The sequence below is a fragment of the Rutidosis leptorrhynchoides genome, chromosome 3, assembly GCF_046630445.1.
Source record: "Rutidosis leptorrhynchoides isolate AG116_Rl617_1_P2 chromosome 3, CSIRO_AGI_Rlap_v1, whole genome shotgun sequence".
Classification (NCBI taxonomy): domain Eukaryota; kingdom Viridiplantae; phylum Streptophyta; class Magnoliopsida; order Asterales; family Asteraceae; genus Rutidosis; species Rutidosis leptorrhynchoides.
Window position 1 is genome coordinate 130,706,752 of NC_092335.1, and position 69,150 is coordinate 130,775,901.

At 31.7% G+C, this 69,150-nt stretch overlaps 1 long non-coding RNA gene across 1 annotated transcript; it reads left to right on the forward strand.

Moving 5' to 3' along the window:
- The first annotated feature begins 22,903 nt into the window (after positions 1 to 22,903).
- LOC139898314 (uncharacterized) lies at positions 22,904 to 38,547 on the forward strand. The gene is made up of 3 exons (XR_011776957.1): positions 22,904 to 23,153; positions 23,263 to 23,355; positions 38,430 to 38,547. It is a non-coding gene; the product is annotated as an uncharacterized lncRNA (long non-coding RNA).
- The last annotated feature ends 30,603 nt before the right edge of the window (positions 38,548 to 69,150 follow it).

Here is a 69,150-nt window from a genome sequence, read left to right on the forward strand (position 1 = left end):
GTACTCCAAATTTCTAAATATAAGCCTTCCGCGTTGAATTCAACTTCTAATTTTCATTGGAAGGGAATTGGGTATCTTATAATTAGAAATTTATGTGGACTTTAAACCCATCCTCACAGCAGACTTGTCAACCAAGTCTCTTGCCAATCCCTTCGTCAAGTGATCAGCTAAATTCTGTTGTGACCTCACGAACACTATAGAAATCACCCCATTCATGATGAGTTCACGAATCATGCTATGTCTGACACCTAAGTGTCTAGATTTTCCATTGTACATCTGGCTATAAGCCTTTGCCAATGTCGCAGCACTATCACAATGGATAGAGATGGGTGCTATAGGTTTAGGCCATAATGGTATCTCATGGATCAAGTTTCTAAGCCATTCTGCTTCTTTACCAGCAGCAGCTAAAGCAACAAACTCAGATTCCATCGTTGAGTTGGTAATACATGTCTGCTTCTTAGAAGCCCATGAAATAGCACCTCCCCCAAGCAAGAACACCCAACCACTCGTTGAAGAATGATCTTCAATATTGGTTATCCAACTCGCATCAGAAGATCCTTCTATTACAGAAGGAAATCCACTGTAAGATAAACTATATGCCATAGTTTTCTTTAAATACTTCAGTACCCGCCTAATTGCTTGCCAGTGATGAGTACTAGGATTACTAGTATATCTACTCAGTTTTCCCACAGCAAAAGCAATATCCGGCCTTGTACAAGTCATGGCGTACATCAAACAGCCAATCACCTGAGAATACTCAAGTTGTGATACAGCTTCACCTTGATTAGGTATAAGCTTCTCACTTGGATCAACAGGGGTACTCACAGGAGTATATTCAAAGAAATTGAACTTTTTCAATACCTTCTCAATATAATGAGATTGACAAATCGAAATTCCTTTGCTTTCACGTTTGATCCTAATGCCAAGGATAACGTCAGCCTCCCACATATCTTTCATGGAGAATTTTGATGACAAAAATTCTTTTGTTAAATCAACCTGACTTTGGTCAGTCCCAAAGATTAACATGTCATCAACATATAGACAAATTATAACTCCTTTACAAGAATCATCAAATTTACTATATACACATTTATCTGCTTGGTTTAATTTAAAACCACTAGATAAAATCACTTCATCAAACTTCTGATGCCATTGCTTAGGTGCTTGTTTCAAACCATATACGGACTTCACAAGTTTGCACACCTTGCCTTCATTTCCTGGCATGACAAAGCCCTGAGGTTGGTTCATATAAACCTCCTCATCCAAATCACCATTCAAGAATGCTGTCTTCACATCCATCTGGTGAATAACCAGATTGTGAATTGTAGCCAAAGCAATCAGCAGTCTAATGGTAGTGATACGTGCCACATGAGCATAAGTATCAAAATAGTCAATTCCAGACTTTTGTCTAAAGCCTTGAATGACTAACCTTGCCTTGAACTTTTCAATAGTTCCATCCACCTTCATCTTCTTTTTGAAGATCCATTTGCAACCCAAAGGTTTGCAACCAGGAGGTAGATCAGCTAACACCCAAGTGTTATTGCCCATGATGGAATCCATCTCATCATTAATTGCCTCTTTCCAGAATGCAACATCCTGAGACCTCATTGCTTCATCATATGTTTTAGGATCATCATCAACATTGAAACAATACGAATATTGGGTAGAAACATCATCCCTGGAACCTTCAATTAAGTATAACTGAAAATCAGGTCCAAATGATTTAGGTTTCCCTTTTCTTTTGCTTTTTCGAATCTCAAGTGACTGATCAACAGCCTTTTCAAAGACTTCATCATTACAATCATTATTTATTCCATTGTTACTTGGAATCATATCCTTTGGTCTAGGTATAGATGAAAATCGATTTTCATCAAAGATTGCATCCCTTGAATCAATCACAGAATTGATTGAGACAAACTCATTAGGCTCTATTACATAGAACCTATATGCCTTGGAATGTTCAACATATCCAACAAATATGCAATCTATACCTCTTTCACCTAAACTTTTCTTCTTGGGATCAGGCAGTCTTACGACCGCCCTACAACCCCATACCCGAAGATAATTCAAGTTAGGTTTCCTTTTATTCCAAAGTTCATAAGGTGTAATCCTGTTTCTTTTGTTAGGAACTCTATTAAGCAAATAACAAGCTGTTAACATAGCTTCCCCCCAAAATCCTTCACTTAAACCCGAATAGGATAACATGGAATTAACCATTTCCTTGAGGACCCTATTCTTCCTTTCAGATATACCATTTTGTTGTGGAGTATAAGGAGTTGTGGTCTCATGGATAATACCAACGGATTGGAAATACGATTGGTCAATGTATTCACCTCCCCTATCCGTTCTAAGTCTTTTAATCAAAGCCTTTTGTTGTAATTCTACTTCAGTTTTAAATATTTTAAATTTATCTAATGCTTCATCCTTAGTATGTAACAAATAAACATAGCAAATCCTAGAAGCATCATCAATAAAAGTTACAAAATATTTCTTGTTCCCTAAAGTAGGAGTAGCATGCAAATCACATAAATCACTATGTATTAATTCTAAAATCTCAGTATCACGATGTATATATTTTGAAAAGGTTTCTTAGTGATCTTTGTCAACATACACGTTTTACATTTTTCATTGTTCATATCAAAGGCCGGTATTAATCCATCTTTAGACATATCTTGCATTCTTTTAAAGTGTACATGTCCTAGTCTAGCATGCCAAAGAATAGAATTATTTATGCTAGTAGTAGACATACAAGCAATATCAACACTTACATGTTCAATGTTTAGTCTAAACATTCCATTACTCAAATAACCAAATCCAACAAATAAACCATTTTTAGATAGAACAAACTTGTCAGATTCAATAACTTGCTTGTAACCACAATTATTCAACATACTACTTGAAACCAAATTTTTTCTAATTTGTGGTACATGCAAAACATTAAACAAAGAAACAATCTTTCCAGAACTAAAACTTAAATCCACACGACCACGTCCATGAATAGAGGCTGTTGACTCATTTCCCATATGAAGAATTGATCCATCAGTCACCGACTCGTAAGTCTTGAACCAACATCTATCCTTACATACATGAATAGTAGCTCCAGAGTCAACCCACCACGCAACATCATCATCCTGCACAAATCTCAGATATATACGGAACATAATAATTCTCAATTGAATTATTAAATATATTCTGACCTTTTGGGGCTTGGTTGTTCGAACCATTGCCCGAACCATTTGTGCTAGATCCCTTAGCATTGTTAGTGCCAAAAATAACCTTGCAATCCCTCTTCAAGTGTCCAGATTTACCACACTTCCAACAAGTCAATTTAGACTTCTTATTAGGATCAACTTTGTTATTACCTTGATGTTTACGTTTTCCCTTTTTGTCATTATTACTAGTGAACTTTTTATGTTCCACCATATTGACAACAGACGTACCAGCAACTTCGTTGCTCTTTGGCTTGTCATTATCCTGCAACCTGAAGGATTCCTCAATACGCAGATGACTACCCAACTCAACAAGAGTTAACTCCTCCTTCTTATGTTTCAAAGAATGTTTAAATTCTTTCCAAGATGGAGGTAGTTTATCAATTATGCTTGAGACTTGAATAGACTCATCCATGTTCATCTTATGTTGTGTGAATTGACCAAGTATACGAATGAGCTCATTGTATTGTTCCAAGACCGGTCTAGAATCGACCATCTTGTAATTATTAAAATTACTCACAAGGAACTTTTTACTAGAAGCATCCTCAGACATATACTTGGTTTCTAAACAGTCCCATAGTTCTTTAGCAGATTCAACATTTAGGTAAATATCAAAAAGGGAATCAGCCATACCATTGAGGATTAAACCTCTAGCGATGTAGTCATCGTTCTCCCACTTGCACCTTTTCCGAATTTGTTCAACAGTAGCATCATCACCATGATCTTCAGGAATTGGTGTGCTGAGTACGTACACCACACTCATGCTACTCAGAAAGAAGTGCATCTTCTTTTGCCATCTCCTAAAATCAATTCCCTCAAACTTATCAAGTTTGGAGAAATTCGCCGTCATGTGTTTCATCGTAGCCGCCATCGATTATAACAAATAATTACTTTCGATTGTTGGAGGTTTTATTGAAAATTCGTGTAGGGTAAAATAATCGATAGCCGGATAAATCACTGAATCGTGGTATCACTTTCCGAAAGTAATTATTCGACCCTTATTGCCTGGGTTACACGAATATCACTTTGGGATAAGACAGAGATTAGTTCTTGTTACTGGCAGTAAACAAGAACTCTTTTGCATAAGAGTATTAAGGTGTTTTTCATATATCTTATTCTCATAAATGATAGTCCTTATTTATAGGCACCTAAAAACAAGTATTATTCCACGATGGAGATGTTTCACTAACTAATTTCGTTTTCAAATCTAAAACAAATCATTTACATAAAGTTGTTTGTTTTATTTCCAACAACCAAATCTAGGAAATCGTTTTCAAATCTAAAACAAATCCTTTACATAAAGTTGTTTGTTTTATTTCCACGATGGAGATGTTTCACCTAGTGCAGGAATAATACTTCCGTAATCACTCAAATTTGTGATAATGGAAAACCACTTTCGGGTCCGGGCAATCTATCACTTAATGGGTGTACACTCCGTACCTCCTAACCCATTTACAAGTGTAGATTAAATCCCTCAATTACACTAAATTTCCAACATCACCATCCCAACCCAAAGAGCAGCATCCGATCTTTAGAAAACCAGCGAATCCATCCACCGGAAAACTCAAGAACACCCCCACTGAGACCAGTAAACCGAAACAGTCCCTAAATTAAAAGGCTAAACTACCGTACGGGCGGCCGTAAAACCCTCAAGAGACCCCAACTGTAAACCTCATTTTTCGATATCGACAAAGTCGACTACGTCGGCGACGACGTCGTCCCAACCCGAACCCGAACGACGACAGGGAGGATGGAATGAACAAACCCACCACAGCAAACCAAAGGACCAAAACCCTACCCTACCAATAGGGATGGCAATGATCATCCGATCCGATGGATATCCATCCGATCCGATCCGCTTAAAGCGGATATGGATGATCTAAATGGATGAATATTGGATATGGATATGGATATGGATGTTTTTTGGATCGAATATGGATGACAATTTGTAATCCATGGATGAACCCGATTTCACCCGAAATGCTTAAATTTACATACATATAATATATAAATATAGATATATCGTTATAATTACTCTCAATTACATATTATATTTCATTATATATATATATATATATATATATACACACACACACACATATACATACATACATACATATATATTCCGTTCACTTTTTATTACATTAAATTTCAATACGTCCAAGTCTTAACGTTGGGATTTTTTTCTACAAAGCTAATTGATATTTCGATCAACGTACGAGTAGAGGTGATCATATTCTTATATGTATGATGTTTATTTGTTGTTATCATATCGTATATATGTAAATATACACACAAGTTATAACATATTAGTTAGTCAAGTGTTATCGAGCTTTTAGGTATATACATTATGACTTATTTTTAAGCAATTTTATAACAAGCGGTGACTTTAACTAGAATTAAGTTGAAAAAAAAAGATTAGAGATGACTTATCCAATGTATATCCATTAACCCGAATAATCCATCGGATATGGATATGGATATGGATGGATGACACTTTGGTTAACGGATATGGATATGGATATGGATGGAACTTTGGTTAATGGATATAGATGTGGATATGGCGTAATACGATCCATATCCGATCCATTGTCATTCCTACCTACCAATCAGCAGCTTCCGGCAACCGAAACCGGCCACCACCACCGGCCGACGGCGGCAACAGTCAACCAATAAATCAGAGCCAATAAATCGCCATTTTCTAAGGATAAAGCAAAAAAAAAAGCTGGAAAGAAAAGATTCCGGCAAAAAAAACCGCCGGAGCAAAGCTCCGACGCCCCAGAACCGGCGGACGACATGGAACAAAGCAACAACCCAGTACAAAAACGACGTATCTCGGCACGAAGTTCACAGATCTCACCCGGAGATCGTCGCTTGTGAACGACGAAGGAGAGAAACGCCGGAGGTGGCCGGAATATAAAAGGACACCAAATCGGAGAGGAAACTTACCAAATATGACCCTAAAGCACAGAATGCTTGAGGCATTCGTCGCCTGTGCTGCCGGAGACTTCAAAAGCAAGGAGCTGACACCTCAGAGACCGCCGAATCTAAGAGAAAAGGCAAAAAGAAAGCGTAAAAAGGTCCATCGACCTCCGGCGAGATGCCAGAGGCCGGAAAAGCAGAGCCGGAGAAAATCTACAAAACGGCGGCCGAGAGATGAAGAAGAAAAGGTGTTGGCGGTTTGTGTTAAAGAAGAAGACGAATTGTAGTGATCAACAGAAAAGAAAAATCGAGTAAAAAGATTCCGGTACCTGCCATTATAATTATAATTGTAATTATAATTATATTTATATTAATTATAATTATAATTACAAATACAATTTACAATTATAATTATAATTACAACTACAACTTACAATTTACAATTATGATTATTATAATTATAATATATGAACAAAAATCAAGGGCTTTGCTAAATAATCAGCATTCCTACAAAACCTGCGGCATATAAGTAAAAGATATACAACCGAGTGCTACTATGAATTAGGGTGTTCAATATTCGATTTCAAACAGTTTAAACTAAAAATGGAACCGTATAAAAACCCGGGGGAAAAAATCAAACCGAAATTGAATTTGGTTTTAGGTTCAGTTTCAGTTTCACTTCTTTGAATTCAGTTAATCGAATTCAACTAAACATATATTAAATTATTAATTTTCATATCTATAGACCACAAATTTATTAAAGTTTCATCTATGGATATATCCATTAAAACCCAAAATACCTATACAAATACATAAATATAGATATATGTTTACATCCTATTAAAAATGCATTTACCGTTAGATTTACATTTTGTTTTCAATTTTATAATGAAATAACTATGATATATTAAAATAAAAAAGGCAAATCTAACAAAATAAACAATCAAATTACATATTTGATTTTTCATAGTCTACGTTTAATAGTAAATTGAACAAATTGTGTATAATCTTCGACCAATATTACACATCCTTATGGATAAATTTTAATCATGTCATGTTATATTTATTTTTACTATACTGCGTTTGTGTTTTCATCGCATATTAGGAAATATTATACCATTTTTTTAACATCTAATGGATATCTAATAACTCTTTTAATCCAGTGGATATGGATATGGATGGATGAACTAAAATTAAATGGATATGAGTATGGATCAACAAAAATTAAATGGATATGGATACGGCATCACCCGATCCATATCCGATCTATTGCCATCCCTACTTCTCATTGAACTTTTTCTCTATACAATCTTTCATGGTCACAAGCCAGGCTTTGAATAAAAATTTTGACTTAAACGGTTTACAAAATTTAGTAGTTTGTAGCACTGACATCTTCATTGAAGCTTGCTCAGAATATATTAGACATAATAATAAACAAAGTACCCTAAATTAAATCCACACCACACTTAATAATAAAAGAGAACTTACAATATCATTGTAACACGTATACATGAGCCTCCACATTTACGATTGTGTCTGGAGGTGGAGGATCAACTGAATTCAAATGATTTTTGAAGGCCTTAGTTGAGGCGTGTATCGGTGATTCGGTGTTGCTAACGGCAAAGATGGTTGCAACGACCGTTTCTAAAATTTGTTGAATGGCTTTTTCCTTTTGATCTAGAAGAGTAGCCACTAGTAGCTTTAGAAGCAGGCTATACTGTTGTGGTAATCACTCTGCACAAGGCCTGAGTGGCCAGATTTGCCCAACTTTCTCTCACCTGACACATATCAACGGAATGTGTGTCCAATACAATCAATAACATCTTCAAATGCAACATCTCCAACCCACACATTCGTTAACTCTCCAAACCTATACGCCACATAAAGCAAGTCAACAATCTCCTAGACTCAATTATAGATTTCTCAATGTCTTTTATGAAGCGACCCGTCCTAATCCATAAGGACGAATACAATAACATATGATTACATCGCGAGGTATTTGACCTCTATATGATACATTTTACAAACATTGCATTCGTTTTTAAAAGATAAACTTTCATTACATCGAAAGTTGACAGGCATGCATACCATTTCATAATATATCCAACTATAATTGACTTAGTAATATTCTTGATGAACTCAACGACTCGAATGCAACGTCTTTTGAAATATGCCATGAATGACTCCAAGTAATATCTCTAAAATGAGAAAATGCACAGCGGAAGGTTTCTTTCATACCTGAGAATAAACATGCTTTCAAATATCAACCAAAAGGTTGGTGAGTTTATTAGTTTATCATAATCGATCATTTTCATCATTTTAATAGACCACAAGATTTTCATTTCCATTTCTCATAAATATACGTCCCATGCATAGACACAAAAATCATTCATATGGATTGAACACCTGATAATCGACATTAACAAGATGCATATAGAATATCCACATCATTCCGGGACACCCATCGAATATGATAAATTTCGAAGTACTAAAGCATTCCAAATTCCAGAATGGGGGTTGTTAGTTCTCGTAGATCTACCTTTAGGATTCGCGTCAATTAGGGGTCAGTTCCCTAATTCTTAGATTATCAAGCTAAAAGGGGCATATTCGGCTTCGATCCATTCAACCATATAATGTAGTTTTAATTACTTGTGTCTATTTCGTCAAATATTTATAAAAGCGCATGTATTCTCAGTCCCAAAAATATATATTGCAAAAGCATTTAAAAGGGGAGCAAATGAAACTCACTCTACAATATTTTGTAGTAAAAATATTCATACGACGGAACTGAACAATGCAGGGTTGGCCTAGAATTCACGAACATATATCATTCGTATATATATTAAAACATATACCTGTATTCGAACAACTTTATATCATTTTTACATTAATTACCTATATGTTTCATATATTCATTTTATATATTTAAAATAACTAAAAATACTAATTTTACTATGTTATATGTATTAAATATATTTTTGTATATATATATCGTTTGTTTAAAATTATAATAATACCAAAATAATATTAGTAATGATAAAAATAATAGTAATGATATTAGAGTTAAAAATGATACTTTTAATATTAATGATAAAATGATAACTTTAATAAAAATGATACTTTTAATAAAAATGTTAATTTTAATAATAATGAATACTAATAATAATAATCTATAAAATTAATGATTTTACTAATAATAATAATAATGATACTAATATTTATATTAATAACTATAATGATAATAATACTAATACTAATAATACTAATATTAATGATAATAATAATTAATTGCATTATGATAGCGGCGGCGGCGACGACGACGACGACGACGACGACGACAACAACAACAACAACACTACCTCAAATATGCTAAAAAGAATGCCGCATGTAGGGATTGAACCCACGACCTCCCCTTTCGATTAACAAGCTACTAACCATTACTCTATTTATTATTTTGTGATATAATTAGGATTTTAAATTCTTATGACGTGATTTCTTTTCTCCTTCATCGTCATCAGCATATTTAATCTGATCCTCATCATCTTAGACGTTGTCTCAAGGCCCAACAACACTTGGATCTTGGCACAAATACCTAAACGAGTTCCATGGCCCTAAGACAATTTATAAACATGGTGGCCCAACAACCCTTCGGCCTAACAGCGATTATTCACGGCCCACAGCAGTTTCTCTTGTAATTAATAAAAAAAAATTGTAATGGCCTAGGTTCGAACCTAGGACCTCTAGAGGATCACAAACACTCCAAACCCTCCTGCCATTTTCGTTTTTCTGTTATACTCTCAGATTAAAACTATATAATCCGTATTTCCATTTTCCTTCATCTTCTTCATCATTTATCATCAATCATCATCATGTCTCTTAATTATATTATCAACATCATCATCGATTAACAGAAACGTGATTCATCATAATCATCTTCTTTATCATTCGTTACTTATCATCATCATACTCACCTTCATAATCCATTACCATTATTATCCTAATCATTATCATCACCATGTTTTCGTGACCCATCATCATAACTTTTTCACCGTAATACGATCACCAACACCCTCATTCATTCATTTAACAGAAACAAAACGGCTCGTGTAGTAGTGATCATGAGGGTGTGTAGTTTAGTTTATAAACAGAAAAATAAAAGTAAAACGGAGCAGCAATAGCATCTTGATTCGAACGATAATAGCAGTAGCAGTAAATGGGTCTGATCAAAGCTTTTCGATAGTGTTGGATCTCTGGGCTGCCATAACAGAAACGATTTATAAAGGCAAGTTCCGGTGGACCGTGTAGTTGGTAGAGGTGGTCTTGTACAGGATAATGGTTGTAGGTTGATACAACACGACTGGTTCATGAACGAGCTGCAGCCACAGGAATAAAATATCGAGTAAAAGGTTGTTGGGTGGTGTTGTTGTCCACGATAATAAACAGAAATAACATGTGAGTAGAAGCTGGAATATAAATAGCAACGTATGACAGTTAGTTTGGTGTTTCTTGGTGATTGAGGTTTGCCGTGGTGGTTTATAGTTGTGATATGAGTAGAAGATGATGATGTAATGGTGGTGTGAAAGGTAGTTCACGATGAAGAAGAGAGGGAGAGTTAGAGAGAGAAGGAGGTGGTCGTTGGTGTCACGGTGGTGAGGGTAGTACTTGGTAACGGGTGATGGCAGTGGTGGAGGTGGTGGAGGATGCCGGTGGTTGTGGTGGTTGATCAAGAGAGGAGAGTGGAGATGAGTGTGTGTGGTTTTTGACTCCCCTATGTACTCTATCTATCTATATATTACTTGTATTAATATAATAATAATAATTAATAATATCAATTAATAATTGTAATATGTAGTTAGTGGGTTAGTGGATAAACGAAAACAGAAACACAGTTCTCAAATAGTTAAGCAGCCTAAATCTTGGATTTTATGTGCCGACAGGTTTTACAGACCATGTATCGTGCGAAATCAGTGACGGATAAAAGTGTTCAGAAAAATCCCATATTTTTAAATTAACTATATTTATTTATTTTGGTCATTATGGTATAAAATTCGATCATTAACTATTAAATAAAAAATACATTAATTATTCACTCCCAACCCCAAGTAAAATATAAAAAGTTTTAAAATTCAACAAATAGTCCCTAAATATATTTGTAATAAGTTTATAATTTATAGAACTCATTTTCGTATCACCGTTTATCTTAAAATTACATAAGTTTGAATTTAACTTGCTTAATATCATTCGAAACATCAAACGAGTATTACAATCATTTAATATTTATTTTTAATATACTTTATTTATATATAGAGATATATTTTAAATAATAATTATTATAATATCCTATTTTTAGTTTATTAATTTTTAATGACAACAACATATAATACTTCAAATTATATTTCGAATTATTATTCATATATACATACACACATATCTATTTACAATTAATTGTTCATGAATCGTCGAGAGCAGTCGAAGGTCAATTGAATATATGAAACAGTTCAAACTTTTTGAGACTCAACCTTACAGACTTTGCTTATTGTGTCAAAGATATTAAATCGTATCGAGAGCTTGGTTTAAAATTAGTCGAAATTTTCCGGGTCGTCACATTTTAAAGTATTAGACATGTACTATGTACATTTCAACTAATGTTTCTTAATAATGAAACAACCCGTCCTAATCCATCTGGACGAATGCATTACATTTGGTTACATCGCGAGGTACTTGACCTCTATATGATACATTTTACAAACATTGCATTCGTTTTTAAAAGACAAACTTTCATTTACATCGACAGTTGACGGCATGCATACCATTTTATAATATATCCAACTATAATTGACTTAGTAATAATCTTGATGAACTCGACGACTCGAATGCAACGTCTTTTGAAATATGTCATGAATGACTCCAATTAATATCTCTAAAATGAGCAAATGCACAGCGGAAGATTTCTTTCATACCTGAGAATAAACATGCTTTCAAGTGTCAACCAAAAGGTTGGTGAGTTCATTAGTTTATCATAAATAATAATTTTTCAATAATATAATAGACCACAAGATACTCATAATTAGAAAACAATATGTGCAGGTCTATTCCTGCTATAAAATCATTCATATGAAGAACACTGGAACCTTTCAAACAACTCACCAACGGTAGCTAATGTGTAGTGCAATGATAAAATCATCTCACCGTGGTAGTTAATACAATATAATTCTTACAACGGGGGCTAATGCGTACGCAATGCAAAATCATCCCTCCGAGAGTAGCTGAAACGGAGGCTAATGCGTACGCAATGCAAAATCATCCCTCCGTTACCAACTACAGAGTCAACTATAATACAATACAATACATCGTGGGCTAGTGCGTGCAATGCAAAATCATCCGATGGTAGTTAAAACGAGAGCTAATGCGTAGGCAATGCAAAATCATCTCTCCGTTAACTACTAAATCGAACCTCTGAATCCAAATAATTCTATCATAGAATGTAGTTTTGAATATTTGTGTCTATTTTGTCAATCATTTATAAAAGCAGTTCATGTATTCTCAGTTCAAAAATATATTTCAAAAGCATTTAGGAAACAATTATAAAAACAGCGCATGTATTCTCAGTCCCAAAAATGTAAAGAGTAAAAGGGATTCAAATGAAACTCACAATACTGTATTTTGTAGTAAAAATACATATGACGATATTGAACAACTGAACAATGCAGGGTTGGCCTCGGATTCACGAACCTATATAATTTATGTATATATTAACAAACATAATTGTAATCAAATAAATTCATATTTTATATCTTATATTATACGTCTTATATATTTAATTTATATATATTTAAAATAGTTAATATTTATATAATTTAATATTATATTTAAAATTAATAATTTGTTATATGTAGATATTTATATAAATAATCTTTATATATATAATTATATGTGATATTATGGTAATTGGAATATATATATATATACACTTATATAGAAAATATTTATTTGTTATAATAATATTGTTAATGTAAAAGTAGTAATCATAACAAAAATAATAATAATAATAATAATTAATAATAATAATAGTAATAATAATAATAATAATAATGATAATAATACTAACTTTTACAAAAGTGATACTAATACTAATATTAATGATAATAAACTAGTTTGTGTTATTTTTGTAGTAATGATAATAATGATATTCCTAATCATAATAATACCTATATCAATATCACTAATACTAATAATAATAACACTAATAATTTTTAATGATGTTACTTGGTAATAAAATGATAATAATATTAGTATTATTCATAATTGTAATTATATTTATAATAATAACTAACATCTATTTTAGCATTACTAATAATAACAATTCTAATACTTGTAATAATAATAATAATAACTTGTATTATGATAGTAATAATAATGATTATCTTAACAATAATAACAATAACTAATAATAATAACAATAATAATAATAATAATAAACATAATAATAATAATAACTAATAGTAATAATAATAGGGGGAAAATAAGAGTGTATACCCCTTTTATAGCTTTTTCCAAAAAGAAATGCTATGAGCGGGACTCGAACCCATGACCTCTCGTAAACCCGAACCAACACCTTGCCACTCGCCTGATTCTATTTTTCTGTTTTATAATCACTTTGTATAAATATAACCCGTATTAATTCGTGTTCATCTTCTTCTTCTTCACAAACAAAACAACCAGATTTCGAATCTATCAATCATTTTTTTATATGTTGGCTTTAGGGCTTTAATACTAATTATAGTCGAATTACGAAGGTTTTGAATTTCTTGCAAGCGAAAAAAAAATAAAAAATAAAACAGCTTGCTGTTGTTCGTGGTTTTAAAAAAAATCTATATTTTATTTTTAGAACGTTTCAAACAATTGTTACAACATGAAATAGGTTAGAAATCATTCATGGAAACTTTTCAAATCAATAATTTTATCAGAAACTTCAAATCGAAAACGAATTTGGTGAAGAACAATTTAGTTGACTTTTTACCTTAGAATTTTGACTCCAAAATTATAGCTTGATATAAAGAATTGGAAGTTGATTCTTTGCAGATAGTTTCTCTATGTGAATCCTAACAGCACTGCACTTTTATATTTTGACAATTGATTCGAATTTTGAGTTCTTGATTTTGAGTTATGACGAAAGCGGGAGTACCAGGTTTATTTATATATTTATTTATTTTTATCTCTAATTTAGTAGCAGTTAACAGCATTATATATATGTAATAAGAATGATCCTAATCGAATATTTGTAGCAGTAACACGATTTGATTGAGAGTTGTATTCTTGTGATAATTAAGTCGACATATTCATCAATCAAGAACAGGGAGGAAGAAAAAATAGAATAAATTGAGTTTGAATAATAAAATTCGTACAATTGAGGAAATTGATACCCAATATTATCATATAGAAACAAAAAAAAATATAACAGCTGATGTAAAAAAAATATATCGGATTCTTGTTATATGTCAATATCATTATATATTTAATTAATAAATATTGATAATTATTAATTATATTAATAATAATAATACTAATAATATTATTAATAATAATAAATAAAATACTAATAATAACATAAATGATAATAATATTAATGATAAATAATTAATAATAACGATAAAAATAATACTAAATATAATGATAAAAGTAATAAAAATATTGATAATAGTAATTATAATAATATTATTAATGATAATAAAAATAAATTGTATTGTTTTATAATAATAATGATATTAATAATGATAACAATGATATTAGTAATATTAATAATAATAATAATAATATTAATATAATAATTATATTTTAACTTGTAATTACATATATTAATATTACAACTTACTAATTATGTAATATTTAACAATTATATGATATATACATATAATAACATATATTTAATATTTATACATTTTAATATATTACAATGTACATATAATCATCAATTATATATAAATCATATTCATATGTATATTCATTTTAACAACCTTATTAATTTTGTATTATTATTTTAATTAGTTATTATCTTTTTCAATTTATTATATACACCTATATATATATATATATATATATATATATATATATATATATATATATATATTTGTTTATTTTCAATCAATAGTTCGTGAATCGTCGGTAATAGTCAGAGGTTAAAATAAATACATGAACAAAGTTCAAAAATTTTTGAGATTCAACTATACAGACTTTGCTTATCGTGTCGAAATCATATAAAGATTAAGTTTAAATTTGGTCGGAAATTTCCGGGGTCGTCACAAATAATTTGTGTTTGAAAGACCCATTCAACGTATCGATACCTTTGTTCATCATTCGAGCTCTAAATTTAAAAGAATATGTTATGGTTGCATAAACGGAATCAATAAATCCTTGAACATTTGGGATGCCGCCACTCTGAACTGACTCCGTAATTGACCTTAATTGTGACGTAAGGATAATGTGTGCTAGATCACACCCATTAGCTATTTTCATCTTAGTATTCGCATCCACATCGGAGGAAGAAGCCATCTGTAAGTAGTTTAGTAAGTATTTACGGATGAAAACAGCACCGAATCGCATATACTAAGATGAAGACAACCAAGTGGCGGTATCTAGCACATATTACCCTTACGCCAGAACTAAGGTCAATTACCGAGTCAGTTTGAAATGGCGGTATCTGAAATGTTCAAGGTTTTATTGATTCCGTTCATTCAACCATAGCAGATTATTCTGATTGTGGAGCTTGAATAATGAAGAGAGGTATCGATACGCTAGATGAGTCTTTTAAATATGGATAATTTAAGAAGCACTGATTGAAAGGTACATAATACATGTCGAATTCTTAAACGGCGTTGAGATATCTACAGTCGAGTTCATCAAGGAGACTGAGACTGCCTATTTTGGCGATACGTTTAGAGAGTTAACGAAGGTGTGAGTTGAAGATGTTGCATCCAAAGATCTTAGGGTCTATTTACTTTCCACTTAATGGTCTGTTTTCGTACAACTTTTAATTCAAAAATTAATTTTGCTGTTTCTTTGCCACTTAATCTAAAAATTGGTCTGTTTCTAGAAGACATAGAATCATACAACCCTTCCAGTTAAGAGACAAATGAAAACACAGGCAAATTCAGAAGAAAAAAAAAAGAAAAAAAAAAGTAAACAGCCCCTTAGTGATTGTATTGGAGATGATGCTGATTTGTGTTGTGTGACAAAAAGCTAAGCAAATCTGCCCACTTGGGCCTTGAGTAAAGTGATTACCAAAATAGTAAATGATGCTTCTAAAGATGTGACTATTAGTGGCAGCTCTTTTAATGACCCAGAGGTAAAAGGCATTCAACAAATATTAGAAGCGGCCCCGACAACTGTGACAACCCGGAAATTTCCGATCAAATTTAAACTTTATCTTTATATTATTTCGACACGATAAGCAAAGTCTGTTAAGTTAAATTTCAAACATTTTGAACCGTGTTCATGTATTCATTTAACCTCGACCAGATTCCAACGATTCAAGAACATTTATGTGTATATAAATATGTATATATAATATATAGTTATATTAATGTATAATACTTTACATGAACGTATTTGTTTCAATATAAGTTTATTATATTTATCGACGAGATTAAAATATAATTTCAAATGATTGAATTATCAGATACATTGAATTATGATTACGGATCTCTATTGTGAGGTCCACGTTGATTTGAGAAATCGTACATTTTTAACGGTATTCGGAATAATTGGTAAAGTGATCTACATATGAAAACAAAGTGCCAAATAACGAGAATTAGACAAAAGTTGGTGGAAGACTAATTACATATTAATCAATTGATTTAGTTTCAATGTACGAAAACGTTTTTCGCTATAATGGAACTTGATTATTTAAAATGTCTTTGATTAATTAACGTGAGTTGGAATATTGGTTGTTAAATATATAAATAACTTGCAACATGTATTTAAAACGTGTTTATGTATATTAGATATATTTGATTTCAAATTAATTAAGTAAACGATTGTAACATTCGCTTAATGACTCGATTGATATTTAGATATGTCAATTAGTACGTTAAGAAGTTAAAACAAATCCTAGCACATAAATGAACTATACTTAGTTAAGTTTTAAAATGAAAACGTTATATGATATAATAATTCATATTATGTAAACGATCTAAAATGTTACTTTGAAATATAATTAGTATTTGAAAACCTAAAATTTCAAAAATATATAAATATTCTAAATGAATATGTATGTAAATATATATATTTTTACAAAATGATAAAATATAATACTAACCTTGATATGTAAACGTTTTGATTTAAAAATACTATTTTATATATATGTATATATATATATATCGAAACGACGATTTATAGAAGCAAATGACTAAAACACTCAAAAGATTAAGTTACACTTTGAGTGGGTTAGTTTTTCATTAATTTAAGTCTAATTATTAATAAAGGTACGTGTCGCGAGATGTAAAATACAAGTTTTATTAGTGTACAAAAGGATGTTCTAAAAACCGGAACCGAGACATAAATCGCTTCCCAACGTACGAATTATCGGAACTAAAATTACAATTTAACTACGCATGTAAATATAATATAACATATATAATTATATATATTAATTATATTATATATTAAATAATAATAAACGAGTGTCAGCAGCCATTTTAATGGGATGTGAGCTGGATTCACTGGCCATGCGATCGCATGGCCAACACCCTTTGAACCCATGCGATCGCATGGTGAGGTGGGTGAGGCCAGGTCCTTATAAGTCGAGCGAAATCAATTTTTATCATTCATTCTTCTTTCATTTTGCACTCCGCATAACTACATACATATATAATTATTATTAATTATTAATATTAAGATTATTATTATTAATCTTATTATTATTGGTATTAGTATTATTATGAAGTGTTATTATTAATATTATACATAAAATATTACGACGGAGTGCTGTTCATATGATTTCAAAAATGGTTTTTCGAGCGGAATAGAGCTAAGGAAATTATGAGTTATAGTTCCACTTATAAAATCTAATATTTTTGAGATGAAAATACATGCAGTTTTATAAATGTTTTACAAAATAGACACAAGTACGTGAAACTACATTCTATGGTTGGATTATTAAACCGAATATGCCCCTTTTTAGTCTGGTAATCTAAGAATTAGGGAACAGACACCCTAATTGACGCGAATCCTAAAGATAGATCTATCGGGTCCAACAAACCCCATCCAAAGTAACGGATGCTTTAGTACTTCGAATTTATCATGTCCGAAGGGAGTCCCGGAATGATGGGGATATTCTATATGCATCTTGTTAAAGTCGGTTACCAGGTGTTCACCATATGAATGATTTTTATCTCTATGCAGTGCGAAATGCCTGATATGAGATGATGTTTATGAGAAATGGAAATGAAAATCTTATGGTCTATTAAAATAATGGAAATGAATGTTTATGATAAACTAATGAACTCACCAACCTTTTGGTTGACACTTGAAAGCATGTTTATTCTCAGGTATTAAAGAAATCTTCCGCTGTGCATTTGCCAATGTTAAAGATATTACTTGGAGTCATTCATGGCATATTTCAAAAGACATTGCATTCAAGTCGTTGAGTTCAATAAAGATTATTATTAAGTAAATGACAGATTAGGTCATTTATAGTAAGGATATTATGAAATGGTATGCATATCTGTCATCTTTCGATGTAATGAAAGTTGTCTTTTAAAAACGAATACAATATTTGTAAAATGTATCATATAGAGTTCAAATACCTCGCAATGTATCTATATGTTATTGTATTCGTCCTTATGGATTAGGACGGGTCGCTTCAACAACCATCTTTACTGCAACCAACAACGAATCACCGATACACGTCGCAATCGAGGCCTTCAAGAATCATTTGAATTGAGTTGACCCTTCACCTCTAGACACAATCGTAAATGTTGAGCATCCTGTACACGCTCCTTACAACGATATTGTAAGTTTTCTTTTATTTTTAAGTGTGGTGTGACTTTAATTGTAAATTTACCATAGGGTACTGTGTTTATTATCATGTCTAATGTATTCTAGCATGCTTCAATGATGATGCCAATGCTACAAACTACTATGTTTTATAAACCTAATAAACTCATATCAGTTCAAGTAGAATACAATAATATCTGAAATAAAATTTGGTAGTATTAAAATGAGTTGGTGTAAAAAGTAAATGTAAATATAAAATGTACGCAATTACTAGATCAATTGCTCTTATGAAACCTTCATAAAATGAGTTAATGTAAGATGTAAATGTAAAAATACGGATAAAACCACTTGTAACACTCCAAAAATATAAAAAGGCACTATTACTTATATAAAATTGTATTTTATAATAGTTATTCAATTCAATAAGATGGTTATTTAAAAAGGACAGCGACCGATAAAAATGCAAAGTTTGCAAAAGCTGTAAAAATTGATTTTAAAACCTCTAAAATAACCTTTAGTGACTAAGAGTGCGTTTGATAAAACTGAATGATTTAGCGCTGAATGATTCATAATCTGAATCGTTCAGAGCCTCTGAATAAAATTTGTGCTGAATGAACATAAGCTGTTTGATAATCATTTTAAATGAACGATATAAATCGAGTAAAATTACCTTATTGACGTGTTGCATGAATAAAAAATACAATATACTGGTTAGTTAAACGTTCTGGATATGATTTGAGAAGGATATTACAAAAAAATTAGGTGCTTAATGGTTAAGAGAGTGTTCCATTGCTATCGCCTGAAACCTTGTTTAAGAGCCGGAAATCAGCTCCATTTCTTCATTTTTCTCAAAAAAATTTGAAATATTGTGTGTGTGGGTGTCTAATTAGGGAAGGAGGGCAGGGATTCTTCCAATTTTTACATGCACAAGACAAATTGAAGCTAATTAACCTCTTTAGAATCCTCATCCTTCTTCATTTTGGAGATTTGGGGAGGGGTTTGTATAAATCCTAGAAAGTTAGCTTTTTTTTTTTTTTTTTTTTTTTTTTTTTTTTTTTTTTAAAGCTAAACTTTATTGATTATAAAAATAGTACAAAGATGCTCACAAGTGGCGAGCTAACAACATCCAAACATAAAATAAATTACAAGATTATAGGGTTGCTAGTTCATTTCCATATCTATGAGCAAGATGAACTCCTTATGTGACAAAATCAACTGCACCCAATCGCATTTATTGGGCTATTTATTAGATTTCTTATTATGTTGTATAAACCCTAGAAAGTTAGCTTTATTTGTTAGATTTCTTATTATGTTGTTAGATGGTGTTAATATGAGGTTGTTAACTTCATTCAAGTTTAAAAGGGTTATATTAAACATATAAAGGCTGATTTAAAAAGTGTAAGAAATTAAAACATGTGTCAAGTGTTTGTTAAAATGTATAAGAGAAGAAATGGTAATATATATGATGTTATTAGCTATAGATAATCATAGATGATGATATATAACACCAAAAATCAAAAGAACTTTAACAGTTAATGAGTAACTGTTATTAGCTAGAGATAATCATTGATGATGACGATTTGTAAAATTAATAAAATAAAAATCAAGTTAATGAGTAACTAAGTAATTAACAACAAAAGTTCAAAGTGAATAAAAGATAAATTCATACCTCTGGTTGATTAAGAAAACTGTAACAGAGGGAGGCAGAGGGTGTATTGATTTATTGGATGGATGAAAAGTGTAATTAGGCTTGATGGTATTAATAAAACTGTTGGGGAAAGTCTGAAATTTACTTTTTTTAACAGGGAGGAGAGGACCCATGACAGTGTATGTTTAGAGCTTAATACTCTGTAGATGCTTTAATGGGATGAAACGTAACTAGGCATGATATTAACTAAGAAGGAACTGTATGGTCAACAACAATATATAAGGCATAGTTTGAACTAGTAAAATGGGCCCGCGCGATGCCGCGTGGCCTTTCGGGTTACGTATTCATAGTTAACGGAGCGTTATGTATCTACATAAGTAAAAATGTTTTGCTACGGGTGATTTTTGATATCCGAGGTATTTAGCGTTTTTTTAGAAGTGTCCGTTTCGCGTATAGTTAGTCCCGTTGTGTTCGCAAGATTTTTTTGAGTTGAACGGTGGGTTCGAAAAAATTTAACGCGAGACGAGCTGAAAGATATGTCCCGTTAAAAATACGGGTGAAGTTTGATTAAGATTTTTAATTAAAATAATAAATTTCATTTTATACCCCTAATATGTAATATGGGGACCTAATTTAAAGAGTTTGAAATAGTGTGGAGGGTGTTTGATTTTTTCCATCTTTTTCCCACTATTGTCGTTTTTCCCTAAATTTTGGAGAGAATGGGGTCAAAACGATCAAATTTTTTGTCCCCATTAGTATATATGGTTACTTAGTTAAAATGACAAAAATAGTATATGGGGTTGATATTTCACTTTTCCTACTTCCACCGGACTTTCATTTCATTTCCTAAAATACCCTTGTACTAATAATTTTTACATCCAAATTCACGTGCGCGCCAATTTTATAACTTTTATTTTGTTTACATATTCAATTCGTTATACTGTAGTATTTATATTATAATAATCAACTCACAAAGTGACTTTCCTTCAAACAGAAAATATCTAAGTTCTAAAGAGGCACATCGCCTAGAGGCAATCTCAGATCGCGAGAGGGGGAACATTTAACCGATATATATATATATATATATATATATATATATATATATATATATATATAAATCTATTTTCATATGCGCTATGTGTCATCACCTCCTTCAATCAAGACCCACTTGGGATATAATCTCTACTCACAATAAATCTATACATATACAAGATTTGTTCCTATATTTTTTTACCTCACAAACTACCTATACATATATATACATACACTACATCACCATCTCATGTGCCTAACAATTTGAAATCAGTTTCAAATTTGAATTTTTGGGGTCCTTTTATTTAATTATTTATTATTTATATATTGTGTAAGTACATGAGGAAGGTAGAACACTTACTTTTTATGACACACCCATGTGATCAAGCATCTTTATCAATGTATGTGTGTTAGAGATGGCATCGAGTCGGGTTTGGGTCGGGTTTATGTAATCCCGGACCCGAACCCGATTAAGAAACCCCGCCCCAAACCCGGCCCGAAACCCGTTGGGTCCCCATTTACTTACATACTATCGGGTTTCGGATTTCCCCACGGGTAAACGGGTATACCCAATTAGTCATTATGTATCTATTTTTCAATAAGTTACCAAATCAAAATACCGAAAAATAACTTAACTACGTCATGTTTAAAGTATTATAAAATATCACATACAAAAAGTTGATTGAAAAGTTTCTAAAATACTCAAATACACAAAGTATATAAAATATCACATCTCGAAAACTTGTTGTATATGATTATATTGAATAAAATTATACTCGTTATCAAAACAAATAAGAGAAATATTTCATACATTAACAATGTAACACTAATACTAAATTTTTACATAAAAATTATTATTAAAATTCCTCGGACTGGGTATACGGGTATGCGGGCCGGGTATACGGGCTTGTAACCATCCCCATACCCGGCCCATGACCCGAAATTTTTTTTGTAACCATCTCCATACCCGGCCCATGACCCGATGGACTCGAGTCAGACCCGGCCCAATTATAACGGGTTTCGGGTTTTTCCATCGGGTACGGGTCATTTTGCCATCCCTAATGTGTGTAGGTTTTTAAAATATATCAAGATCCAAATATATCCAAATCAAATATTTAGATCTACAGAAGTAAAATAAATGCTCTCAAACTCTCTCTCTTCCTCATCTTCTGATACGACCTCTTTTCCCAGTATTCATCCTAATTGTTCTTCAATAATCTCTGGTAATTAATCGTATTCACACTAAAATCTTATTAATTTCAGTATTCGCGATTGTTATCATTACTAGATTTTATCGGCTCCCAAAAGAAACATATCCACCGGATCAGCAGCGCCATTTTCATTTTAAAGTTAGGGTTTCTTCAATTGAAATTTCGGATTACATTATACTTCTTTCTATTCGATTTATTTTTTTGGCTACGTTTACTGATTTTGTCTATTGGCTTTATTGATTATCAGATGTTCGTATCGGTGGTTACGATTAATATAATTCATGTTATAATCTTTGTCGTAAGGTCGCAAGCAATCGCTCTCGCTGTTGACATCTTTTTGGTGAGCAAATATTTGGTTTTTATGACTTAATTTGTTTAATTTTTGCATTTCAATTGTATATATGATTTAGTTGTTGTAATAAGGTAAGTTCAGTATCATCTTTGACTTTTTTTTTTTTAATTTTCTTAATTTTTTCCCCTATTTTAATTGCTAACTCTGGTTTTGTTGTGTTATATGTTTGTATGGAAGAATGTGTTTGGAAGATATATAAGTTACAAATTTTTAATTGCTAAATGTTTGTAAGTAATAGTAATTTTTTTTTACTTCTTTTGAATGTTTCATTATTGATGTTGATATGAAAGTATGAATCTGAACTTCTTTCACGTGCTCTATTCAGTTTTAATGAAAATACAGGATCGATATTAGAAGCTTCGTTTCTATTTGTTGCTGTTAACATGAACATAATGTATAGTTGAAGCTGTTTTAAATTGATATGTTTCTGAACTTGCATCTTTAGTTTATAGTTATTTGCTTGGTGTTGCTGTTTGTTTTCGATTGAAATGTTGATAATGAACAAAATTGGATCGACATGAAAAGCTTCGTTTCTATTTATTGCAGTTAACATGAAAATTATTTTTTCTTTGCTTTTGACTTAGGTATTTGATGTGTTATGGCCTCTGGGTTTTAATTTCCGACGGGTTTCAGTTTAATACAGATTTGGTTTGTTTTTTATTACAAGGGATTGACGATTGGAGAGCCATTTTTTCTTTTTTTAGTGTCATACAGTATCAGTATGCTTGATTTACTATTGATGGTGATAGGTCAGATCATGTTGAGATTGAGAGAAATGATAAGATAAAGAGAGATTCGGTATGTAAGCATGAGACTCGGTATTAAAGAGAATCGGTACAATTACATTCCACAGCTTCTAGAACTCAGTTACAATGCAATGGCTATCTAATTAGAACTACTTAGGTTCCTTATATATCCCTCTTCTAAGGAACCTTCAATTAAGCTTATTTCACATTAACACTATACAACTTCGGGGTCCTAACAATCTCCCCCTTAGTGTTAAATGTGAACTTTACAACATAATCCTATTTTGTAATCTTGAGATGTCCAAACGTTAGTTTCCATCGTGTGCCATCTGGTTTTGAAACTTCTACTTGATTTTCTGAAATTTGCTTAGAAGGTTTCCATACACCCCACGCTTTTCTTGGATCTCCCTCATATAATGGATATTCATCCATTTCCTTAAAATATCTTCTCTTTCTCTATCCACGAAGTATCTCAAACTGTCTTGTACGAACCCGGAGTTTCAGACGATCTCTTATATGCTTTATGAATTCTCCAAGACCCATTATCATGTCAATGTCATGGAACTTGCTTTGATGAATCTTAAGATACTTCAGTGCAGCCTTAAGTGTTCCATCTGAATATTTGTTTAGCTCTTCAGTACGAATGAACACCTTTTCTTTTTGAGAATTTACAAAAACAAACCCTTCGGGTTCGAATTGTATTTGAAACATCCTCATATCCTTCAGTCCCTCTGTAAATTGATTCGGACACGTAATTCAAATATTTTTCCTTTTTGCTTCGAGACCTATTTGAAAATCTTCACGACTCATCAGTTCAATTGTCTCCATCATGTATCTTTTCACAGCTTCCAAAGCTTGAGCCTTAGCAAAAGGTCGTATGGTGATGATACTGAGGTAGTTGTAGATGTGAATGATGTCAAGCATATCTAGATTATGAAAATCTGTTTCAGTGAACTTGTACTCTTTCTCATCTTCTCTGATAACGTGGAACTGACTGATGACATCTTTCTTTTCGCTTATCTCTACTCCGACTCGAGTAATATTCAACACTTCTGAAATACGATATTTTCTTTGAAGCCACAAATCATCTTCATCTTTGTTGATATGTTTCCTCCACATAAACTCATACCAATTCCTTTCACTTGCTGGAAGCAATCGTGAACCTATATAAGTAAACCTTTTACTCCTTGGTAATTCATTGATGCGGAAGATCTTGTAAGCATTTTCTTCGATGAATGTGTTTCGTAACGTTATAAAATCATGTTCTACTCCCAACAATAATCTTTGCTCCTGATTCTTAAAGAATATTCCATGATTGTATTTGAATCTGGAATTCACTGTTTCACTTGATGTAAATGTACCAGAAGTTGAACTTTCATTAGCATTTGTTGGATTTGAACTCGATGAGGGTGTAGAATTTGATGAATGACCAGTAGGATTTGTTGCATCATTATTTGGAACATCATCATCTTCTATATGATCAAAGATCTCATCTTCATTTGGATTAACATAAAGATTATCTTCATCGTCATCAGAAGAATCCATTTCATCATCACTTTCTATTACTGGTTCAGGATTCTCTTCATCTACAATCTCTACATCTTCCGGAATTGAAGATACTGATGATAACTTGCTTAGAATGACAAATCCATCGTCATCCGTCTCTTCAAGATAGAAATCACTCAAGTTCAAATCCTCATCTACCAGTCCACTATCAGCCTCATTATGAACAATTGGAATTATAACTTGCTCAGGCTCCTTATCATTAATTTCATCATGTGTAGTAACCATTTCTGATTCCATCTGAACTTGTTGAGCTTGTGAAGCTGATGAAGACCTTACACCACCACCCTTAGTTGAAATGTTTACCGTTAGATATTCTCCATCTACTCCTATCTCCCCCTCATGGCTATTCTGAGGATCAGAATCGTCATGTTCATCATCACGGTGAGGACTCAACGGAGAAGAGCAGGAATTAAGTGGACATCGAACACGAGCACGAAACAATGCTTGAAGCGAAGTGCGTCGAAGAACATCTAGATTGACTCTAGAAAACATACGACTGAAATATTCTTGCTCCAAAGCATCATAGAAATGTGGTAAACGAGAAGGTGATGGTGGAAAAGTAACAATAGGAACACCAGCAGCAGCAACTGTTGAAGGCGATGTTGGTGGAAGTGTTTGAGTTGCCGTGAGAGCAGGTAAGGATTATTGTGTGGTATTATTCTTATATGCAGGGCTATACATACTAGTAGTCAGATTCGTGATATCCCCTTCTGATGGAGGTTGGGTAACAACCGGAGTTGTCACCGGCGAAGTTTCTTTCGAAGCATCCGCCTCCATGACTTTGGTCTCATGGGACTCTGACAAAGTAGCAGGAATACCCGTCGGTTTAGTTCTCGCAGAGATATTGCTATCCCCGACTCCTGAAATCATTGATATACCATGAGGTGGCACATCTCTTTCAGTTAAAGACTCTTCCTCCAGACCCTGAGATTCAGAATCCGGAAGAGAAGTGGTTTGAACCAATGGATCACTTTCATGAACCAAGGGAACAGTCTGCTGGAAGTCTGATAAATATCCCGAAGGATTATCATGTTGACTCGTTTCCATGGGACGCGGCAGATCTTCCTCGTCAAGATAAGCCGGACCTCGAGACCCTGTTGTACGTTGAGGTACAGGAGGATTTTCAGCCAATACGCAGGGTGCATTTTCAAGATTTTTCGACTCCCCTTCGGCCGTTCTGGACTTCAATGATTGAGTTTCCTCAATCGATTGAGTCAACGCAGACTTTACTGCAGAGGAAGACTTTACTTCCTTAGATGCCGAAGCACCTTGCTTTGTAGGATTTATTATTAAGTCCTGTTTAGATTGGATGGGCTTAGTGGTCTTTTTACCATCCGTGCGTTTAGATCTCTTGCCTACCGAAGCTTGCGCTTCATTTAGCGTAGGGCTTACTGTTATTCTTGGATGTGATACGGAGATAGGTGAGGGTGACCTAATTGGCTCTTGGTCTTGGTCCGTATCACCAATGGTTGGAGTAACTGTTTGGCGGACGATGGGTGTCGAAGTCCTAGATCTAGTTACTCGTTGGGTTGGCGGAGTCTGAATCATCTCATCAGGCATGTATCGAGTTCTCTTAGGAGAATGTTCAGGAGATGATTCAGATGTTGTTGCTGAAGTGTCAGTGCTTACTTCGGGTGTTGTGGAAAGGTTTGGTTCAATCCTAGTTGGACTAGGTTCCCTGATCCTCACGGGTTGAGCTTGGTGTGCTACCCTAGATCGTTTGAGGTTCACCCTAAGTGGAGGATTAGCTGGCCCGGGTGGTTGAACTACAGGTTCCTCTACAACCTCTGGGGCTGGAACCACGGCAGGTTCAACTTGTTCTTGTTGTACCAGGTTCGGAAGAGGTATTCCTACAGCCTGAAAATAAGAACGCATACGAGCGTCTTGGGGTTCAGCTAGCCTCACTAGCCAATTTGGAATTGGCGCAGTGAATTGATTATCAGACACCATAGGGGTGTTCATCTTCAGCTCTCCAAACCTTTTCATCTGTAATCCATGTGTACCTGGTACAAATATATTTGCATTTCTGCAAGCATTTATAGCATCATGGATAAAGATACAGAAAAACCTTTCGCAAGGGATGTATGAACCCCTTGGCTTATCAACTTGAGCTTGAACCAGATCCCATAAAAGCTCAGCATAGTCAGGAGCCTCTACTCTTATGAAAGAGTAGAATACTTTCAGCATTGTCACAGTCAAGCTATCAGATCCACTCCTTGTCATCAGCAAGCATCTGTTGATGATTGAGAAGATCACATACCACCTTGAGTGCAGATATTTCTTCTGAAACTTAGCTGTTGGAACGTTGGTAGCTCCAACATAACCAAGATCAAAGACAGAAGTCATCATTTGCTGAGTAGCAGGAAAAGCAGGAGCATTCTGTACAAGAGGAAGTCTGAAGACCCTCCTGAAATCAGCTTTAGTAAAACTCCCCCTCCCTTGAACTCCTCTTAGTTGAAATTCAAAACGAGCTTGTGTTCCCTCTGAATTTTCAGTAGTAGGTTGTGTAGCTTCCACAAACCTAATTGTTCTGTTAAGTAACTCCAGATCTGTTACAGCTACACTGGCAGTAGTATTGAGAGCAGGCCACAGTGTGTGCCTCTCTAGAATTGCTGTCCAGTAGTTGCAGGGTATACTGGTTTCAGAGTTGATGAAGTGATTGTTCGCCATTTAGCTGTATAAATAAGAAATAGAAGACCACAAGATATTTAACAAAAAGCATATATCTCTATTCTTATTTGCCTTTGAAATCCTTTTTATATTTTTAAATTTTAAGATTTTTATGGTTTTTCAAAAATATAAAAGTCTTTTATTCTCAAATATGAACAAATAATTGACAACCATGACATTCATATGATATTCATCTTAGTACAAAATCATCATGCAAAGTCAATTATATAACACAAGGACTCAGAACAACACTTAGTCAATTTTTAAACACATTTCAAGCAGATTCGGTAGTTATGAAAACTTTAGATTCTGTAACCAAATAAGCTTGAGTTTTCATATCAGAAAGATATAGAATAAACATGTTAAGTGTTTGAAGATAAAAATCAGAAAATTTCAAGGTACCAAATTTCAGACTCGGTATCAAGAAAGAAAACCAGATTCGGTATCTTCAACAATTAACAGAAAGTCACTCAAACATGCATATTCTATCACATATCAAGTAATATCACAACCATGATCAATTAACCATTCAATTACAAGTATATTAACATGTTAATTGTATGAAAAAACTCGGTATCAGGATAAGAACACATTCAGTAGATACAGAATTCATCAAATAAGCAATTAAACATGTAATCAGACTCGGTCAAATGATAGATCAGTCAATTTAACTCAGATTAGACAAGATTTCATGTTGATTTTCCAAATCAATTGAGTTTAATCAAAGATTAATTGAAATCGAGTCAGACTCGGTATAATCAACAAGATTTCAAAAATTAAAGGTCATAATCCATTTATTTTGATCTTTTCTGGTTGATAAAAACTTAATTATCTCAGATCTACAATTATATATCTTAAACATTGATTAAAATGAACAATTACCAAGAATTTGAAGAAACAGAATGACGGACTCGGTAGAATTAGGCAGATTCGGTATAATCAACAGACTCGGTAGGTAATTAATAACAGTAAGAGAGTAATGTTTGACTTTGACTCTCCTTTTATAGATACCGAAAGTAAAATACCGAATGGGCTTTACAGAATGGGCCTAATATACCGAATACAGTCCAATTTTTCAAAACTTTAACAATTTAACTCCAAATTTTGACAAATTGATTTTTCCTCTTGAAATCCATTTCAATCTTTTCATGAAAAACAATTCTGAGACAATTTCTGAAAACTTTGAACTTACCGAATCTGTACTGTTGGTTGTCAGACTCGGTAAAATGCTAAAAATAGCATTTATTCAGTAAAATTTAAATATTTTTGGATTTTATCTTTTCCAATTTTTATGAATTTTTCAAAATAAGATTTGTACTTAAAAGAACTTTGAATTTTATACAAAGTACAAATCTTCAGTGATACCAATTGTTGACACGGGTTGCATACTGAGATGTATACAAGCCATAGTGAATTATTTCAGATAAAAAAATAAAGAAATTTTGAATTCACTTTTGAAAAACAAAATTTTTGAATTATTTTCTCATTTTCTCCCTTTTTCTCCCCCTCAAAATGTGATATACAAGAAAGTAAATCAGTATTTTGATTATATTCCCAAGAAAATGAATTAACTCCCCCTTGAAATAGGATATCAATGAGTTACCTCCCCCTTGCGTAACCATTGAACAAATATATCTAGGAAGTTATCATTAATCTAAAGGCAGTCCCTTAAAGAAAAATTATCTAAAGCACTGAAACTTAGTTGCTCCCCCTAGAAAGTATCTACTCCCCCTAAACACAAGATCCCAAAAATAAGTTCCAACAGATCTAAGGAATATCAAGCACTATACTCTACTATGCCAATCTCTTTGATCAATAAATTTAGCCTAAGTTCATCTAAAGGTTTAGTGAACATGTCAGCTAATTGCACTTTAGTAGGCACAAAGTATAACTCTATATCCCCTTTCTCTACATGGTCCTTAATGAAATGATAACGAATATATATGTGTTTAGTTTTAGAATGCTGAACCGGGTTGCTTGTTATTGCAATAGCACTTTGTGAATCACAATAGATCGGGGTCTTAGAAATCGTAAAGCCATAGTCCAAGAGTTGAGTTTGCATCTACAAAACTTGTGAACAACAGTGAGCAGCAGCAATGTACTCAGACTCAGCTGTTGATAAAGACACACAGTTCTGCTTTTTGGATGACCAACCAACTAGTCTATTCCCCAACATCTGAATTGATCCAGATGTGCTCTTTCTATCAACATGGCAACCACCATGATCCGCATCAGTATAAGCAGTGAGATTGAATTGGATTCATGAGGATACCAGATCCCAAGGTTAGGTGTACCTTTAAGGTATTGAAAAATCCTAACAACCGCTTTGGAGTGAGATTTCTTAGGGTTGGACTGAAAGCGGGCACAGACAGTTACGGCAAGTGTAATGTCTGGTCGACTCGCAGTCAGATACATTAAAGAACCAACCATGCTTCGATAAAGCGTAATATCAAAGGGTTCCCCATTAGTATCAGCATCCAGTAAAGTCCTCATTGGGGTTGTCATTGGTTTTAAAGCAGTCATTTTAAAACGTTTTAGCATATCATTGATATACTTTGTTTGACTGATAAAAATCTCATTTGGTAATTGTTTTACTTGTAACCCCAAGAAGAAAGTTAACTGGTCAAGCATGCTCATTTCGAATTTGCTGGCCATAAGGTCACCAAATTCTATGCATAAGGCCGGGGACGTTGAACCAAAAATAATATCATCAATGTAAATTTGAACCAAGAGAATGTGACCGTGGTTTTTACGGATAAATAGCGTTGTATCAATCGTTCCACGAGAGAAGCCATTGTCCAACAAATACTTTGTTAAGGTCTCGTACCATGCACGCGGTGCTTGCTTCAGACCGTATAAAGCTTTCTCCAAGTAGTAAACGTGGTTTGGATGAATGGGATCGACAAAGCCTTCTGGTTGAAGATAACCATTCAGAAAAGCAGTTTTTACATCCATTTGAAACACCGTGAACTTCATATGAGAAGCAAATGCAAGGAAAAGACGAATTGCCTCAATCCTAGCAACCGGAGCAAACGTTTCGTCATAATCAATGCCCTCTTGTTGTCGATATCCTTTGGCCACAAGACGTGCCTTATTTCGAATCACAATTCCATCAGAATCCTTCTTGTTCTTGAAAATCCACTTAGCCCCTATTGGTCGTTGACCCGTTGGTCTTGGAACTAATCGCCATACTTTCAATCGTTCAAATTGATTGATCTCGTCTTGCATTGTAACTACCCAGTATGGATCTTGTAAAGCTTGAGCAACCGTTGTTGGTTCAATCTTACTAAGAAAGGCTGTGAATAGACACATATTCTGAGTAGCCCTTCGAGTTGAAACTGGAGCAGATGCGTCACCAATAATAAGATCTATTGGATGACTTTTAGTCCATCGGGTGTGTGGAAGAGATTGTACATCAATTGTATCCATCGGAACATCAACCGTTGTTGACGTTGAGCCTTGATCTGCTTGATCTGATGTAACATTATCTAATGGATTCAATAGAGTATCTGGAGAAACAGTTGGAGTTGTATCAAATGATGAATCTTGATCTTGTTCAAGATTATCAATAACAGGAGGTTGGAGGGAGGATGAAGAAGCAACAGGTGAATCAGTTGGTGTTAAATATTCATCAAAAAGACTTTGAAGAGTCTCTACAGTAGTTGACTGTGATGGTGTAACCGGTATGGTTTGAACATTTGAATCCCGTTGAGGAGTATAAAGACTATCAAACAAGATATCCAGTTCCTCTGATGTAACCGTAGGAACATCCTTCTTCGAGAAAATTGAGTTTTGCACGAAAGAAGTAGTAGCCAGGTTAGGATCGGGTTTTGAACTGAGTTGTTCAAAAGCCATTCCCGAAAATTCATCGAACTTGACGTTAATGCTCTCTTTAATCATCTTTGTCCGCTTATGATAAACACGATAAGCAACTTTGTTCGAGGAATAACCAAGAAATATGGCCTGATCGCCATGAGGATCAAACTTTCCGGGGCTGTCAAAATCGTTAAGCACATAGCATATACAACCAAAAACACGAAAATATTTGACATTCGGGCGTCTACCATATAATAACTCATATGGAGTTTTATCAAAACGTTTGTTTACAATACAACGATTTTGGGTATAGCATGCAGTTGAAATGGCCTCCCCCCACATTTTTGGAGGTAATTTGGAGTATGCAAGCATCGTTCGTGCTGCTTCGCACAACATACGATTACGTCGTTCGACTACTCCATTTTGTTGGGGGGGTCCGAGCAGCAGAGAACTGATGTTCAATGCCTTGGTCTTTCAAATAACTATCAAGCGGGTCATTCTTAAATTCCGTCCCATTATCAGTTCTGATGCTCTTAACATGTTTGTTAAAAGAGAGTTTAATCTTTTTAATGAATTCAATGATAATGGCGGGGGTTTCTGACTTAGTTCGCAAAAGAAAAATCCATGTAAACCGGGTATAGTCATCAACAATGACAAGCACATGTTTCTTGCCACCGAGGCTAGAAATACGCATGGGTCCACATAAGTCCATATGCAATAATTGCAAAGACGATGAAGTACTGGGGTTTTGCTTAAGCGGATGATTAGTCCATTTCAGCTTACCCATCGCACATGATGGACACACATGATGCTTATCATATTGAAAGGTTGGAATACCATCAACTAAATCTTTAGAGACTAATCGATTGATACCCTTGTAATTCAGGTGTGACATCCGATGATGCCATAACCATGAATTTTCTTTGGTAGAACGAGTGGCCAAACACATGGTTGCATGTGATGGTGCATCATTGAGGTCAATAGTATATAGTGAAGCACAACGTTTACCAATAAGAAGATCATTCCCTTCGGTGGATTGCACCGAGCATTGTCGACGTTCAAATAAAACTTTGAGATCTCCATCGCAGAATTGGCTCACACTAAATAAACTGCACCCCAAACCCTCAACATATGAAACCCATTTGATTGTTATGCCATTTTGCACAAAATCTCCGTAACCCGTTATTGCTGCAATCTCATCGTTTCCGAATGTAACTGTTCCTAGGAATTTGTCAATGAAGTTGACAAGCAAGGATTTATCGCCCGTCATGTGTCGAGAACAACCGGAATCGATATACCAAACACAGACGTCGAAACCCTGTAAATGTGAATTCCCTAGAGTTTAGGTACCCAAAGTTTCTTGGGTCCTTTTCGGTTAGTACCAGCAATAAACTTTTGATTAACAACAAACTTTGGATCAATGATGAAATAATCACGTAAAGCATCATGCAGTTTAGACAATAAAGCATCATTTAAAACCACATTACATGAAGCATCATACACAATATCAATCTTTACATCGTTATCAGAAGTCTTAACACACAATTTATTCCAAGTAGATGTTTTGTTCACAGACGAAAATTGAAAAACATGAGATGATTTCCTAGGCCGACTAGTAGATTGCTTTGGTTTGGTTGCTACTTTCTTAGTCGTGGACTTAGGAACCCATACAGATTTATAATTCAAGTTTGGATTATGACCTGTGACACGAAAAACACCTTTGTTAGTTAGATCCAAACTTTTCAGTTGACACATGAGATGACTGATTTTGCAGAATTTCCAATTTGATTGTACGTTCTTTTGCATCATACTCACTTAAATCAGGTTTAGAACTTGTGTGTGTTGTGGACTTAACTAATTTCTTTAAAAGACGCTTTTGAAGTTTTTGTCATAGGAATCATAGGAATCTTTTCAGTTAACACAGAACCATTTGGAGAATGAACCTTTTTAACAATATACTGAGTTGTAGAAATAACTTTCGAACCATGATTTCCAAATTGAGAACGTAGAGGATTTTTAAGAATATTAATGGGTTTTACATCCTTAGATGTTGTTGTTCCCTTTCCCTTCTTAGTAATCCCACCAGTACATTCAAGCACATTGGTTGCAACATTAGACGTTTGCTTAAGTGTGTTATCCTGTTTCATTTGAATTATCTTTTGTTTTAAGCTTTTAATCTCAAGATATAATTCTTCAGCAGAAACTATCACTTCACCCTCCTTAAAAGCATAAGTACATTCTTTCTTAGGCAGTGAAGGCAATTTATCACACAAAGCAAGCATTTGTTCTATTGATTGGCACTTAAGTTGCAAGTCAATATTCTCCTGTTCAAGTTGAGCTACTATACGATTCAAATTACGTACAGCAGGCAAATGCAAGTAATAATCATGCAAAGGATCAAGTTGACTTTCAAAATCTATCAAAGGTTCAATGTTCGGTTCATCCTGAGGTTCTACTTTTTCATCTAAAGAATTTTGACCTAAAGAATCTGTCTCAAAGAAGACAGTTAGTTCATGTGCTAGGTCTTCACGAAAAACATCATCTGGACATGCAGGTAAAGTTGGTAGAATTGGTTTCACATCAAAAATTGGTTCATCAAACACCTCATCTATTGTAGTAATGCTAGAACTAGGTTTGTTAAACACTTCATTCTCAAGCATTAAAATGTATTTCTCTAGCATGAGTGTTGGGATATAAACCAGTCTACGCTTAGGCACATAATCTTCACGTTGCATGTTCTTTTCAGTTTCAACAAGATTTTTCAAAAAATCAGGATTCGATTTACCTATCTTAGCATTGATTTTTTCATACATTAAGCTAATTTGATGGTATTTCCTAGATTTACAATTTACAATAATATCATCAAAATCAGCATCAGAAGCATGTACAAAATGTGATGGTAAACCGGCTTGAAAATAATCAGAATGATATAATCCTGGAATCTTTTTGGAAGCATCTTCCAAAATTTTCGGATCTTCATAACCCAACCCCCACTTTTCACCATGAATCATTTTTGGTCTATTCATGAAAATCGTTTGTTTTGAAAGTTCCATATCCATGATAGCTTTGGATTGCTCTGTTCGATAGAGTTTTTCCTCATATCGAGCAAGTTGAGCTTTCATTTGAAAAGATTCTTTTGACAATAAAGAAATTTCAGTGTTCTTTTCAATTATGGTGTTTTCCAATTGAACGATTTTCTTGTTTAGTTTTGAAAGTGTGGGTTCATGTTGGTTTTTCAAATCAGAAAAATCTTTTTCTAAAAATTGAACTTTTTCTGCAAGTCGTTCCAATTTTAAACGATAATCAGTTCTTTCAACTTTAATTGGATGAATTGTCTTTTTCAGATCTTCCAACTCAGTTTCCGTAGAGTTGAGTTGGAGAGTCAATTGTTGCACATCCGTTTGCAATTTGGATGAGGAAGGTCTGGTCTCATTCATTTTGATTTTATCTTTTAAAACCTTATTTTTAGATTTTAAGCCTTTGACTTCTTTTGACATTGAGACCAGATTCTTCATCAAGTCATTTTGCATTTTTATAAAATCAGGTGAGATTTTAGTTGATTGTACCTCATCATCATCGGATGTTGAGTCAGAATTCTCCATTGCTTCCTTAGCTTTGATGAGCTTTGTTACCTTGCAAACATTTGCATGTTCCACATCTGAATCTGAATCGTCAGTCCAGTTAAACCAAGTATCATCAACCAGTTTTAGCTCTCCCCCAGTTTCCACAATCTTAGCCATCAACATTTTCTTCTTGTAGTAAGTTGCGTCCTTCTTCTTAGGCATCTTGCACTCACGAGAGTAATGACCAGTTTTGTCACAATTGAAACAAATTGAATCTTCCTTCTTGAAATCATCAGCACGTTGTTGTTTAGATTGATCGGCTTTCTTGTAGTACGAGGAAGATGACGAGTTTTTGCGTTGATTGCTTGATTTGCCTTTAAACTTGTGTTTGTTCAAGGCTTTTGTGAACATGGCTGCCATCTTGACTAATTCAAGGTGAGAATCATCAACATCATAAAGATTCAAATCTTCTGAATCAGTTGATTCTTCTACAAGCACTTTCTTGGACAAGCTTTTGGAAGACGTCAACGATTTGCTCTTCTTTTTGGCAATTAGGGCAAGTGGATCGCCCGGAGAAGACTCTTTCCTTCCTTCTTGAAGTTTAGACACTTCAGGTTGGTAATGCATAAGAACTCCAACAAGCTCATGAATAGTCAACTTGTCAATCTCTTTAGTAGATCGAACAATGGTTCCATAAGGAAGCCAATCAGCATTGAGCTTTTTGAGAAACTTCATGTTGACTTCAGCATTTACTTTTATGAACTTGCACCTTTTCAACTCATTGAGAACACCATTGAAACGACGATAGGTATCCTTGAGTGGTTCATCAGTTTCCTGCTTGAAATCTTCATAGAATCCCAGAGCCTTTTTCAATTTAGTAACGTCTGACATGTCATAACCTTCTTGCTGTCGTTTGATCTCATCCCATATATCTTTTACTGTTGTGTTGCTATCAACATTTTCAAACAATTCATACGGGATAGCTTGCATAACAATATTCTTTGCCTCTATGTCACCCTGAGCTCTCTCACGCTTATCACCAGAAAGTTCATAGATTGGAATTGGCATACCAGTATCCGGATGATAATCAACAACTGGACCATCTCTCAGAGAAGCCCAAATGTACTTTGCTTTCTCACCCTTATAGTCTATGTACTGAGTGATACGGTGAAGCCACTGAGTGTACTTTCCATCAAACAACATTGGAGGACGGGAATCTGATCCAATGATCAAAGTATCTTGAGTAGACATCTTGAAAATGAGGTAGATTCAGTAAAGATTCTATATTACACAAATCTAAGATGAAAAATCACAACAATCTGATCAGAATGTCAGATTTTGTGTCAGATTCGGTACTGTAGCAGATTCGGTAAAGATTCTGTATATCAGATTCTGTAAAAGAAACTGATCAGAAATACAAGAGACACACCCAGATTCAGTATAGATTCGGTAATCACAAGAATTGTAGCCTGTAACCACTTAAAACAATGGATTAAGTGATACAGAAACTCAGATTCTGTATTTGATTCGGTAGTCAGATTCTGTATGAATTTGAAGTTCAAACTCAATTCAATCCTTTTGAATTAGATTCTGTAACCTTGCTGCACAAGGAAACACGTTAGTATCACACAAAATATCAAAGATACCAAAAGTATAGGATACCGAATGTCAACTGTAGCAGTTGACAATACCGAGTCTAAGTTTAAAACTTAGAAATATGATAGAATCCTTTCTCAAACCATACCAAGTAGCTGCGTATAATCAAACCGAATGTGATAGAATCACAATCACACCACAATCTGCAACACTTAAGATGAATTTAAGTAATGAAGCAGACTCGGTATGACAGTTACGATACCGAGTGTTGATCAAATCTTCAAAACTTGATGAATTGAAGAAATTGAACCGTCAGAAATGTGATTTAACACCTCACGAACACAACTGAATCCTTAAATCTTCACAAAAATCCAGAATCAAGCTTGAATTAAGCAATACCGAGAGTTTTAGCCACAAACTCTAAAAATCAACTTGATTCTCCATAATTGAAGTTAAAAAGCTGTAATGATGATCGAAACTCTTTCTAAAATACCTAATGCACCTTCGCTGAACTTATCACAAGAATCTGAACGTCAGATTATCAAATTCGATAATACCGAATGTGATTCAAAATACCAAGAGTATTCAGATTCTGTAATCTACAATCTCTGGATCGATATAGTGATGTAGAATCACTTCCTGGAAGCTCTGATACCAAATGATAGGTCAGATCATGTTGAGATTGAGAGAAATGATAAGATAAAGAGAGATTTGGTATGTAAGCATGAGACTCGGTATTAGAGAGAATCGGTACAATTACATTCCACAGCTTCTAGAACTCAGTTAAAATGCAATGGCTATCTAATTAGGACTACTTAGGTTCCTTATATAGCCCTCTTCTAAGGAACCTTCAATTAAGCTTATTTCACATTAACACTATACAACTTCGGGGTCCTAACAGATGGCTTGATTCTAGAAGTTAAATTTAGGTCAAAGGGTTTTATCAGTAACAATAAATTAAATTTGCAAATTTTGATAATGGGGTTGTTTGTGATTATTTTCACGATATTACTCACTAACTGCTAGGATCAACACGTACATAAACAATGTAAGTTATAAGTTTTAGGGCTTAGTACTGATAATTTTGCTATTATTGTTTTTACAGGTTGTCTACCGTACTGCATGCAGACGTTGCCTGTTCAGAAAAAAGGAGGAAAATCAACTATCCTGGGATATCATGTTGAATAGCGACGAAGAAGACGAAATGCTAGGGTTTAGGGTTTAGGGTTTAGTAACGTTGAGGATTCAGAGTTACGAACTATATTTTAGGTAACAACGGTTATTATTTGGGACTAGGATCTATTAATTTCAAAAACGTGAGTGAACGAGGACGGATCGCTCGTCGTGTTGATAACAATGCGGATAATAAGAAACAGTTTCAGCTCGAATCCTCATGGAATTAGCAATGGGGAAGATACTCGAACAACTTTAATCATTAAAAACATTCCTAATAAGTAAAAAAAACTCCTTTATTTTCATTATCAATCAAATCAGTAATTAAAGTGTTACTAATTTAAATTTTTTTATTAATCTTTTAGGTATACTTCAAAGATGTTGCTAGACGCCATTGATGAAAATCATAGTGGAACTTACGATTTTCTTTGCCTGCTGATCGCTACCACACATTTGGATTGTTTTTTTATAACCTAAATGGTATGATATTTTATCATCCAACTTTAATTACATTCAATAATGCTGCTGATTTTTGTTTGATTTATCATTTCTGACTCATATTTAATATGTGTCTTGATTTCAGATTTTAGATAGCATATATCAATTATCAATGTGTATCTTTGTGTTTCTATGTGTATGTATATTATGTCTATATATATATATATATATATATATATATATATATATATATATATATATATATATATATATATATATATATATATATATATATATATATATATATATATATAGGAGCTTTTAGATCTTAGCAAGATTTAAAACAGGGGATGCTTTAGCTATAGATAGATATATATACTGTATTCTATCTTTTGTGTATTTTTTTCAGTCCTTTTGAATGTTTTTGATAACTTACACAATTTGATTATGCCTTTTGCAGATAGAAAGAACAGAGCATTACTTGTGAACTCAATTTCACAAATGGCAACTATTCAAAGATCAACAAAAGCAGCAGATTCGATAGAACCATTTTCAAATGATCAAAAGATGCCAAATGCCTTTAAAGCCATGGTATTATGGTTATTGAACAAATATGATAAGATATATTTGTTTTTATACAAGTTTTAACAATGAGAGAACTATGCTTTCTCATATTCATGCAAACGCTTCATTTTGTAAATAATCGGTTCTAGACGGACATGATGGCATATTCATAACCATTGGATACTTACCATAAACATTCATTCGGAATAAAGATGATAAGATTGTTTTTCTGTATCAAGTGACATGTAGTTTTTCTTTTAAACTATATTCATTTTGTTAATCTCATTGAGCAACTACATGAAAGTTAGTGATTTTTGACTATAAACAATTGATTATTGCATTGTAATTGTATTCATTAATTCATCAATACCGTTTACATCACTAGTCATTATAACATTTTCGCATACTATGAGTTTCCGTGTAACGCACGGGCTCATAAAGTATCGAACAATGTACAAAAAAATATTTGTTCGACAATTTTAAATAAATATATTTCGTTATTAAAAAAATATTATATCATTTGTTGATCCTAATTTAATAAAATATCATTTTTAATCAGTTATATTAAAGGCCCCCCTGTATCGCACGGACTCAAAAAATCTAGTATATATATATATATATATATATATATATATATATACACACAAACACACACACACACACACACACACGGTATGCTAATACACACCCAATTAATATCAAGCACCTCGGTCATTGTTTCGTCCCAATGCTCAGGTATGTTCGGATAAGGCCAACACATGGAAAGATTGCTTCATGGATGGAAGAAAATATAGTGACATTTCAGACTCGATATAGTGACACTGGTTATGGGTTCTAATGGATCGTGAGATAGGCTCGTGTGATATTGTCACACCCCCAAATAGAGCATGGGTTATTTGTGACTAATTATATCAAATCACAGTTGTATAAATGAGACCGACTCTATATGAGACGTTATATTGAGTTTTGCAGCGGAAGATAAATAGGTTACATTGTATATAATGAACAACGCATTAAATGTCTTTAATTAATATGATATGTAATGAAGACTCCAAGCATAGCAAGCAATCATCATCAATTTAGCAAGTGTAAGTCTTTCAAATAATCCATGAATGACTTGTTGAAATATTGCTTTCAATTAGCAAATACACAGCGGAAGCATTATGTAGAACCTGAGAATAAACATGCTTTAAAGTGTCAACACGAGGTTGAGTGAGTTCATAAGTTTATCATAAATAATGATTTCAGTAATTGATATAGACCACAAGATTTAGTTTATAAAGTTGATCTCGCAGGGACCAAAAAGTTAAGTTGATCTCGCAGGGACCAAAAAGTTAAGTTGATCTCACAGGGACCAAAAAGTTAAGTTGATCTCGCAGGGACCAAAAAGTTATGACAGTTCGTGATATTTAGATTAAACAGTTTCAAAGTTTGCCCCGTGACAAGTTGTACTGTCCTTGTCGGCTTGAGTGGTGACTTGCAGGACATAGCCAGATATAGCACAGTTTAATAGTTGGTATTTGTGTTTAACGTGTAAAACAGTTATAAAAGTTGCGCATGTATTCTCAGCCCAAAAATATATAAAAAGGGAGCTATGAAAACTCACGATACTGTATTTCGTATTTCGTAGAAAATATGTGTATGATGGCACTGAACAAGTGCAGAGTTATCCTCGAATTTACGAACGTATATCAAGTATATATATTAACACATATACTCGTAATCGAACAAGTTTATATATATTATTTCATTTGTTATATATATATATATATATATATATATATATATATATATATATATATATATACATACATACTTATATATATACATTTTATGTATAAGTATTTGTTTGATAAAATGATTTTAATAATTATAATGAATAAAGAGTTATATTATTTTATAATAATAATCATAATAATATTCATAATGGTAATGGTAATATTCATAATAATTACGATACTAAAAATAATAATAACTTTAATAAAAATGATAATTTTACTAAAATGATGTTTTCAATATAAATGTTAATATGATAGTTTTTATATTAATACTACTTAAGGATAATACTAGTAATGATAATAATATTAGAAATAATGATAATAATAATAATCTTACTTGTAAATATAACTATGATAACTAATACTTAATAATAACAATAATAATAATAATAATAATAATCATAATTATAATTATATTCATAAATGGTAATTAATATTTGTATTAGTAATAATAATAATAAGAAAAATGATAATAATAATAATAATAATAATAATAATAATAATAATAATAATAATAATAATAATAAAAATAATAATAATAATAAAAGAAAAGCTACCTTATAAGCCTTCTACAAAAAAAATGGCACGAACCGGGTTCGAACCCGAGACCTCTCGCTCACTCACTAACACCCTTGACCATTACTCCATTCATGTTTTTCTGTTAGAATACGAATCCTATATATTATAACCCGTTTGTAAATCTGTTTCTATTTCTTCTTCTTCTCTAAAAATCAAACTCGACCAAACTCCATTAAACAATAAATACAAATTGGTTTTGGGATTTAACATAAACGAATTAAGTTTAGAATTAACAGAAAAAGAAAAGAAGAAAAAAATAAAAAAATATCAAGAATTGCTGCTGCTGCTATCTACGGTTTTCAAAAAAAAAAAAAAAATTTGATTTCGATATTAGGACATTTTGAGACCTTGATTCCTTCTTGAAATATTTTCCAAATCAATCCTAGAAACTGTTTGAACCCTCAATTTAAATAGAAACATCAATACAATTATAAATTTTGTGATGAACAATATAGTTGACTTTTTAAAAAATAACTTTGACTCAAAAATTAAGACTCGATACGAAAAATTGGAAGTTGAGCTTTTGCAGATTGTTTGAGTAAATGATTTCTAACATGACAGCATTTATTGATTTTAAAATTGATTCGATTTTGAATTTTTGGCCAAAAAGAAACAAAACAGGGACCGACGGTTTAAAAAAAATTATATATATATATCTGTTCTTCAATTTATATTGCAGATGATGAATTTTATAACATTATTGTGGTCTATAGAAACAAAATCCAAACCAGTAGAGAAATTAAAAATATATCATGATCAATTAAAAAAATAAAAAGGCAGATATAAGATCATGATTTATATAAAAAAATATTAATAACAGTTCACCATTTTAGAGAAAATTAAAAGCAGATCATGTTTTAATTAAAATAATTAAAAAGCAGATTTTAAAAAAATATACATGATTAGTTCATTGTTTTTGACTTTTAATTGATATTAATAATTAATAAATATATTAATTATAATAATACTATAAATATTATTAATAAATAGAATACAAATAATAATATAAATAATAATGGTAATAATAATAATAATAATAATAATATTAATGAAAATAATAATAATAATAATAATAATAATAATAATAATAATAATAATAATAATAATAATAATAATAATAATAATAATAATAACAAGTATAACAATGATAATAATAATATTAGTGATGATAATACTAATAATAATAATAATAATAATAATAATAATATAAATTATGTTAATGATAATAATAATCATATTAATCATAATAATAATAAATGATAAATGATAATAATAATAATTTTGATAATAATAATAATAATATTAATATATCAAATTAATGCGTAATTATTTACAAATAATTGTTTGTGAGTCGTCAGAATCAGTCGTGGTTAAATGGAATTATGTAAAGATTTTGTTCAAATTTTGTCGAAAATTTCCGAGTTGTCATAGTACCTTCCCGTTAAAAGAAATTTCATCCCGAAATTTAGTTGTTGCCATCAATCGGCGTTGTTCGTACATAGACGAGGATATTTACGTTTTATTTGGTCTTGACGTTCCCAGGTATGCTCGGGGCCTTTTGTGAATTCGAACGGATAGAATATTGTTTTGTTTCGAGAGTTTAAATCATACGATCCATAAATTCTACGAAGTGCATTTTATTATTAATGCGGATGTTATCTAAAGGATTAGCAAGAGTGTCATTTGACCAGTTTATCCTCAAAAGGGATAATGGTGCTATACAAGCATTTCAGTAAACTGAACACATGAAATGTGTTATGAATAGTATTGAGCTCATTTAAAACTTTGAGCGTTTATGCCATAATATTAGGGCAGACAAAACAGAGAGGAGTTCGTGAGAATCACAGTCATGAAATTTGATAGAGATCATCATTGTTTACAACAAAAATAATGAATATGAGTTGAAAAATAGAGTTTTATCAACATTAAATAATAGGGATAAAACAATTCGATTACTCGTAGAGTAGAATGAAGCTATCACAAAAGAGTGAGATGAGTAATTAAATGTTCGCCTTAACTTTTGATATGGCTAAAGTTGATTTTCAGAATTCAAGGGATTTAAAGAAAATCTTTGTAATCTTTATAAGATTTGATTCTACGGTAATTAAGGAATTTGAGATTTTCTTTGATTAAATGCGGTGAATTGCCTCGATTGCTGTGTTTGGAATTTTTGCTATAAATTAGCTTCTTCCATTTCATTATCTTCACCACTTCTATACTTTCTTCCTAAATTCATACTTCCAAAAGATTTGTTAATATGCTCAATCCCGTATTGATACTTGTTATTATATTGACCATATATGCAGTCATTCTTCTTTTTCATTTACCACTAGAGGAATTTGTTTTCTTCTACATTTACCTTGGGGTTATAATGCTTCTAATTCTCCTGTGTCTTTACGTTGCAATACGTATTGATATACACGGGTTGTAATTTCCGTGTTGTTATCAGGCTTTATATTTTCCCTTATATGTCGGAGCTCTCTGCTCTTGTTTTCTCTTCTCAACTTTAAGTAAAGCGAATAATGGTCCAGAATTTATAGGTATGAAGTTTCGAATGAACCTACTATTCTAAGCGTAATATCACGATTTGATTTGGTAAATTACCAGAATTACTGACGATAGAACTATCAAGAATATATTTTCTTGATATGTTCAGAGATTAAGTAGAATGTAAGAGTCGTGTAACATGGCAAATGATGATTATAAAGTCTATGAATCATCATCTTCCATTAAAAATTTAGCATGACTTACTGTAATATAATCACGTTGGCCTGACGTCATTATATTATATTAACTCATGCTTCAATTCCCAACACTACTTCAAAAATCATTCATAATTTATACTTAGGTTTTACAGAAGTTTCCAATATAATGTAATACAGATAGCACGAAGAGGTATATAATTTCGGACGAGAATATTTATGAAAATATCTTCAGAAATATCGAAGATATTTATGATGATATTTTGGAATTTCTAAGTTCGAAAGTTGATGAAGAAAAGTTTTCCGCAAGGTTTTAACATGACTTCGGAGCAAGATATTCTCTAAAGATGTCATCGAATCCAGAATTACCTGGATTCTTTGAATATAGGGTTTGGTCCTTGTATTTGTCCTTAATCTCCTTCATGGTTAGCTCAATCCGTTTTTCAGTTCCAAATATGAGCTTTTTCAATGCGTCATTCTTTATCATCAAACTTTGGCCATTAAGACCATCTATAGCTTTTGCTGCTTCGTCAGCATTCTCAAGGTTAACGAATCTGAATCATTGATTATCAATCCAAGATGGTTTCAAAAAATTTTATTTTTAGATGATTAAACGCTGATTGTAATCGTCAACGGATCTAATGGTTGACGAATAGGCATTGTTGATTTCAAAAGTAATGAATGATAATTTCAGTGGTTTGATGTGATAATTCATCATAGAAATGAATATAATTCATGAATGTAATGATCTTTAGGAAGATAACACTTGCTAAAGCTTTACTTGGATTCTGATATGTCAAAATCAGGATATATAATTGAATTTGTATGCAAATGGTTGTTCCTTAGTGAACGGATACATATATCTTGTGAATGTGAGTAGTATAGTTACTGACTATTGAATCAGAATTGAAGAATGTACAATGTAACATATTAATGTGAAATATAAATATTTCTCGGGTATTACTTACCCGTTAAAATATTTTCACAATTAACAGTTTGTACAAAAGAGTTTTTAATTATAATCTTTATGAAGATATACGTTCATATATATATTCTTCAGATGTAATCATGGTTTTAATGAGCTAATATAATATTAAACTCATTTGATTTGCGGTTGGAACGAGAATAAATAATCTCCAAAACTTGAGAGTACATAATCGTCGCGGAATATTTCTTTAATGAAGTTATGAATCAATACTTCATCGTTCATTGTTATTAATATACCTCGGTATATGATGTTGGTGCTCGTGGAATCCTTGTGAAATTCACAAGACACGAATAATGTTTTTCTAAAAAGTTTCGAGTATATCGAAAATGGAAGTATACAATCAATCATGTATTTAAGTAATACACTTGGTTTATTATGAAATGGAGTTTATTGTGTTGAAGCAGTGATTACCGATTGTTAAGTCATTAACGAAGGATGTACATTATAGCATATTAGTGATATGAATTAACCAAGTAGTACATACTAGTTAAGATTCACACGTAATAGTTTAGTACGAAAAGATTTATTATTGTTCCAAATCATATATATATAAAGTATACATATATAATTCTTCAGGAAGAATGAGTCAATACATCTTAACTCGTTATTACTAATATTCCTTGGTATCTATGGGGCGTATGATGTTGATGTTTGCGGTACCGAGTGTGATGTTGAGATGTGGGATGCTGATGTTGTTGTTGGTGAAGCTGATGCTGTTGGTGGTGATGTTGATGGTGCTTACAATGCTTGTGGCTGGTTATGTTGGTGGTACTGATGGTACTGGTGATGTTGGTTATGCTGTTGGTGCTGCTGATGCTCTTAGATTTTGCACCATATTCTCTAGAGCCACCACTCGAGCGTGGAGCTCGTTGACTTCTGCTATTATTCCGGGATGATTAGCGGTTCGGACAAGTGGATGAATAAGATCTAGAATTTTAGATATTATATATCCATGATGGGATATCCTGAAAATGAGGGTGAAAATGGTGTTCCGAATGGGTTCGCCGGTAAGTGCTTCAGGTTCTTCGCCAATAGGGCAATATGGTGGGTGAAATGGATCACCTTCTTCACTTCTCCATTGATTAAGTAGACTACGAACCCACACCCAATTCATCCAGAAAAGATGATGACTAATTGGTTGGTTCATTCCGATTACGCTGCCTGTAGTGCTCGAGGAACTCGAGGAGTCAAGTGAGAAATCCATATTATGTTATCGGATAAGGGTTTCGATATGAGATGAGTTGTTGAATACTGAATGATATATTTATCTCCTTGAATATGTATATATAGCAAAAGATTTCTGTAATTTACGGAGGAAATTTAGAAAAAGTGTTAGACAAAGTTTATTGAGATAGATATGATAAGATATAATAAGATATGATGTGTCTATACTCCAATAATGGCAGTATGACGTGTCGAGATCATAAAATGATAAGTATGTAATCTGATAATCTTTCAATTAAAGACTTTTAATTCGTATACTGTGATAACCCAATGACATTTTCCGGTTCGTAAACCGATGCATAAAGGCATAAGGCATATAGGTACGTGATATATAACAGGGAGTTATATACGTTTGAGTATGAATAGTAATAATTATAGGAGTTTCAAAAATCATGGATAATATTTCATGTAATACATATGTAATACACAAAACCATGATAAATGACATAGGAATGTCAAGAATTTCTGAAATCATGGTGTTGCATTTAAATGCGGTTACGGAATTGGATAGTACTTAGGAAAGTGAGCAGAATTCTTAGGTTGGCTCGGCATTCTAAGATAAGTAAAGTTTCTAAAGTATAGTGTAGCATTTATCAATTAAAGGCAACAATTAAAAGCACTACGGTCAAGGAAAGTTGTAGTCCTACATTGCTAAGGTACCTAATTGTATAAGGCATACATAAAATGCAATCCTGGTTCTCTACAATAAACTGCTCTGATACCAATCTCTGTCACACCCCCAAATAGGGCCTGGGGTATTTGTGACTAATTATATCAAATCACAGTTGTATAAATGAGAACAACTCTATATGAGACGTTATATTGAGTTTTGCAGCGGAAGATAAATAGGTTACATTGTATATAATGAACAACGCATTAAATGTCTTTAATTGATATGATATGTAATGAAGACTTCAAGAATAGCAAGCAATCATCATCAATTTAGCAAGTGTAAGTCTTTCAAATTATCCATGAATGACTTGTTGAAATGTTGCTTTCAATTAGCAAATACACAGCGAAAGCATTATGTAGAACCTGAGAATAAACATGCTTTAAAGTGTCAACACGAGGTTGAGTGGGTTCATAGGTTTATCATAAATAATGATTTCAGTAATTGATATAGACCACAAGATTTAGTTTATAAAGTTGATCACACAGGGACCAAAAAGTTAAGTTGATCTCGCAGGGACCAAAAAGTTAAGTTGATCTCGCAGGGACCAAAAAGTTAAGTTGATCTCGTAGGGACCAAAAAGTTAAGTTGATCTCGCAAGGACCAAAAAGTTAAGTTGATCTCGCAGGGACCAAAAAGTTATGCCAGTTCGTGATATTTAGATTAAACAGTTTCAAAGTTTGCCCCGTAACAAGTTGTACTGTCATTATCGGCTTGAGTGGGGACTTGCAGGACATAGCCAGATATAGCACAGTTTAATAGTTGGTATTTGTGTTTAACGTGTAAAACAGTTATAAAAGTTGCGCATGTATTCTCAGCCAAAAAATATATGAAAAGGGAGCTATGAAAACTCACGATACTGTATTTCATATTTCGTAGTAAATATGTGTATGATGGCACTGAACAAGTGCAGAATTGTCCTTGGATTCACGAACCTATATCAAGTATATATATTAACACATATACTCGTAATCGAACAAGTTTATATATATTATTTCATTTGTTATATTTATATATATATATATATATATATATATATATATATATACACACACACACACACACTTATATATATACATTTTATGTATAATTATTTGTTTGATAAATTGATTTTAATAATTATAATGAATAAAGAGTTGTATTATTTTGTAATAATAATCATAATAATATTCATAATGGTAATGGTAATATTCATATTCATAATAATTATGATACTAAAAATAATAATAACTTTAATAAAAATGATAATTTTACTAAAATGATGTTTTCAATATAAATGTTAAAATGATAGTTTTTATATTAATACTACTTAAGGATAATACTAGTAATGATAATAATATTAGTAATAATGATAATAATAATAATAATCTTACTTGTAAATATAACTATGATAACTAATACTTAATAATAATAATAATAATAATAATAATAATAATAATAATAATAATAATAATAATAATAATTATAATTATATTCATAAATGGTAATTAATATTTGTATTAGTAATAATAATAATAAAAATGATAATAATAATAATAATAAAAGAAAAGCTACCTTATGAGCCTTCTATAAAAAAAAATGGCACGAACCGGGTTCGAACCCGAGACCTCTCGCTCACTCACTAACACCCTTGACCAATACTCCATTCATGTTTTTCTATTAGAATACGAATCCTATATATTATAACCCGTTTGTAAATTTGTTTCTATTTCTTCTTCTTCTCTAAAAATCAAACTCAACCAAACTCCATTAAACAATAAATACAAATTGGTTTTGGGATTTAACATAAACGAATTAAGTTTGGAATTAACAGAAAAAGAAAAGAAGAAAAAAAATAAAAAAAAAATATCAAGACTTGCTGCTGCTGCTATCTACGGTTTAAAAATAAAATAAAATTGATTTCGATATTAGAACATTTTGAGACCTTTATTCCTTCTTGAAATATTTTCCAAATCAATCCTAGAAACTGTTTGAACCCTAAATTTAAACAGAAACATCAATACAATTACAAATTTTGTGATGAACAATTTAGTTGACTTTTTTAAAAAATAACTTTGACTCGAAAATTAAGACTCGATACGAAAAATTGGAAGTTGAGCTTTTGCAGATTGTTTGAGTAAATGATTTCTAACATGACAGCATTTATTGATTTTAAAATTGATTCGATTTTGAATTTTTGGCCAAAAAGAAACAAAACAGGGACTGACGGTTTAAAAAAAATTATATATATATCTGTTCTTCAATTTATATTGCAGATGATGAATTTTATAACATTATTGTGGTATATAGAAACAAAATCCAAACCAGTAGATAAATTAAAAATATATCATGATCAATTAAAAAAATAAAAAGGCAGATATAAGATCATGATTTATATAAAAAAAATATTAATAACAGTTCACCATTTTAGAGAAAATTAAAAGCAGATCATGTTTTAATTAGAATAATTAAAAAGCAGATTTAAAAAATATACATGATTAGTTCATTGTTTTTGACTTTTAATTGATATTAATAACTAATCAATAAATATATTAATTATAATAATACTATAAATATTATTTATAAATAGAGTACTAATAATAATATAAATAATAATGGTAATAATAATAATAATAATTAAAATAATAATAATAATAATAATAATAATAATAACAAGTATAACAATGATAATAATAATATTAGTGATGATAATACTAATAATAATAATAATATAAATTATGTTAATGATATTAATAATCATATTAATCATAATAATAATAAATGATAAATGATAATAATAATAATTTTGATAATAATAATAATAATATTAATATATCAAATTAATGCGTAATTATTTACAAATAATTGTTTGTGAGTCGTCGTAATCAGTCGCGATTAAATGGAATTATGTAAAGATTTTGTTCAAATTTTGTCGGAAATTTCTGGGTTGTCATAGATATCTTGTTAAAATTGTAATCAATGTATATCAGCTATAGTTCGAGTATGTGAAAATTTACTGTATGGTCTCATTTCATGCACCTTGTATTCACTTTTCGTATACTTGTTCATAGTAATTAATAACAGTACAACTGTCGTTAAGGAAATAGTCAAAATCCTCATTGTATTCATAAAGTAAAAAATTGATTTTTGATAATTTATACAATATTAATCAATCAAATACGGAGTATATGTATATGTATATCTAAACAATTTAAAAGAAAAACTTACCAATTCACTCTTTGTACATTTTTGCATAGTAATCAATAAAAGCCTCACTATGTAAATATTTATAGTTTTGTGTGTTAGATTGTAGCTTTGCCTTATAAAAAAAAGTTTAGAACATATGCTAGAAGTTATTTTTATTAGTGATACACACGGAGTTTATCTATATTATGTTATAAATGTGTAAAATGATGATGTCACTTTTGCTGATTTGACAATTTCTTATGCAAAGCCATGGTAGGCAGGGGCGGAACCAGTGTAGGGCAGCCGGGGTCAGCTGCCCCCAGTGGTTTAATTTTAATTTTTATGTAATTTTTTGTATGTTTAAGCATTTATATGGAAGAAAAATGGTGGAATTTGAAGTAGTATACGGGTTGAAGAAGATGATGATAAAGTAGGTGAAATGAAATGGTGGGATAAAGAGAGATAGGGAGGATGGGTCCATCAGCTTTTTATTATACAGAGTAAAAATTGTTTTTAGGTCCTCATTTAATATAATAAATAAAAATAAATAAATATAAATAAATTAAATGTTAAATTGAAAGTGAAAATGGTAGGGGACCCCACATGTTCATGTTTTCACTTAAAGTGAATCCGTTTCGACTGGTTTTTTCATTCGAGTCATTTGACATGGATTAATTTTAAACTAGTATAATTTGCTAGTATAATACTATCAAGTTTTTATACTCCGTATTATAATGTGCTAGTTGCTATTATCAACCTGACAACTCGTCGACATCCTCAAAAAATCTGCAATATTCTCCTTTTCATTAATCTTTAAATCATCAAATTTTAGTAATTTTGTGTACCTTTTTAACCGCATTAATGCCTTGTCATTTTCTTTAGAGGTATTTTGAATTGTTTTTTTTTTTTTTAAAGCAAGGGAATTTTATTATCATCAAAAAGAATACATACAAGAGGATAGTGCCCCAAAATGACGGGACACCATGACCCATACACGAAGATGCAATATTACATGGCTGTGAAGATGACAACCGAAATAAGCCTATAACATGAACTAAAATACGCAATTTACAATCATGACATATTTTGGTATATACTTGTGTTTGTTAGCGAAGATAACCAATCAAGTTTTTTTTTTCCTTTTGATCTAGACGATATCCACTCGAACGACATCATTTGTACCGTTTTAATAACTCTATCATTTTTAAAGTTGTAAACATCTGAAGCGCTTTAGTAATCCGTATTTGTTTACAATTTTTTTTTGCCCCCAGTGACATATAATCCTGGTTCCGCCACTTATGGTAGGTGTCATCATATAAGACCTTTATGTTATAAATCTTAAAGATCCGAATATAATTAAGTACTCTCTTCAGTATTCTTTTTTGAGATGTCTCAAATTAATTGTCCACTTCTATAAATAAATAAGAATAAAGAGATAAAGTTCTTTCACACTTCTAAATCAAAAAAAAAATTGTTTGTGTGTAAAGAAACATTGCAGGTTGATACGTTTATACATCACTATATGTTTAATATTATATATTGGTTGGTAATGTATTATATTTTAACGGTGATAATAGGATTTTAACCTATTTGGTATTCATCTCTTATGTGGATAGGTGATTTTGTTAGTTGGAAATAGCACAATTTGATTAAAATCGGGTTCATTCATAATTTTCATCCAACAATATGTATTTGTGCCTATGATTTGTGTAAAAAACGAAGCACATACTCTTGAATATTATTGGGATCTTAGATCTCATTGCTTTGTTGGAGAGTTTCAGTTGACTTTAAACATGTAAGCAATTTTTGTTAATTGTTCATTTAGCATTTTCTTTATTAGTTAGTTATTACATTAATCTAACTTCTACATACTTCTTATGTTTGTTTTGTACACTAGGTGTTTATGTTGTGGATATGTCTCATGAGCAGATGAAGCTACACATACAAAATGAGAGTAGTTGGTGAAAATCTTCAGAGAAAACCATTCAAGGTATAACTATTCACATTTTGTGCATTTAATTTGCATTTAGTGGCTGTCAAAAGATTTTTTTTATTTTTTATGTTAGGTAATTTGTATGCGTTTTCTTTTGGTATAACTTTAAGGTCTTCTATATAGTGTTTGCAAATGGTTTTGATGGTAGTATTTTAGCTACTTATTAGATACTCCCTCCGTTCCAAATCTATTGTCACCAAACAAAAAACACAGAGTTTAATAAAAAGTACTCGTATCTGTATCTGACACACGTACTTTTCTGTCCACTTTTTAGTTTTACCCCTTACTTTTTACCTATTTTTTTTGTCTTACATTTATAAAGTAGGGACACAAAAGAAATTTATCACATTATTCTTTTCCATTTATGAAAGTGGACAACTAATCTAGGACAATTTAAAAAAAAATAGTGGACAATAGATATAGAACGGAAGGAGTACTTTTTATAAAAGATCATGTTAAACAATGATGCAGGTGTAAAAGAGGTGGATATATGACAAAATGAAGTTTTTACAAGGTACAAGTCTAATTGAAAAGCACCTCAAACATTGGAAGTAATCTTTATTTACCACTTTTGGTTGTGTCATGCTCCAACAACTGATTTGCAACTTTAGATACAGTATGTATCATAGTAACTAACTAGTTGTTGAACTCTCACTTCGCACTGGAGGTTCGGTTTTCAATGTATTTTATTGCGTTTAGTTTGTAAAATTATATCGTGGCTAAAGAATGATGTCGTTGAAGCGCAACTCGAGTCGAACTAAAAGGTATAACCCGTGAAAGATTTAAATGTTATTTTAAATTAACAATATATGTCCATCTCCGCGTTTAGCTATGTAATTATCGACTTTTAAAAATTTAACGCAAAATCAACGTGTATGAAAAGTACCCTAAATATTTAACATTTTTTAAAAAGCGTCCGTTTTGCGTTTAGTTAGTGAAATTGTGTTCCTAAATTTATTTCGAGTTTAACGATGGTATCGGAAAAATTTAACTCGTTGCGAGCGAGAAGATATGACCCCTAGAATATTTGGGTGAAGTTTATTTAATTTTTTTTTATGAAAATGGTTATTTGACACTTTACACCCCTGGTTATGGATCGATTTAAATATTTGGAAAAAGTGTGGGGGTCTTTGTTGGTGTAGTGAAATTTAATTAGAATTAAAAAAAAAAAGTGAAAGAAAAAAAATACTCCTAGTTACTATTCACCATTTTTGTCTATTAGATAATATAGTAATAATTATTTTTTGTTCACTACATGAAGCTATGTCATGTACCTTCTATATTTGAGAAATTGTATATAAATCTCACCAAGTTTGGTCCACTTACTATTCCAGTAAAGTATGGAGTATATGTAAAGAAAAAAAAATATTGAAATTTTCAACTTTTAAACAGACGAGCTCCAACTAAGGGTGCGTTTGATAAAACTGAATGATTTAGCGCTGAATGGTTCAGAATCTGAATGATTCAAAGCCTCTGAATAAAGTTAGTTCTGAATGAAAATAAGCTGTTTGATAATCATTTAGAATGAACGATATGAACTGAGTAAAATTATTTTATTAATGTGTAACATTAATAAAAAATTCAATATACTTGTTAGTTAAGTGTTCATGATATAATTTGAGAAGAATATTACAAAAAATTTAGCCTCTTAATGGTTAAGAGAGTGTTTCAGCTCTGAATGGTTCAGCACTGAATACTGAACCATTCAGCGCCATATGTCATTCAGAAGTCAGAAACAAATGCGATGAATGCTGAATGATTCAGCATTCAGCGCTGAACCATTTCATTAAGAGGCAAACAAACACACCCTAAGACCCTTTTTAGTGGTGATGGGGGTGATGGGGGGGGGGTGATGAGGTTTTTGTGGGGTATAGTGCTGATGTGGCAAAGGTGATGGGGTGATGGATTTTGTAATGGTAGGCGTGATGGGGGTGTGATGAGGGTTATTGGTCCCACAATTTGATTTTATTTTTCATTTTTTGTTTGAGTTTTTATAATAATAATTATTATTTTTAGTATTTTTATTAATATTAATATTATTTATTAATATTAATTCGTATTATTAACTATAATAATTATCACAAAGAATATTCATTTTTTAACAGAACTTTTATTAAACACAAACAAACACGGTTACAAGTTTTTTTTAAAAACTAAACATCCAACACAATTACAACGATAATCAAGCTAAACATTTAGAAATCGTCCGAATCACCAGATGAGTAGAACCTGCCATCAGTGTCGTACTGTGGCCCGCTTGGTACATAGTCCTCTTCATCAGAGGGATCAATGTACCCCATCTCAACCGGCCACTCGATGTACAGCTTGATTGTCTCGTTGCGAGTCACAGCTCGACCCACAAGCATACACCAGTCATCTTCTTCTTTAAGATGAGTGGCAGGAACATTGGGTTCCTTGAAGAACCAGACTTGTGAGAATACAAGTGGTATCTCATCCTTGAGGAAATCAAGCAGATTGGACAGTAGATGATTACGGACGTTCAAGCGGTACTCCCTTTGTTCAACATTGACAGTGGTGGAGTAATTCCTGACCTGAGGGTCGAATTCTCCACCGTAGTTCACCTGGACCAGAACATGAATTTGACTCATTTTGAAGTATTAGAGAAGTAGTAGATAAGTGGTTTGATGAGAAAAAATGGCTTCTATTTATAGAGGTAGAAGGTAGTAGGTAGTTGTGGCAATAAACACGTTTGTTGAATACAGCCATTAATATACAACTTTTAATAAAGCAAATCTGATTCAGGTCTAAGAATCTCTGTTTTCACCAGCTTTAATTAAAGAATCTCTGTTTTCATCAGCTTTAGTCAGGGAATCTCTGTTACATACAGCTTTAATTAAAGCAGCTATGCTATGTCAATTCATCTCAGTTTTCTGAAAGCATCTTTGCTCAGTTATGAATATAATTAAAGCTGACGATTAAAATTTATTCAAATTAAAGATAACGATTACAAATTATTCAAATTACTGAAACTAAACACAAATTAAACTGAAATTAAATTAAGCATTTAAAGCTCTAAAGTTTGGTGGAAGTTCCCAAATGTGTTGAGTGAGATCTTCTCGGAGTTAGTCATGAATGTTTCTATCTCGTATTTCTTGATCTCTTACATCACGACTTGTAGATCGATTCCTTACAAAGTTAGGATTAGCTTCTCTAGTGTTAAGTAATTCTTCCTCGAGCCATGAAATGTTGAAGCCATTATCCTCAACTATCATGTTGTGCAATAACACACAACAATATAGTATTCGTCTCAACTTGTTGACACTTTGTGGTCGTCCAGCCATTTGTAGAATATGAAATCTACCCTGAAGAACACCGAATGTCCTCTCAACATCTTTACGTGCACTTTCTTGGAAGCGTTTAAATTTTATACGGGGCTCTTCGGTTGGGGTCGAGTACGCCTTGATTAATGTTGCCCAATCTGGGTAAATGCCATCAGCTAAATAATAACCATTTGTGTAAGCATTACCATTTACAGTAAATGGTGCAAATGGTGCAGTTCCATTTTTGATGTCATCAAACAACGAAGATTGATTCAAAACATTAACATCATTGTTAGCACCCGCAGCACCAAAGAATGCATGCCAAATCTACGTATCATATGAAGCAACGGCTTCAAGAACAATGGTTGGGTGTTTTTGATGACCACTCGTATATTGCCCTTTCCAAGCAACGGGATAATTCCTCCACCGCCAATGCATGCAGTCGATGCTTCCAAGCATTCCCTTAAAACCGTGTTTTTCTTCATGAGCGCTATACAGACGAGCTATATCGCTACTAGTTGGTTTCCTCAAATATTCATCAACATAAAGTTCCAAAACACATCTACAAAACATATCAAGACATATTATATAACAACCCTCATATTTTGATACTTGAATTGACTAATTTGCCCCTAGGGTTGTTATCAATACTTAATATATGATTAAATTCGACGTTGATTAAATATTTTTTTTTCGTCGACACGTTTTGTTAACTAAAGTTTATACTAATTATATAAAATAACTTTAGTTAATATTAATATTAATGTGTATTATATATAAAACTATATGTAACATAATTATTAATTAAATGATAAGTTATTTTAATCATTATTTATATTTTTAGCTTATATAAAAAAAGAAATAAGATTTTTTTTAAAAATTAAATAATGAGCCCATGAATTTTGACTAAATATTTTCAAAAACAAAAACTTATTAAAAACATTTTTAACATGTTTTTATTATTTTGTCAAAATTGGCACCTTTATTTTATTATTTTTTTTCTTTTCACCAACCATTTTTTACCTATAAATACATGGCTCCTCATTCATTTTTTCTTGCCAAACACAAAAACTTAAGTTATTCTCTCAAAATCTTGAAGAAAATTTGAGGTACTTTATATTTTTATTAATTTTTTTCAATATTGTCATTTATATTTATATTTATTGTATATTCTTTGTAAAATTCGATATTAATTATGTTTATATGTTATAATTAGTATTATAAGTGTTATGATGCATAAAAATAATTTTGATAATTTATGGAATATTATTTAAAATTAAATACGAATTATGTAGTGTTTAAATATAAAAACAATGTAAAATTCGTAATAAATACTTTTAACCAAAAATAAAATATATATAATTTTTTTCTGAGTTCTTAAAACTTATATAGATCTGAAAAAAATTATAAAAATAATTACTTGGGTAGAATTGGTATTTATTATATAATTAAACTCTATTATTATGTAATTCGAAGGTAAATTAAGAATAAATATAAAATAATAAAAAAATATTTTTTTAAATATTTTTCTACAGGTTATTAGACTGATAGAAACTTATAAAAATTATAAAAATAATTATTTGGGTTTATTTAGTAATTATGTAGAATTAAAATTGTTTTGTGAATACATTAAGGGTAAAAACAAAAATAAATACAAAAATATAATAAAAATGTTTTCTTAAATTTTTCTACTAATCTATATGATTAACTAAGACTATAAAAATTATGTATGTAATTTTTAGATATTTAATTTATTATTTAGACATTTTTGAATACTGTTCGATTAATAAAACACTATTATTTTTGAAGTAATTTAGGTATTTATTTAAAGGTAATTATATTTAATATATATAAGACATACTAAGGTATAATAACTAAATATTAAATAAAACTTAGGTTATATTATCACATATATAATTATTAAGTACATTAATAATTCGTTGTGTGTATACACCTAAAGTGAAGATTAATCAAAGATAATGTATAATTCATATGAACTTCATCGCTACTCACGGTCGTAAGTGAATGATGTTTAGGTTGCCATTTATGGGTAAGCTTGTGGATCTCGAATGCCATGACTTAGATTCTGGTCAAGAATCCTGGGCCCCCGGTTACATCTGGTCATTCCTGACTTATTTGATAGCAACGAAGTTTGAGTAGAGTTGTACAACATCTTGCTAAAGATTAACCAGAACTTTCTAAAATTAGAAAATTACTATAAGTGGAAACTTTCCATAAATAGTAACCTTCCGAAAATGGAAATTCTTTAGTGAACCATTACTATCAATATAGTACTATATACTATTGTCTGTTAGGCAATGTCTGATCATACATTCTATCTCTAGGTTGAGATCTCGGTCACGTCCTTCCGTTCAATTCTTTCGTGTGCTACTAAGGTGAACTTCATAGCCTCACTTTTTACTGTTTCATAACTGTTTTATAACTTTTGGGGTGAGATACATGCTTGCTTTATAACTGTTTTACGCTTAGACACAAGTACTAAATTGTTAACTATGCTGTCATGCTTTGATTCATGCTAAATCCCTACCGTAATATCGTTAATTGCTACGTTTAAATGCAAACTTAATTATTGTGAGTAGGCCTATTGAGAGTAACGTCTCTAACCATTCGACCGTTGGTTTTTGGTTACATAATAATGATTCCACGACACTGACAGTACAAGGTGTCATAGGGTAAACTTGTTTAGTAGCGATATTACAAAATGCAGCAACACTTTTAGATTGATATTTCTATATCAATCAACTTTAAACTAAATCTTGTGGTCTAAAACTTTGGATATTATTTATAAACCTATGAATTTCACTCAACCTTTTTGGTTGACACTTTAAGCGTGTTTTGTCTCAGGTGATGATTAAGCTAGCTGCTACTTGCTACTAGATGATTGATGTATGCTTTGCTGCTTGCATGGAGTCCATCATTCATATTTATCATTTTGTTTAAAACATTTTCCATTTACTATACTCTTATGATGTAAAACTTTGAATAATGCTTCCGTTGTTTATTTAATAAATAAAACGTCTCATTTAGAGTCGTTCTCGCTTATACAACTGTGTTATGATATGATTGGTCACAATTACCCCTGGTCCATATTTGGGGGTGTGACAGATTGGTATCAGAGCAGAATTGTTGTAGAGAACCAGGATTGCATTTTATGTGTGCCTTATACAATTAGGTACCTTAGCAATGTAGGACTACAACTTTCCTTGACTATAGTGCCTTTAATTGTTGCCTTTAACTGTTAAATGCTACACTATACTTTAGAAACTTTACTTATCTTAGAATGCCGAGCCAATCTAAGAACTCTGCTCATTCTCCTAAGTACTATTCAATTCCCCACCACATTTAAATGTGACACCGTTCTCGACATTCCTATGTCATCTAATATGGTTTTGTGTATTACATATGTATTACATGAAATATTATTCATGATTTTTGAAACTCCTATATTTGTTACTATTCATACTCAAACGTATATAACCTCCTTGTTATATCACGTACCTATATGCTTTATACCTTTATGCATCGGTTTACGAACCGGAAAATGTCATTGAGTTATCGAGAATCTCAAAGACATTATAATGTCATCACTACTCATATTCATTACTTTTAAATCTTTGATTTCTCGTTATTTTTTATCATTGAATTTTCTTGACGGATGGCGTCTACGAAACTCTAGAATGGAAGGGTTTGGATTACCGGTTTAAAGGATCCTATAGCTCAAGCCCCTAGACCTAAATAGGCCATTAAGAATTAAAAGTCTTTAATCGAAAGATTATTAGATTACATACTTATCATTTTATGATCTATACACGTCATACTGCTATTATTGGAGTATAGACACATCATATCTTATTATATCTTATCATATCTATCTTAATAGACTTTGTCTAACACTTTTCCTAAATTTCCTTCGTAAATTACGGAAATATTTTTGCTATATATACGTATATCAAGAAGACAAATATATCATTCAATATTCAACACTCATCTTATAACAAAAACCCTTATTCCGATCAGATAATATGGATTTCTCACTTGATTCCTCGAACTCCTCAAGCTCTAATGGCAGCGTAACCGGAATGAACCAACCAATTAGTCATCACCTTTTCTGGATGAATTGGGGGTGGGTTCGTAGTCTACTTAATCAATGGAGAAGTGAAGAAGGTGATCCTTTTCACCCACCACATTGCCCTATTGGCGAAGAACCTGAAGCACTTACCGGCGAACTCGTTCGGAACACTATTTTCACCCTCATTTCCAGGATATCCCGTCACGAATATATAATATCTAGAATTTCAGATCTTATTCATCCCCTTGTCCGAACCGCCAATCATCCCGGAATAATAGAAGAAGTCAACGAGCTTCGCGCTCGAGTAGTGGCTTTGGAAAATATGGTGCAAAACCTACGAGCACCAGCAGCAGCACCAACAACATAACCAGCACCACCAGTACCATCAACATCACCACCAACAGCATCAGCTTCACCAACAACAACATCTGCATTCCACGCCTCAACATCACACTCAGTACCTCAAACATTAACATCATACGCCCCATAGATACCAATGAATATTAGTAATAATGAGTTAAGATGTATTGACTCATTCTTTCTGGAGAATTATATATGTATACTTTATATATATATATATATATATATATATATATATATATATATATATATATATATATATATATATATGGTTTGGAATAATAATAAATCTTTTCGTACTAAGCTATTACGTGTGAATCTTAACTAGTAAATATTACTCGGTTAATTCATATCACTAATATGATATGATGTACATCCTTCGTTAATGACTTAACAATCGTTAATCACTGCTTCAGCACAATAAACTCCATTTTTCATAATAAATCAAGTGTATTATTCAAATACATGTTTGATTTTACACTTCCATTTTTAATGTACTCAAAACTTTCTAGAAAACATTATTCGTGCCTTGTGAATTTCACAAGAAATCCACGAGCACCAACATCATATACCGAGATATATCAATAACAATGAACGATGAAATATTGATTCATAACTTCATTAGCGAAATATTTCGCGACAATTATGAAATCTTTAAGGTTTGGAGATTATTAATTCTCATTTCAACCGTAAATCAAATGAGTTTAATATTATATTAACTCATTAAATCCATTATTACATCTGAAAAAAATATATATGTACGTATATTTTCATAAAGATTGTAATTAAATATTCTGTTGTACAAACTGTTGACGGTGAAAATATTTTAACGGGTAGGTAATACCCGAGAAATATTTATATCTCACATTAATATGTTACACCGTACATTCTTCAATTCTGATTCAACAGTCATTAACTATACTACTTACATCCACATATGTATCCGTTCACTAAAGAACAACCATTTTTATACAAATTCAATTATATATTCTGATTTTGACATATCGGAATTTAAGTAAAGCTTTAGCAAGTGTTATCTTCTTAAAGATCACTACATTCATGAATTATATTCATTCATATTCTATGATGAATTATCACATCAAACCACCGAACTTACCATTCCTTACTTTTGAAAATCACAACATTTCTTCGTCAACCGTTAGATCCATTGATGGATGCATCTTACGCTTAAACACTTTAAATTCAAAATTCTTGAAAACACCTCGGATTGATAATCAATGATTCAGATTCGTTAACCTTGAGAATGCTGACGAAGCAGCAAAAGCTATAGATGGTCTTAATGGCCAAAAGTTTGATGATAAAGAATGACGTATTGAAAAAGCTCAGATTTGGAACTGAAAAACAGATTGAGCAAACCATGAAGGAGACCGTGGACAAATCACAAGGACTAAACCTGTAATCAAAGAATCTAGATGATTCGATTTCTGATAAAAACCACAAAAGATCTCCTTACGCATTCTAAATCCTTATAGAAGAGTTTTCCTTGTTATCATTTGATCTTAGAAAATTCTAAGATATCATCGTATCTTTCGTTATAAATATCCTCCATATTTCTAAAGATACCTTCATAACTATTCTTGTCCGAAATTATTTATCACTTCGCACTATCTGTGTTACATAATAAAGGAAACTGTTTTAGTTTCTATATTTCTGTAACATACAAGTTTAAATTTTGAATGATTTGAAGTAGTGTTGGGAATTGAAGCATGAGTTAGTATAATATAATGACGTCAGGCCAACGTAATTATATTACAGTAAGTCATGCTAAATTTTTAATGGAAGATGATGATTCATAGACTTTATAATCATCATTTGCCATGTTACATGACTTTTACATTCTACTTAACCTCTGAACATATCAAGAACATATATTCTTGATAGTTCTATCCTTAGTAATTCTGGTAATTTGACAAATCAAATCGTACTATTACCTTTCCTTCTGCTTTATATTTTATGATCATTCGAAACTTCGTACCTACGAATTCTGGACCATTATTCGCTTGACTTGAAGTCGGGAAGGAAAAACAAGAGCATAGAGCTCCGACATATAAGGGAAAATATAAAGCCCGATAACAACACGGAAATTACAAACCGTGTATATCAATGCGTATAGCAACATAAAGACACAGGAGAATTAAAAACACTATAACCCCAAGGTAATTGTCGAAGTAAACAGATTTCTCTGGGGGTAAATGAAAAAGAAGAATGACAGAAACGATAGTCAGAAAAATATCCAGGATAAGAACTGGATGGAGCATTTTCACAATCTTTGAAAGTATGAATCGAGAAAGAAAGTACAGAAGTGGTGAAGATAATGAAAAAGAGGAAGCTAATTTATAGCAAAATTTCAGACACAGCAATCAAGGCAATTTTAATTTTCTTAATTACCGGAGAATCAAATCTTATACAGATTATAAAGATTTTCTTTAAATCCCTTGAATTCCGAAAATCAACTTTAATTACGTCAAGAGTTAAAATAAATCTTTATTTTCCTCATTTCATTTTTTTTACGATAGCTTCACTCATACTCTTCACGTAATCGAATTGTTTTATTACTCAATAGTGATAAAACTCTATTTTACAACTCATATCCGTCATGAAAACATACTTATTATCAACCATGACGATCTCTGTCAAATTTCGGGACGAAATTTCTTTAACGGGTAGGTACTATAACAACCCTCATATTTTGATACTTGAATTGACTAATTTGCCCCTAGGGTTGTTATCCATACTTAATATATGATTAAATTCGACGTTGATTAAATATTTTTTTTTCGTCGACACGTTTTGTTAACTAAAGTTTATACTAATTATATAAAATAACTTTAGTTAATATTAATATTAATGTGTATTATATATAAAACTATATGTAACATAATTATTAATTAAATGATAAGTTATTTTAATCATTATTTATATTTTTAGCTTATATAAAAAAAAGAAATAAGATTTTTTTTAAAAATTAAATAATGAGCCCATGAATTTTGACTAAATATTTTCAAAAACAAAAACTTATTAAAAACATTTTTAACATGTTTTTATTATTTTGTCAAAATTGGCACCTTTATTTTATTATTTTTTTTCTTTTCACCAACCATTTTTTACCTATAAATACATGGCTCCTCATTCATTTTTTCTTGCCAAACACAAAAACTTAAGTTATTCTCTCAAAACCTTGAAAAAATTTGAGGTACTTTCTATTTTTATTAATTTTTTTTAATATTGTCATTTATATTTATATTTATTGTATATTCTTTGTAAAATTCGATATTAATTATGTTTATATGTTATAATTAGTATTATAAGTGTTATGATGCATAAAAATAATTTTGATAATTTATGGAATATTATTTAAAATTAAATACGAATTATGTAGTGTTTAAATATAAAAACAATGTAAAATTCGTAATAAATACTTTTAACCAAAAATAAAATATATATAATTTTTTTCTGAGTTCTTAAAACTTATATAGATCTGAAAAAATTATAAAAATAATTACTTGGGTAGAATTGGTATTTATTATATAATTAAACTCTATTATTATGTAATTTGAAGGTAAATTAAGAATAAATATAAAATAATAAAAAATATTTTTTTAAATATTTTTCTACAGGTTATTAGACTGATAGAAACTTATAAAAATTATAAAAATAATTATTTGGGTTTATTTAGTAATTATGTAGAATTAAAATTGTTTTGTGAATACATTAAGGGTAAAAACAAAAATAAATACAAAAATATAATAAAAACGTTTTCTTAAATTTTTCTACTAATCTATATGATTAACTAAGACTATAAAAATTATGTATGTAATTTTTAGATATTTAATTTATTATTTAGACATTTTTGAATAATGTTTGATTAATAAAACACTATTATTTTTGAAGTAATTTAGGTATTTATTTAAAGGTAATTATATTTAATATATATAAGACATACTAAGGTATAATAACTAAATATTAAATAAAACTTAGGTTATATTATCACATATATAATTATTAAGTACATTAATAATTCGTTGTGTGTATACACCTAAAGTGAAGATTAATCAAAGATAATGTATAATTCATGTGAACTTCATCGCTACTCACGGTCGTAAGTGAATGATGTCTAGGTTGCCATTTATGGGTAAGCTTGTGGATCTCGAATGCCATGACTTAGATTCTGGTCAAGAATCCTGGGCCCCCGGTTACATCTGGTCATTCCTGACTTATTTGATAGCAACGAAGTTTGAGTAGAGTTGTACAACATCTTGCTAAAGATTAACCCGAACTTTCTAAAATTGGAAAATTACTATAAGTGGAAACTTTCCATAAATAGTAACCTTCCGAAAATGGAAATTCTTTAGTGAACCATTACTATCAATATAGTACTATATACTATTGTCTGTTAGGCAATGTCTGATCATACGTTCTATCTCTAGGTTGAGATCTCGGTCACGTCCTTCCGTTCAATTCTTTCGTGTGCTACTAAGGTGAACTTCATAGCCCCACTTTTTACTGTTTCATAACTGTTTTATAACTTTTAGGGTGAGATACATGCTTGCTTTATAACTGTTTTACGCTTAGACACAAGTACTAAATTGTTAACTATGCTGTCATGCTTTGATTCATGCTAAATCCCTACCGTAATATCGTTAATTGCTACGTTTAAATGCAAACTTAATTATTGTGAGTAGGCCTATTGAGAGTAACGTCTCTAACCATTCGACCGTTGGTCTTTGGTTACATAATAATGATTCCACGAAACTGACAGTACAAGGAGTCATAGGGTAAACTTGTTTAGTAGCGATATTACAAAATGCAGCAACACTTTTAGATTGATATTTCTATATCAATCAACTTTAAACTAAATCTTGTGGTCTAAAACTTTGGATATTATTTATAAACCTATGAATTTCACTCAACCTTTTTGGTTGACACTTTAAGCGTGTTTTGTCTCAGGCGATGATTAAGCTAGCTGCTACTTGCTACTAGATGATTGATGTATGCTTTGCTGCTTGCATGGAGTCCATCATTCATATTTATCATTTTGTTTAAAACATTTTCCATTTACTGTACTCTTATGATGTAAAACTTTGAATAATGCTTCCGTTGTTTATTTAATAAATAAAACGTCTCATTTAGAGTCGTTCTCGCTTATACAACTGTGTTATGATATGATTGGTCACAATTACCCCTGGTCCATATTTGGGGGTGTGACATATTATAGATGTACATTCGGACATTTGCAGGTATTCGTCAAACATGTCCGCTGCTGTACCGTACGCCAATTGACGCAACGCAGATGTACACTTTTGTATGGTTGAAAAACTTTTTGACCAAGAGCATCAATTTTTGGTTTAAAATATTCAAAATGTCTAGGTAAAGGTTGAACATCGTAAGCAATTATATCATTTGTGATGTGTAAGAATAAACGTTTACTCATTCTAAAACGTCTTTTAAAGTGACGATCGTGATATTTTGGAGATTCACAAAAATAGTGTTTGTGTAACATTTCACCTGCTTGTTCACGATCTCTATGAATGTATCTTCGGGTCCGTGGAACTCGTTTGTTGTTAACACGTTCTTCCGCTTCTTCAGCATCAATTTCTTCAGCCATTGCCCGTAAAAATTCCAAATCTTCAAGATCATCGGCATCCCACTTATCAAAAGCATTAAACAAAATCTGTAACATTTTTTTTAGAGAAGTTTAGAATATTTTAAATATTTAAGAAGTATTTAAATGAAAGAAGTGTGTGTAAAAATTGTATAGAAATGAGGTATTTATAAAATAAAAAAAAAATATTTTATTTAATTTTAACGGATATATATCCGTTGCAAATGACACGCGTTCCATCCTCATTTGACCTCCCCCATCACCCCTGCAATTTGTTCCGGTGATCCACCCATCACGCTGGCGAAAATTTTGGTCGATGGCGCCGGGTTACGGCGCGATGGGGGCGTGATGCTCCCAAAAAGTGCCCGATCGCGCCGGGTTATATTCGGTCTAAGAGAGAGATAACTTTGTTATAATCCTATAAAAAGTTTAATGTATGGTGTCAGAATTTTGTTTGTTATATGGTGCTACACTCCTACAGCCACGGGCGGATCTAGTGTGGTGCAACCGGGGTCAGATGCCCCCGGTGCCTCAAGACCTAAATTTTTACTTGTATTTTGTGTATGCTATAAAAGTAGAAAGAAAAAAAAAACTCTAAAAACCATTAATGGAGGAAACTGATTAAATTTTAAGAGCCAACGCGTGGAAGAGCTGGGGAAGAAAAGTGCGTGTCACATCAAGTGTATTTTTAATAATAAATGTCATTTACAGTCCTCCGTGTTTAGCTGAATATTCATTTTATCTATAAACTTCAAAATATTAATATTACAAAAATGAATAATAGACGGTTTAAGCACTACTACACCATAATATATAAAAATAAACGTTTTCATAGTTAAACAACTTTATTAACGTGGGATCGTTCTAATTTTATTCTTAATATAAACAACCGCATATCATTAAGGAATTTAAACAGAAAAAAAATCTTATATATTAACAAAAATCAATTACATTTAGAAATAACTAACTTATGTACCACCCTTTTTTTACATTAACTTAATTCTTAATGACAATTCTAAGGGTTGTAATTAAAAAAATCTTATAATCTTTTAGAAAAAATTACGCCCCCAACGATTGAAATTTCTGGATCCGCCACTGCCTACAGCTATGTGTGTTAATTAATTATATATTTTGCTATATTTTTAAAGCTTTTGCAAACATATCCTTAAGGAAGATTACATGAATGAACCTCGCATTCTTTAAGATGATGCTCCTCCTTGTCAATGAGGTATTAAAGTGATATATTCACTGTGTGTTTAAAAAACATTTGTGGTATATCATATTGTTCTATTTATCATTTAAGTTGTATGTAGTTAAAAGTGATTTAGGTTGTTTTCAACATTATAGAAGAAGAGATGGATCATTAGTTGTGTTCAGTAAAAATTCAGCCAAGGCCACAGGGGTTGCAAGTTTGGGTAAGTTATAGGGCTAACCCGTGAGCATCCAGAGAGGATGGTGCTATGAAGGTTGAAAATCTCAATTTGGTAATCTTTGATGTCTAAAATTTGATTTAGTTGTTTATTGATATAACTGGAAGTACCACTTCATGTTAATGAAATATACAGTTCTCTTATTGTATGTGGGTTCAAAAGCCTACATGAAATTCGTCTGCGGAAGCTGGGTTGTAATCAGTGGCGAGTGTAGGAGGACTCCTACGGGGTCCTGTGACACCACTAGTTTTTCGAAAATTATCACAAAAAAATATATTTTTCTATATAGGACACCACTAAATATAATAATGTGACCCCATATATTTTTAAATTTTATAAATTTATAGTTTGAACTATTAAAATATTTGAAATCAACCCGCTTATAATTTTATAGTATGGGCAATTTATATATTTAAACAAAAATAAACTTAGCCTTATCCAATTTTCAGTTGACTCTATTAAGTGAGTCGAACATTAAGTGTCGATTTATTGGCGACTTGACTGCCGCTTATGTAGTGAACCGAACTTTTCCATGTTTATATATATTAAATTAAATTATTATTTACATGATTAAGTGTTTCCAACATGTTAAGCAATCAAACTTCTTAAAACTTGATTAATTGAAATAGGTTTCATGTAGACAATTGACCACCCAAGTTGACCGGTGATTCACGAACGTTAACACTTGTAAAAACTATATGATGACATATATATGGATATATATATAGTTAACATGATATTATGATAAGTATGTATCTCATTAGGTATCTTAACAATGAGTTATATACATAAAAATGAGCCTATTGAATTAAGAAACTCGAAAACGATATATATAACGATTATCGTTATATCAACGTCTTACTAATTACATATGAATCATATTAAGATATTGATACACTATGTTTAACATGATAAAATGATAATTAAGTATATCATTAAGTATGTTAACAATGAACTACATATGTAAAATAAGACTACTAACTTAATGATTTCGAAACGAGGTATATATGTAACGATTATCGTTGTAACGACATTTAATTGTATATATATATCATATTAAGATATATTAATACATCATAATATCATGATAATGTAATAATTTAACATCTCTTTAGATATAATAAACAATGGGTTAACAACATTCAACATGATCGTAAACGTAAAGGTTTCAAAACAACACTTACATGTAACGACTAACGATGACTTAACGACTCAGTTAAAATGTATATACATGTAGTGTTTTAATATGTATTTATACACTTTTTAAAGACTTCAAGACAATTATCAAAATACTTCTACTTAACAAAAATGCTTACAATTACATCCTCGTTCAGTTTCATCAACAATTCTACTCGTATGCACCCGTATTCGTACTCGTACAATACACATCTTTTAGATGTATGTACTATTGGTATATACACTCCAATTATCAGCTCTTAGCATCCCATGTGAGTCACCTAAAATATGTGGGAACCATCATTTGGCAACTAGCATGAAATATCTCATAAAATTACAAAAATATTAGTAATCATTCATGACTTATTTACATGTAAACAAAATTACACATCCTTTATATCTAATCCATATACCAAAGACCAAAAACACCTACAAACACTTTCATTCTTCCATTTTCTTTATCTAATTGATCTCTCTCAAGTTCTATCTTCAAGTTCTAAGTGTTCTTCATAAATTCTACAAGTTCTAGTTTCATAAAATTAAGAATACTTTCAAGTTTACTAGCTCACTTCCAATCTTGTAAAGTGATCAT